At 43.2% G+C, this 72,089-nt stretch overlaps 2 protein-coding genes across 4 annotated transcripts in view; one reads left to right on the plus strand and one right to left on the minus strand.

The window, feature by feature from the left end:
- Positions 1-3,326: 3,326 nt before the first annotated feature.
- HEPHL1 (hephaestin like 1) lies at positions 3,327-41,060 on the minus strand. The gene is made up of 20 exons (XM_074817006.1): positions 40,891-41,060; positions 31,357-31,601; positions 30,359-30,571; positions 28,386-28,565; positions 26,653-26,907; positions 25,459-25,627; positions 24,599-24,738; positions 24,298-24,429; positions 21,334-21,545; positions 20,763-20,913; positions 19,338-19,550; positions 13,263-13,476; positions 11,504-11,643; positions 10,553-10,693; positions 7,297-7,403; positions 6,631-6,853; positions 5,762-5,901; positions 5,004-5,163; positions 3,609-3,689; positions 3,327-3,529 (listed from the first exon to the last, which is right to left on the minus strand). Exons 1-20 carry the CDS (start codon positions 41,058-41,060, stop codon positions 3,327-3,329), a joined length of 3,489 nt encoding a protein of 1,162 aa, XP_074673107.1.
- A 15,325-nt stretch (positions 41,061-56,385) lies between these two features.
- The window catches only part of LOC141919860 (transmembrane 4 L6 family member 1-like), a 15,802-nt gene continuing 98 nt past the window's right edge, over positions 56,386-72,089 (plus strand). The window contains exons 1-6 of one of the 3 annotated variants that reach the window (XM_074816280.1): positions 56,386-56,502; positions 59,483-59,665; positions 63,107-63,172; positions 68,508-68,653; positions 69,432-69,618; positions 70,134-72,089. The exon at positions 70,134-72,089 is cut by the window's right edge and continues 98 nt beyond it. In XM_074816280.1, the coding sequence (XP_074672381.1) occupies positions 59,495-59,665; positions 63,107-63,172; positions 68,508-68,653; positions 69,432-69,618; positions 70,134-70,154 (591 nt within the window). In that variant the 5' untranslated portion in view covers positions 56,386-56,502; positions 59,483-59,494 and the 3' untranslated portion in view covers positions 70,155-72,089. Of the gene's footprint in view, positions 56,513-59,482; positions 59,666-63,106; positions 63,173-68,507; positions 68,654-69,431; positions 69,619-70,133 lie in introns of all 3 variants that reach the window. The other 2 variants (XM_074816282.1, XM_074816281.1) reach the window with 2 other exon arrangements.

The following is a 72,089-nucleotide window of genomic DNA, read 5'->3' on the forward strand; positions in this document are numbered from 1 at the left end:
TCGGCACTCCCGTCCGTTGTTTGCACGGGGTGTTGGGATCCCCCTGAGCCACCCCTTCTCCCGGCTGAGCAGTCCCAGCCCTCAGCACACACCTCCCCACCCCCGTCCGAGCCCTCCAAGCCCTTAATCTACCCGGAACCACGTGCTGTGGCATTTTCCCCACCCAAAGTGTCTGGTCACCACCACCGCATCTCTAGTTGCTTCTTGTGGGAGTCAGTGGGGTTAATTCATTTACCCCCTTAATTCACGTTTCATTCATTTCCCCCATTATATTTTTCCAGTTGCTTTCTGAACCTCTGTAAGCTCGGGGCATCCTCAGCCCCTCAGACCAGGAGTTACAGAGGTGGCTGTCCCCCCCATAAAGAGCCACCTCCTCTGCTGTGCTTGGCATGTAGCGCTCCCCTAGCTCATACTACTTCTGCCAAAAAGACAAATCGTTCCCTTCTTCACTCAACTCTCCCTTTATAAAACCACTACCCTATCTGCTTTCAATTGTCCTTTCTATTTTTCCAAGCCATAATCCAAGGAAATCATTCCTCATATGGAAACTGTTCCACAACACTGATTCCCTTTCTTGTTTTTTCTGTGCTGTTCTTGTGCTGCTGTGTCTTGTCCTGGATGGGGCCGGGGGATGTGACTCATGCTGCATTCAAGATGCAGGTGCCCCAAACATTTATGCAATGGTCCTAAGTTATTTTCTGGTTTGCTCTGTTTTTCATTCCTACTGATTCCTGATATTCAGTTGCCTTTCTGCCCACTGAAGAGCACTGGAGCTAATGTTGTCATTAAACTATTACAAATAAGATCCCATTTCTGATGCACATAGGGCTAGGATTGCTTTTTTCCACAAGTACTACTGTAAATGAATCACTACTAAATTTTATCTTTTTATCACTCATTTTCATGCTACACATACTTATGACTGTCACTCAACTTGGTCACCCTTCTTTACACCACTTACAGAAGATAGTGAAGAGCAAGGGTCCTTGCAGCATCCCATGAGTGACTTTCAACATGAAATCTGGCCACTTTTTCCTGTCTTTAACCAGTTACTTAACCTCCATGGACACTTCCTCTCATCCCATGGTGATTTCATTTCCTTAAGAAGCTTTAACTAAGAACCTTCTCAAATGTCTTACGGAAATGTAAGCAGGCTATATTCATCCAGGTCTCTCATCTATATATTGAGTCCATTAGAAACCTCGCTGAAGCACAATTTTTTTTTAAGGAAAAAAAAAAAATCTATTCTTCCATGATATTTTGCTCCTTTGGCCATTTTTCTGGGTTGTTTTAGAACAGTTTCAGACAACTTGCTTTGTGTGGGCATTGGAGCTGCTTATTCCTCTGGAAAGTTTTTAAAGGTTGATCTTGCATTTGTCACCTTTCAAGCTTTTGGTGCTAGGACAGTTTCCAACTGCTACCCAAGTTCATAATCCAGATTTTTCATACTTCAGGGCCTGTGGTACTCTGTGGAGAACCCACCTGCCCTGGTTACTTGTTCATTTTGTTCTTTTGTTCATTTTGTTGCTTTATGCTGTTCCTGCCAGTGCTTCAGCCCAGCACCTTGCTGTCCTTCAACACAGGTATTGGGGCATGGCTGGCCACGGGGCTGGCTGCGCCAGGCAGGCAGTGGTAAACTCAATGCTTTATGCTTTCTGTGATGCTTCACACTCTCTGTGGCAGGCTGTGTTGCCTGGGCAAGCAGCGGTGATGTCCCAAGGACCTGAAGACCTTCGGAGGCTTCGTTCTTGTTTCACAGCTGTCATCCAGCTGAGAAGTGTGCCAGATGAAATGAACTGTGCCAGAAGGTTCATACCTGGATTTTTATTATCATTGTAATCACTTTGGCTAGATTCCATCATCAAAAGGTATTTATGATTCTGTTTCTAAAAGTCAAATGCATTAGCTACTCTAAAAGGAAAGTACCAAATAATTTCCTTTATTAAGTGTATGTTTAATTGAAAGGCTTTAATTTTGTAGGTATAGAGAGAGCAAATGTTCTTCACAGATAGTGTTTTTGCACAGAACAGGAGACCTCAATTTTAACATTTCCAAAACAAAAAGATGAAAGGCTTAGAGTATCTGTTTTTGTCAGCTCAAAGGGAAGATTTAGAGAAGGAGTCTGGAAGTGTTTATTGCTATGGTGTAACTCCTATTTGGGCTCAGACCTGCAGTTCTACCTCATGTGTGTGCTCCTAAAATGACTGGGGAAAACAAAGAATCAAGAAATAACAGAAACATCCAAGAAACTTCAACATATTGGTTAACTAGACATCAATCCAGGACACCATCAAGCTACAAACAAGAGTGATGGGCAGCAAAGTTTCCTACATTTGAACATACTTCAAAATACAGAAGTGGAAAAAAAACCCAACAAAAAACCCTCCAGAAACTTGAATTTACATTCAAAATCAAATTTCGATAAGCAGTTTCACAGACGTGTTTATTCTGGAGTTCCTCTGCAAGAGCTGTAGCTGATGTGAGCAGGCAAGAATGAGCACTATCTAATTAAAAATTAGTTATAAACATTCAAGTATCACTCAACATGGCCTGATTCTGCCTGTCTTCCTCGCAGAGCACAAAGATCAGCCTCCTGATGGCTTCATTACAGGTAGGCAGTAAGGGGCTACTCAGTGCAAGGAAGAGGTACAGAATCAGGACCACAGTGAGCAGCAATTACGAAGTCAACTAACTTTCTTGGAGGATGCTCAGGGCTAGATTTTTAAAGGGATTAACAAAAGCTGTTAGACACTAACAGCAGGAGCACTGCTGAACTCCATCAAGTGCTAAAATATATTGGTAGGTCCCTATATGCCTTTAAAAATCTGTCCCCAGTGCACAGTTTCCTCATTTAATAGGGAAAAAAAAGGGAGAATCACTTAAATGTCAGTGAATTCATTGAGCCAGACTTTGGGAAACTGCAGGGACTTCCAGATTAACACCTGCTCCTTCAGAAGCCAACATGCTTAAAACAGTCCCTGGTGATATTTATTCCCTAGTGTGAACCCCGTGTTTGTGCACAGAGCACGTGGATGCCATGCTGCCTGCTCCTTACTCCCGTGGAAATCCTGTGCAGCCGGTGTGGATGCCAGGAGGTGTGCTGCTCTGCTAGGCTGCCAAATTTGATCTTGAGCAAAGCTCAGCTGAACTCCAGAGAAATGGTGATGCGTGGTACGTGGCTCTTGGAGCCGAATCCTTCAGCTCGTGTTCACTCTTGTGAGCGCTGGCTACGGGGTAGGACTATCAGCGTATATCTTGTTCCAGCTTTTTTAGCAGCATTTCATGAAATCCAGTGCGGCTCTGTGAATTATGCTAAAAGTGGGGATTTACAGGGAATCTGTTAGAAGTGCACTTTTGTCATGCAGAGCCATGTAATGGATCCTGTTTCCTTGGTGGATGACAAGGCAGAAGATCATTAATACTGTGGACAACAGAACAAGTCCAGTGAAAAAAAAGGCTCCGAGTATCAGGCTGGCTTCTCCAGGACTCAAAGTTTTGCCAAAAAAATTGCCCCCTTTGCTGTCATAATCTGTTAAAAGAGAAGTAGTTCATGAGAAATCTATGCATGAATCTGAAGAGTTTTAAACGACATTTTAAAAAATCCTTACCCTTTGCCGTGGTTCTATTTTTTGCAGTAGTTGTGTCATATGCTCCAGTGGTGAGTCCTCCTTCTGAAGGAGCTTCCCACTCTGCACAGAAAGAGAAAAAACAAAGTTAAGTTGAAAACCTTAACCTCTTTTCTCTTCTGCAAAAGCAGTCCTGATTTTATTTAAGTATTTCTACCTTGTTGATCTGAACAGAAATCATTGTTAGATCAGCACAGCTATTACTCTAGGCACGTCTGTGGGCAACATCTCCCTTCTCTATCGGCATCTCTGTTTACTTCACTATTTACTGTACTGATAGGATGAGGGGTGACAGTTTTAAACCAACAGAGGATAGATTTAGATTGGACATAAGGAAGAAATTCTTTATGATGAGGGTGGTGAGACACTGGAACAGGTTGCCCAGAGAATTTATGGCTGCCCCCTCCCTGAAGTGTTCAAGGTCAGGTTGGAGGGGGCTTTGGGCAACCTGATCTAGTGGAAGGTGTCCCTGCCCATGGCAGGGGGGTTGGAACTGGATGATCTTTAAAGGTCCCTTCCAACCCAGAGCATTCTATGATTCAGTTCTGCATTTGCTTGTTCACTTGAAGTTTCACAGCCTGCATGAATATGTGATATAAAATAAATTTACCTTATCCACAGAAGGAGTATTTTGGCTACATCTGGCATTACATTTCTCATCCTGCTGCTACAGGGTTACAGGTACAAGGTGTGCCTGCTGGCACTGTTGCAAACCCTCTGGAGGAGTATAGCAAGCACAGAGGTGACCCAGGCAGGACATGCTGGATCCAGATGTTTAGCCAAATTACATGATGTGGAGAGGATCACAAAGCACTTTTGGCGTCACTGACAAGTGGTGGAAGGGACCAGCACCACTCAAAAAGTTTGCCAACTTTTCTTAGTCAAAGGATTGCCCATTTCTTGGGCAGGATGAACAATCACTTTCTGGAGCACCTTGTATCTCAGCTGTTCTCAGGAGCTCAAATAGCTCTGGGAGCCAGGAGTGATTGCAGGGAGGAACCAGCATCATGCCAGTCTGCAGGCCCTCCCACACATCACGTGGCACCGAGGCTGAAAAATAGCTTTGCAGTTGTTTTCTGCACCACCTGCGGATGACTAATGGTCTGCAGGCTGCCACTGTCTTAGAAGGGCTTTTGTATAGCACCAGCTGTTTTTAAGCTGCAGAGCGTAGCAAAGATTACTGTCCTTGCCATGTCATTAGGGGTGTTTGTCCTGTCCCTGGATGATCCTAACTGGCCATGGCAGCAATGTACAGGTGCTTCCAACCCGTGTGCAGGGAGCAGTGGTGACATTAGCTATACTCCTTTTCTCCCTGCTTTCTGTCCGATCTGCTGCAATACCACCTCCAAGTCCTAGGACACGTTTCTGATACTGCACCGGATTTATTGATGGTGTAGGTCGTCTCCATGCCAGCGTGGATGTGATCAGCTACATGGCAGTGCAGAAGCCATGTTCCAGGGTTTTCTGCTACGAGTTCAACTGTCTGGAAAGTCCCAGGAAAAAGGTCATATACGTCTCCTCTGTGGTCCTTATCTGTCTGTGGCAAGGCAAAACCAGCATCGTGAGAGTTGTGTCTCAAATACCTGCCACGGGCACTGAAATATTCCAGTTAGACTTTCAGCTCCTCAAGAAAGATCCAGCGCTTCTTGTTATACATTTCTAGTGAGACTCATGCAGGGAAACTGAGGTCTGTGGACACCTCTCATCAATGAATTAATTAACAACAGGAGACCCCTCCTGAGGACTTCAAGTGCTGGTTGAGCACAGGTGTTTCCTTGAAAGACAGATTTTTTAGATAGTCCTGCCAGTGGCAAGCTGTCACAATGTAAAACCATACTCTAAGCTGGCATAACTCTCTCTGATTTCCTCCCTTTTTCTTCCCTTTTACCCATGGGTAAACATGTATTTTAATCCACTTAACCATGTCCTCTAATAGTGGCATTTATTCATGATTCATAACAATTACAGAGTAAGAGAAGCTTTACAAGGATCTCATTCATCTTGTATATCCTTCACATGCAAAACTCCCACCAACATCAGCACCAGGGCTCCATGCCCAAGCTGAAAAACCTAGACTTTTTTGCAGAAATTTCCCATCGCACTATAAAGGTTTTACTTTGATTAATTTTACCAACCTTGAAGATGAAGGTCTGTGCATGGAAGTGAACTGTATGTATATCCACTTCATTGCCCATTCCTATCAAATACCAGTTTGTCCTATCACCTTCATTCATCGTTAGACCCAGGAGACTGTTATAAACCTTCCCATTGATTGCTGGAAGAATGACAAAGAAGGACTGATTAATAACTGGCCATGATACAGGTGATGTTAACCTCCACTTCAGGTACCCTTTGCACTTTCTCCCCGGGAAGACTGAATGCTGAGGCAGAGAGGGGACAGGCATGTGGGGCCAGGGTAAGGACTCTCCATAGTGACCGCTGCCATTGCAAGGAGACAGTCACATTTTTGTTTCACTTTCCAAGTCACCTAAGTGCCCAGCAGCAACCGTTTTTCTGTCTTGGAAAGCATCGCAAAGGTTTTTTACTGGTTGAGTTTGGACTCGTGAACAAACAAGATTTATGCTGAGAAGCTACATGGAAAAAGAGTTGTTGCCTAAAATGGGTACCATCTGTAGAAAGAGAAATTTGCTTTGTCAGGGCTGTTCCTGCCCCCATTGAGTCTGTTCTGCCTGGCTCCTCAGCTGGTTGCTACTACAGCCACAGTTTTAAAATGTCATCCTTACATTCCTACAGAACAAGCCTGCAAGTGACGCAGCTCCCAGATGACAAGGGGAGTCTGGCAGGGCAGCCAGAGCATAAAATTAAACTATCTTGTTAGAAAAATATCTTGGCTGGGTTTCATGAAAACTTTTTGTTTCCACAGTTACAGTTTATGAAGTTGTCACATGGTTGGGTAATTGCAGGCTAAGTCCAATGTCTTCCTAAAAGGGCTGTGAAAAATAAAACTCTGTCCTCTTGGCTGCTGCCACTGAGTTCTACATACCATGCATGCTGTTGCCTTCTACAAAGTTCTTAGTGGAATTAAAATCATCAGGATTCTTATGAAGGTATGTTTCAATATTTTCTTTCAAATACCAGGATTCATTTTCATCAAACACCATAAACAGAAGAGTAAATTCACGATCAATGTCTTTCCTTAGACCTCTTTCATCTAGAGTTCCTTTTCTGCAAACTACAAGAGGCCCAATCAGACCACTGTATGTGTCCTGAAATAAAATAAATATATGCATTACAGGTTTCAGTTCATTCAGTTATGAAATAAATACAGTTTAACTACAGATTAAATATAGATGAAATTCCATTTTCCTATCAGATGAGAAAAAAATCATTACTCTGATCAGGGATATCTTTCTCTTACATGTCCCTATGTTAATATACCAAAGCAATGTTTTGCCTTCAACCAAATTCCCTTCAACTGGTCTTTAAGGAGGGAATCACATTACCATAGTGTATCCCCAGGGATTTCAGTAGATTAAATTACCAGGCATGTGCAACTGTTATCAAAGAGGACAAAACATCTAGTTCTGTAAATTTTTCCTCTAGCCTGTGGTCCTTGCATAAATACGAAGCAAGATCCTTTCAGAAAATTTATGCAAGCAGGATGCTTTAGGCAAATCAGTGTAATCTTTAACGACCATTTCTTGGTTACCTTTACAAAATTCACTGTTGAATAATAAACCCAAGTGATACAGTTTGGATCTGTTTTACCAGGGCCAGATCGTTCTGGGACGTTCCACCTGTAGGTGTTTATTTCCCCTGAAACAGAGAGAACAATTTTACCAAGAGCAGCTGGGTATTAAGAGACTTTGAATAGTATGTAACTGAGATCTGCTACCCTCCTCATCAAAAAAATGATCTACATCAAAACTATCTGTGGAAGCATGCAGCAACGGGATGTGGATGTGATTCTGCCTTCCAGGAGGTCAATGAGGTTCCGGTGGTGTAAATGAAGGCAGTTAGCCCCCAGAAAGGGAGATCTGCAAATGATGCTGGCAACAGCGGCATCCCACAGAGGGAAGTTTATAGGACTCTTCATCTTTCTCCTTGGGCAAAACTTGTAGCAGATCAATGATCTTGGATGCTGACGCTTAAGGTTAGTTGAAGATGTTGGGAGCCAAGCTCCAGAAAACATTTCTTGGACTTTCTCAGTTGAAAAGGGCACAAAGATGTGGCAGTTGCCACTGGGATTTTGCAGATGGTGCTGCAGCAATGTATCAGCTCTGGGCCGGAAGAGGAGAGCTGAATACGTACCAACCTCCTGACTGGGAGCAACAGGGAGGTCCTTTCCTCTTCCAGCTAAGTCCCTGCTCCCCAGCAATTGCTGGAGAACCCCTGTCCCTTTATAAAAGCCACCACCTCTGCCATGTCCTCCCTGAGCAGAGATTCCCTGATGTCTGATTTAAAAAACCAGAACAATCTGATGGGAAAATTATCTATTCGGGTGGGGATCCGTTCTCTACACCGAACACCAACACATCTGTGCTCAGATGATCTGCCTGTGCTGTGTTTCACTGCTTTGTTTTTTTGCTGGTACTGAAGGGAAGGGTAGGAGAAGAAGATGTGGTCAGCACCTTGCCCTTTTAACTGGTGGAGAAATGTTGAACCAGACAGTCTCTGGCCCGAAAGTCTTCCAGGGTGACAAAAGCCAAGAACAGCTGGGGACATGTTACAAGTCAGGGGAAAACAAGGAAATCACAGAACTCTTGGCCATGGTCTTAGTACAGCCACAACCCAACAACTGCCACCAGCTGTGGGCATCAGGGCAAAGGAGAGTTTTCAAGTTTAAATGGTTGCGAAGTGACTGAGCCTAGTTTTGTGTCACTGAGGCACTACACCGTTTGATAGATCATGCAATAGTGGGTTTTATTGTACAGCAATAACTACAAAAAAATAAATGGTGACTCTCAAATGTCGTACTATATGAGATGACTCTAACATAAATGTTGCAATACCATTTAATCTTACAGGACGAGCACTTTCTGTTCATTACAGCATGGGTCTATGTACTTCAGCAGAGATCCGAAAGGCTTTCAAGACACACTACACTAATAGGCCAGAAAACAGTAACAAGAAACCCCTCAGTCTCAGAGACATTCATGCCGTGGAGACATACACCAGAGAAGAGTTTGTCATCCACCTGTATCTAACCTACATGTCACCACCCCTTTTTAGAGGACGTGATGTGAGAAGAGAGTCTGGCCATGCTCCTTTACCACTTCCTTGCTTTTTACTCCTCACTTTGGGACATTTGGAGTCTGTAGATGGGAAAATCTCCACTCTGCCTAATACCTGAGACACTTCAGATGCCATCAAAGACCTATCTTTGAAGTGCAAATGAAACATAACCCCTGAAAGGACTGATAAACAAGAGGAAAATAGATGCTTTCTCCCTTGTTGCTGCTGGGTAAATGGAGGAATGGACAGGGAGGGGACAAAGCTGTGGCAGCTGAGAGCTGATTTGGCTTAGGCTGCTATGGATCTGCTCTCTCCATCTCTTTACCATGCCACCCACAGTATCCTTTGGAGCTGGCAGCGCTCTTGGGAGCAGGACACAATTTAGCAGGACACAAATCTAACTAATGACTGGTTCAGGATTTAGTAAAACTAGATGGGCTCTGGGAAGCTTGGGGTGAGCAGTCCAGTCTGGCCTGGGAAGACAGCGAGGATTTCTAGGTGGTGGTGGTGGGAACTGAAGTGCCCAGGAATTGTTCTTGTTTTGAGGGACTTGTTTTTCGTATTAACAGCTGTTTTCAAACTCCTAAGGAAAAGTCTGTCCTTAGATCTTGCTGCAGAGTCCTTTCCTTCGGTTTACTGTCAAAAGCATACCTCCCTTGGTCTAACTCGTCCCAAGCCTGCTCCCATGTGGCCACGGGACACATGACAGTAGTGTTCCCAGTGTTACACCTCAACTGCCAACAGCATCACCAACATCACAGAGCAAATAACAAAGCAAGAGAATCGTATAAATCGGCTCATTTTCCCCCCATATATTAACTAAAGGTATTCTTTTGTCAAACTCCAGCAAGGCACATTTGGCCATGAATTTCCGTGTGATTGTACTGTATTAATACAGCTGTTTACAGGAAAGAAATTTCAACTTGCAGAGGTTTAGTACATCAGAATTTCTTTTCATTTAGTTTCATACTGAAGCTGACAAATACTGTGAAAAAAAATTGCATGAGCGATGGAAAGCAAAGGTATGTACATTTTGGATTGACAATAATGCCTGGGTTCGAGTCTGACTTCCTATTAGAATATAAAACCCAACATAAATTAGAAGTCCAAAAATTTTAACAGGTATTTTTCTGTATGGAAAGTTTCAATGCTGGAGAACTATTTTCCACTATTTTTCTCACTAGAAACTGAGGTGTATTTGATACGCTTTTTCAAAGACTTTTAATTCACATGACAGCTACATCTTGCGTTTTATGCATCAGCTCTGAATGCAAATGCCAATTCTGTGTAGATTAAGAGAGAGGCAGAGTTAACATTGCCAACTGCAACTCTACCACTGAGTTTCTCGGTTTTTAAAACATTGTTAAGAGTGTCAGTCTGGAGCCAAATGCAGTCCTGTCTTATACTTCTCTTGCCATGATTATGTGCCTGCTCTTGCCTTTTTTGGAGGTTTTTCAGTGATACTACATTCCAGTTTCTACCCTTGATAGGAACAAAGGTTTGTTCTCTGCCCAAACATGCTCACTTGATCAAGAACCTACATGTATAACATCACAGAATCATATCTGAATAAACGTTGAGCATAGTATGCCTGGAAGAACACATGGGGATGTGTAAGCTTGAAAGAGGGATTATCATTCATGTGTTAAAATACTTTTATATACAGCCTTTGTAGCTTAAAGAAAAAAAAAAAAAAAAAACAAACATAAAAAACCCCAGAAAAGCCTTACCGGGGAGGGTAATTGGTGTCTCAGGTTGTTCTTCACAACCTACTTCTTCTATACCATGTGCGCTTATCGAATAAGGCCTACTGGCTTTGTTCTTAAATACAATCAGTACAGAGTCACCAGCTTCAGCATGGAGTAATGGCCCTAAATTAAAACAGAAGATACCAGTGATTAATGCCGCTTTTCTGAATTTAACAAATGTTCAATATCTTGGCTTAGGAGAGGAGCCAAGGTCTTTCTCAAAAACTTTGGGCTTTTCTATGCTTTCAGCAAAGCCATCAAAATTGGTTTGTTATCTCAGTTCATGAAAAAAAAATTCTTTTTTCTTTTTGGTCAATGAGAAGAATTATTCACTCTGGAGACAGGTCTTCGGACAGCTTGTTTTTAAGGAAAGCTCCTGTAGATGGTTTTTGTATCTTCCAAAATTTTATTTCTTAAATTGGTAATAGATTTTTTAACTATTTTTTACTTTTGTACTGCAAAAAAGGAAACGTCAAATATATTTCTAGAGTGTGTTGAATACTTTGTGACCAATTGTTGCCCACTGCTCACCCCATAAAAAACATGAGCTGATGGTTATTTTATGACATGTGTAAAATTTTATCTTGCCCAATTTCCAACACAAATCCAGCCCCTTAATATTGATTTAATCTGCCTACAAGAGTCTCCCACAAGTTACATGCTCTGAAGTTAAGGTGAATCCTGGAATTGCCATTTTGGCATCTTCTTAGTACTCCTCAGGAAACTCCTTGTTCATGTTTGAGAATTAATTCCCTAAATTGGAAAGCATCTTTACACTCAGCAATTATACAAATTGGGTATATCACTGATAAACTGAAATAGGCATCAGTGGTCCTTGTTTTCCATGTTAACAAAGCTGGAAAAACTCTTAGTTTTTGGAAAACAATCCTCTCACTTATCAGGTTCAGTCTGTGATCCATGAGAGCTACTTGCCCAGGATTTCCAAGTGTTCTTCCTCCTCTGTCCTCACTTTGCGCTGCGTGAAGTTGCTGTTTGTGTACTCCCTGTAAACCACCTTCTTGTATTTTGAACCTATCAGATCTTCCGCTTGGCTCAGGAAAACGTGCCCATAGCTGCAAAATAAAAAGCAAAAATTAAAAGCACTAAACTTTACATATCTAAAGGCTAGTAACTGTTGTATTATTCACAATAGATGTGATAAGGATATATGGCTTGGTCCGATGTGCTGATTGATGCTGAAACCCTGGGTGCTGCAAGAGATTTTAAACAGCAAAAAATAACAGTGATGATCTTCAATAAATGCACACCCTCTTCAAACAGGTAAAGCTGAAGATATGTTGCACTCACCACAAACTTTTGGGAACACAAATCCTTCACCAGAGCTGTTGGATGAAGTTCAAGCTAAGAGTGGGTTTGGCCACTCTCACCAGCTGCATCCTCCGCTTCAATAAAAGATACTGCCTGTCCCTGCAAACCTGAATCCTTTTATCACAATGACTGCTTTCACTATCTTGGCTATTAGCATAGGAAGATGACAATCGAAGCTTAACCTTGCAAAAGCAAATGTCATCATCTGAGATAAGAGGGGCCTGCTTTACCCTGCCCTCCTGCTGCTAGGTACTGCACAGGGCTAGATACTTTTCCAGCATAAAGATAAAGTGAGAAATGTATTTTCCCTTCTGCAGAGGATGCTTTTTTGTGCCCTCCAGGTTTGCACAGTCACCCACAGCTTGTTGCTGCTCCTGAGGGATCCCAGAAGGCTGACTCGCCGGCAGAGGACACTCGTCACCAGCTGCGGAGGAGAGCGTTCACCCTCTTCTGAGAGCAGCTCTGTCTCCTGGCAGCTCATCTCCAAGGTGCCCCTGGCAGGGGAGTTGCAAAGTTGGCTCACAACTTACTAAATAAAACCAAAAAATGCCCCAGGAATATTGGTTACTGTAGTAATATGCTGTGTGTGTACAACAGCAGCCTTTGGCAATACTGGAGTTAGTATTTTCTTTAAACACGCTTCGTCACCTGTGACTCTTCAGGTATATTTTCTACCAGCTCCCCCATACTCTTCCTCTTTACAGGGTGCAGTTTCCCAGCCACTTTTTTAAGGTTTATTTTTGAAATAAATTCCTCGTTTCTTTTTGTTTTCACCAAGGTGGTCTCAGAGACATCCCTATGCAATATAATCTGGACATGTATCTTCTGTACATGCTTTTTATTCCTTAACACAGTGCAGCGTAGACACGGTTCACTTGCAGTGCTTACTGCATTCTGGCTTTTCCAGGGGAGCCAGGGGCTACTGAACTGCAGTGAAGCAGGCTAGGCATCTCCCTAGTGCATCTGCACTGCCTGCAGGGGCTCATGTCTGGGACAGGTACCTGGGTTTCTTCTCTATGAAAACCAGAAGACTGGGATGGGGACACTGGGGAGAGTGAGGAAGGGAGAGGAGGGGGTTGGGGGACATCACTGTAGGGTTAACCCAGGGCTGGAACACACAGATGGATTTAAGGACTTGGAAGCCTTCTTGGGTTCAACAGCATTACAAGACATTCTGAGAGGAAAACATTTGTAAATGCTGCCTATGTCTAGTCTGAGAGGATGTCATTTTATAAATATGTTTTATTTTGTTCAGCAAAGAGTTTGTTCAGCAAACGAGGCTGACTTCATGAAAGGATGCTTCAAAGGTTCCCCTTCACTATGAGTGTGCCTCATGGCCACAGGCATTTGTTGCTTTGAGTACCTTTCCTCATTGCTGCTGATGTTGTAAATCTTCGGCACTGAGCTCTTATTTGAGGCATAGTCCCACTCCACCTCTTCTGCAGCGATGTAGTAGAGCCTCATGGCTCCGTGCTGCTGCTGGGTTTGGGTGGTATTACGGCAGCTGCTGACCTCATAGAGATGTTTCATCCCACCGACAAAGTGATCAAAAGTCCTGCAAACCACTTTGAATGTGCCTGGAAAGGAAAGTGCATGAGATTTAGGCAATTTAAAAAACCTTAAAAAGCAGCTTGGCAGATTAAGTCCTGTGCCTTGTACATCTCTGATCTGTCCTCAGACAAATGTAATCTGTGATGCTGTGTGGAAAGTCAAGCAAGGGCATGTTTATACAGAATCCTAGAATCATTTAGGTTGGAAAAGACCTTTAAGACCATCAAGTCCAACCATTAACCTAACACACTAAACCATGTCCCCAAGCGCCACATCTACACATCTTTTAAATATCTCCAGGGATGGTGACTCAACCACTTCCCTGGGCAGCCTGTTCCAATGCTTGACAACCCTTTTGGTGAAGAAATGTTTCCTAATATCCAATCTAACCTCCCTTGGTGCAAACTGAGGCCACTTCTTCTCATCCTATCACTTCTTACTTGGGAGGAGACTGACACCCACCTCACTACAACCTCCTTTCAGGTAGTTGTGGAGTGATAAGGTCTTCCCTGAGCCTTCTTTTCTCCAGACTAAACCCCCCCAGTTCCCTCAGCCACTCCTCATAAGACATGTGCTCCAGACCCTTCACCAGCTTCATTGCCCTTCTCTGGACACGCTCCAGCACCTCAATGTGTGGCCTCACTGTGCGGAGCACAAAGGGACAAACACTTCCCTAGTCCTGCTGGCCACAAGACTTCTGGTACAAGCCAAGATGATATTGGCCTTCTTGGCTGCCTGGGCACTCTGCTGGCTCATGTTCAGCCGGGCTGCCAACCAACACTACCAGGTCCTTTTCCACCAGGCAGCTTTCCAGCCAATCTTCCCTAAGCCTGTAGCATTGCATGGGGTTGTTGTAACCCAAGCGTAGGACCCGGCACTAAGCCTTGCTGAACCTCATACAATTGGCCTTGGCCCATTGATCCAGCCTGTCCAGATCCCTCTGTAGAGCCTTCCTGTCCTCAAGCAGATCAACACTCCCGCCCAACTTGGTGTCATCTCCAAACTTACTGAGAGTGCACTCGATCCCCTCATCCAGATCATTGATAAAGATATTAAACAGAACTGGCCCCAATACTGAGCCCTGGGGAACACCACTTGTGACCAGTGTCAACTGGATTTAACTCCTTTCCCCACAATTCTTTGGGCTCAACCACCCAGCCAGTTTTTTACCCAGTGAAGAGCACACCCATCCAAGTCATGAGCAGCCGGGTTCTCCAGAAGAATGCTGTGGGAAGTGGTGTCAAAGGCTTTACTGAAGTCTAGTAGACAACATCCACAGCCTTTCCTCATCCACTAAGTGGGTCACCTTGTCATAGAAGGAGATCAGGTTTGTGAAACAGGACCTGCCTTTCATATACTCATTCTGACTGGACCTGATCACCTGGGTGTCCTGTATGTGCCACACGATGGCACTCAAGATGATCTGGTCCATAACCCTTCCCAGCACCAAGGTCAGACTGACAGGCCTGTAGTTCCCCAGATCCTCCTTCCAGCCTTTCCTGTAGATGGGCATCATATTTGCTAACTTCCAGTCAACTGGGATCTCCCTAGTTAGCCAGGACTGCTGGTAAATGATGGGAAGTGGCTTGGTGAGTGTTTCTGCCAGCTCCCTCAGTGGATCCCATTCAGCCCCACAGATGTGTAGCAGGTCACTAACCATTTCCCCTTGGATTATGGGGCCTTCATTCTGCACCCTGTCCCTGTCTTCCAGCTCAGGGGGATGGGTACCCAGAGAACAACTGGTCTTATGATTAAAGACTGAGGCAAAGAAGGCATTAAGTGCCTCAGGCTGTTCTTCAACCTTTGTCAGTATGTTTCCCCCCACATTCAATAAAGGATGGAGATTCTCCTTAGACCTGCTTTTGTTGCTACTGTATTTATAGAAACATTTTTTATTGTCTTTTACAACACTAGCCAGACTAAGTTCTAGTCAGGTTGGCCCTTCTAATTTTCTCCCTGCATAACCTCACAACATCCTTGTAGTCCTCCTGAGTTGCCTGCCCCTTCTTCCAAAAGTCATAAACTCTCCTTTTTTTCCTGAATTCCAGCCAAAGCTCTCTGTTCAGCCAGGCTGGTCTTCTTCCCCACTGGCTTGTCTTTTGTCACACGGGTATGGCCTAGTCCTGCACCTTTAGGATTTCCTTGAAGAATGTCCAGCTTTCCCGGACTCTTTCGCCATAGAGGACTGCCTCCCAAGGGACTCTGCCAACCAGGCTCCTAAACAGGCCAAAGTCTGCCCTATGGAAGTCCAGGGTGGAAGTTCTGTTGACCCCCCTCTTTACTTCTCCAAGAAACAAAAATGTTTTAATTTTGTGATCACTATGCCCAAGACAGCCTCCAACCATCACATCACCCACAAGTGCTTCACTGTTCACAAACAACAGGTCCAGTGGGGCACCTGCCCTAGTTGGCAGCACTCCGGTGGTGCAAGACATCCCACCATGTTTCTGTGATGACAACTATATCATAGTTTTCCTGATGTACAAGGTCTTCTAGCTCCTCCTGTCTGTGTCCCATGCTGTGTGCATCAGTGTAGATGCACGTCAGTTGGGCTATTGATCTCGACACCTTTTTTGGGGGAGAAGCCCTACTTCCTACGTGATCATTCTCAGGCGCTTCCGTGGTTTCTAACACATCAATAACCCTTGCCTTTTTGCTGCTGCATGGATCTCCATCCCCTACCTCCACCAAGACAGCAGACCGAAGGTCCTCGCTGGCACATTGTCCCTCAAACACTGGCATGCTGTCCCCAGGCTTATCTCTAGCAAGGTTGGTTTTGTCCCTTTCCCCCTTCACATCTCTTTTAAAGCTCTTGCCATGAGCCCTGCTAAGTCCTGTGAAAAGATCCTTTTCCCCCTTTGAGACAGGTGTACCCCATCTGTTGCCAGCAGGCCTGGTGTCATGTAAACTGACCCATTATCAAGAAAACCAAAATTCTGCCAGTGACACCAGGCTCGGAGCCAGGTATTGATTTGCTGGCTCTTCCTGTTTCTTCCCTCATCATTCCCTGCAACTGGAAGGATAGAGAACACTGCTTGTGCTCCTGATCCCTTAACCAGTTGTCCCAAGGTCCTGGAGTCTCTTTTGATTGCCCTCAGACTTCTTGTTGCAACTTCATTGCTGTCCACCTGAAAAATCAATAATGGATAATAATCTGAGGGCTGTAACAGGGTAGGAAGCTTTCTCTTTGTATCTTTAACGTGGGCCCCAGGGAGGCAGCAGACTGCCCTAAGTGGCTCTAGGGGGCATATTGGGCCTTCTGTTCCTTCCAGAAGGGAGTCTCCTAGATCAATGACCCGCCTTTTATTTCTTTATGGAAGTGGTTTTGGTGCAGGGCGTGGGCCGACTTAACCTCAGCAACACCTACAAGCGAGATGAACCCTCGTCCTCGTTACCGTTCGGTCCCACCTGCAGAGCCTCATACCTATGATGCAAGGGCACGAGGGGAGGTGGGGCAGGCACGGAGGAGACATGCCTACTGCGCCGGGCAGGAACTCATCACCATTGCCCCCTGCCCCTTAAGTCCCTGTGCTCAGCCAGGCGGAGAGAGGATGGGGAATCCTCCGCATCATGTGTCCTGTCTCCTGTCGGGCCTGTACCGGGAAAGGTGGGGTGCGGTTCCAGCAGTCTCTCTCTCTCTCTCTCTCTCACTTCCTGATACTCCTCAGCAGGGCCCACCCCGCAGCCTGGCACCGGGGCGGCAGCGTGTTCCCACCGCAGCTCTGGCTGGGCAGCTGCATCAGTCATGGTGGGTGCAGAGCTCAGAGAGGCCACGGCTTTCTGACGGGTGGGTGCCATTGCTTCCTGGTGGTTCCCTGGCTCGGGAAACCTGCTGTGCACCATGCTGGAGTGCTCCACTGCCAACCATGTCAGCACCAGAGCTGCTCGCCTTAGAGCCCACTGCCTTTGAAAAATTAAGGGAACTGAAGGAGAAACTAGTTGATAAAATGAGTATGCACCAATTGTCTCTTTTAGTCATCTCATGCTCTACGGTCCCAAGACGTAAGAGGATGGGGATTCAGGCTGACATTCACACACTCAAGAGTAAACATGCACATAAGACACTGTAGGGTTGTGGCCTGTAACTCCTACATTACAACAGGTTCTTCAACTAAAAGCAAAATGTGAATGCAGATACAAATGGAGACCCATAAGTCACCATGTAACTTTTTGCTCTGTAGGAAACACTAGCCTGTTCCATCTTCACTCAGAAATGTCCATAAATTACTCCTAACTATATGAATTAGATTAGCTTAGCCAAGGGAGTTCTGAAAAGCACTTGATTAGACGTCTGGCAGCAGGAACAAGCTTGCCAGTAGGCCTTCACCAGTGCTGCCCATCCTGCAGACATGCCCACAGGGAGCGCAAGAAGACATAGAAGGAGTGCACATTGCAGACACCAGTAAGACATAGAGAAACAGGGTCTGTGTTTCAGAGATGCTGTTTCCTTGTCCCTGAGCACAGAGCTGCTGTTCCAGCCCTGGGTGAATGAGCCCTTGCAGTTGTCCTGTTGTAATCAGGCTAATGGAGGCCTCTTAGAGACTTTGCAATACAGATACAGACCCATTATACAAGGATGCCTCTAACAAACAGGAAGATGCTGCTTATAACCATTAGTTTATATGCACCTATATGGTATAAAAATGATTGAGTTAAACTGCAGCTTTCTAACCCTTTGCTCTCTCTCCATGAAAGGCCAAACCACCATGGGCTGTTTTTTTGTAGCTCTGGTGGTCAAAGGCTGAAGTGACAGTGGGAGCATCTTTTGACATGTCCATGAGCAGATTTTAACATTTGTACTCTCCTTCCTATTTACTTAAGGAGAGCTGACCACAGTGTAATCCTGTGTAATTTCACCTGCTAGCACTCTTGTGAAGGAGGAAAGCACTTTCACAGCTGCTTTGTATGTGAGTCAGTGATGGAACCAAAATTGGAAGCATAGCTCTGTTCAGACTGGATGTCAGTCCATTCCTTGTATTTCTAGGGAAAAAGTGATGAAAAAGGTAAAATAACATGCAGTTAAAGAATATCACATGCATTGGTGATTGTAAAGATCTGATAATTCATTCCATTTCCCTCATTGCCAGTAGAAGTTAGCTGGCAAAAATTAATCATCTACCAGAGTATATTGTTTAGTGTGAGTCCTGCAGTGGTTTCATGGCAGATGGTGGAAATGTATGGGATATGCATAAGAAAAAAATCTGCTGTCTTATAGACACCAGCACCAGAGGTCTAACCTGGCACGTACACAACACCAACAGATATTTCTGCCAGGTCCTCCCGCTAAGGATGGCCCTTGGCATAGCCTTGCACAACTCTGATAACTCTGTTGATTTAAACAGAGTTGCACCAATGTAAAGAAAAGTAACATTACACTCTCATGAAGCTTATCTGGTGTCTCCAACAAACTATTCACCCCTTCTGAGTTTGAAGAATATATGATGGGATTATACATGAGAATTAAAAGTATCTTTAATGTATATACTTCTGAAGAAACTCCTAAAGACTATTATTGAAAGACTATTATTGAATTCCTAAAATACCTTAAATGATGCTGACTATCTACATAGCAGTGAATTTTATCTTTGCTAAAAAAGCCTGTTTTGGGAGTTATGGAAATTCTGTGAACATCCCATTAGCTATCTCTCTGCCTGCTGCTCTGCCTATCCCAAGGTCATCAATGCTTCCACTCTTTGGTGCACATACATATTTTATTTATAGCACTTTCCCGGAAGAGTAGCCCAGCCTGAATTTTCAGCTATTCCAGGTCCCCACAGTCCCCATGCTTTCAGACTCCCTTATGCAGAGCAGAGCATCTCATCAACTCTTATTTAGACTGCCTGATTTTTGCACGTGCCACACCACCAAGATAAGTTTATGAACATACCCACACGGTCTGGCTGCATCAGTGCTGTCCCCGATAAATGAGGAAACAAGGCCAGCCCGTCCCTCGTCGTCCCTCTCAGGTCAATGGTGTTTCCTTGAAAATGAACCCCGTGCATGTCGTAATGACTGCCCAGCCCAATGAGGTGCCAGGAGACCTTGTCATCCTTGCACATGGCCAGGCCTGGCAGATTACCAAACAGGTAGCCGTTGACAGCTGGAGGAGAAGGAAAGAGCCCAATTGGCATCAGGTCAATGGAAACTCATCACAGAGCCTCCTACCACCTTCCCGGCAAGAGACTCACAACTCAGCAAGTTGTGGCGTTAATTAAAGGGGCATTTTGTGAAGAAAAGGTAGCACTGGGTGACACCATATTAATATCTAAATGTTATTCCTGTAAACTCTGAGCTTCTACCTTTTTCTTTTTTAAGCCTGTACAATCTTGTAATATCCCTTTGCAGTGGTGTAGCAGTTCTCCTCTGAGCTTTTCAGGGTCCCTTACAGACACCAGTTAAGTGTATAAATTAGGTACCTCCTTTCAACCTGGAGAATGTATAACCAGATCATTAAGGCCATGGAGTGGGCCATAAAGAGTCTAAGTTATAAATTCACTCTGATGGAGCCTTTTTATGTGATTTTTGACCTTTGATTTCCACTTTTACTTCCAAAATGTATCTTTCTTTCACAAGGGTGTTATGAGGCTGAACTCCCTAATCTTCAAATGTTCACTGTGACCAGTGGGTGAAAGATATTATGGCAGAACAATGAGATACCACCTCATAAGAGAAGAATAAAATAGATGTGTCCAGAAAACGCCAAGGTTCTCTAACAATATACATTCTCAGCGCTCTTCAGAAAACTAAAGCAAAGAGAGGTTATGCGATTTGCTCAAGTCTTTCATGTCAGGAATAACTTGGAGGAGGTCCATGCTGAAGTCAGATACTTACATCCAGAAGTGATGTTTTAAAATATTACTGGCCATTCCCCTAGTCATTGCCTCTGCTCTTCCAGAGGTGGTCACTGCCCAAGTGGGAGCTGGCAGAGCAGAGCAGGTGGACCTTTGTTGTCTGAGTCAGTGCCAAGGCCAGCAGTGAACTTTAAATCACCAGTGAACATTGGCCTCTTCTGCAGTTGGTGCCTGACTCTGACATTATGCCTTTTTATAGACCCAAGTGTTGTATCTAAAAGCTATTCTCTGTTCCCTTTCTCCAGGTGTAGCTAGTAGGTGGATCCATCCATTGTTCATGTGACTGGGATTTCAACATGCACTCCAAGGGCATCAGGAGCTGGCCATAAGCTGACTGACAGCTTTCCACGTCCCCCTCCAGTGCACTGCAGTCAGCTATGAATTATGATAAAATCTGCCAACTCAGCTTCCTAATATGATTGACAAAAAGGTATCAGTAACATATATTAAATATTTCATACCATGCATTTTGTTGGATTCCTTGAAATCTGCATCATTTACATCTACTTTTGAAGGGTCACCAGTAAATGCTTCAATATTCTTGTTCAGATACCAGCTGTCATTCTCATCAAATATTGAAAAGACGAGGTAAAATTCTCTGTCTATTCCTTTCTGTAGCCAAGACAGAAGCCAAGACATTAAAAAAGTCCGTGCAAAATTACCCAAGTAAAAATTATTATTTTTTTTTTAACAAAGCTTTCTTTCCTCCCAGAATTGCAGCTGCCTTCTGACTATGTCCTCGTAGAGACAGGGATTGGCACTCTTCCATCATCCAGAAGGATATTACTTATTTACGGTGGAAAGATGCATTCATTGCTAATAAGTGAATGGAAAAGATGGAAAACCTAGGGACAAGCCAGAATACTGGGGAATGGCAGTTTAATCTTCCTAACCCTCCCCTTAGCTCAGCTTTTACCCTGAGGAATGACATTTGATTAATCTCTTAAAACTGAGCTGGGAACTGGGCAAACTGACCCATTTGAGAACCCCCCCAGTGGACCACCCAGCTGTTAGGGACAAGCAGATGAGCACCTGTGTCCCGTCATGATTCAGTGTGTTCTTCCGACAGACCAGCAAAGGTCCCACAAGGCCAGAGTTGGTGTCCTTGACGGCATCGGTGGCTGAGTAGTACAGATAGGTCAGGCATGGGGGGTCACTCTCAGTTGGACCTCCATTTTCAGGCACCCTCCATTTGTACGTGAAGGTTTCACCTGGCTTAACATGGGCTCCTGGCTTCAGATAGCCTGCAGAGAGAAAATTGAGAAGCACCAAGGTTACAGGAAGGTTTTGTCTTCCTGAATACAAGCGTTAGCTGGGAGTCAGGCATAGCTGCTGATTTCTATGGGTGAGCTCCCCCTTGCAGCCACAGCTCAAGCACCATCCCATAGTCTGAGCACTTATGCCATGGGGACATCTCACTGGAGTCCTGGGCCATGGGGACAACCAAGCCAGTTCCCTGCAGAACAAGTTTTGCTGCTTCACCCAGACACCTTCCCACACTATCTGGACTATCTGGATTCAGTCAGCCAAGACACACAGAGCTCATCCTTGTGCTTAAATGGCTTCCTCTAATATTTGCACCTTACCTACCCTATTGTGAGATTCATCTGTGGCACGAACAGACTCCAGCTTTTCATTAAGCACCAACAAAGCAATTACATCAGTAAGCGAAGCTGCAGTCCTGTCTCTTTAGAAATTCAAAACAAATATGATCCAGGTGATTGTTTCTTTTTTAATTTGTAGCAATGCACAGGAACCTCTGTCTGAGTCTCCAGAGGGCAGTTGTTATTGCTTTTTTTGGAAACTACTTTTAAAGGATTTGGGCCATTGTCTGCTGCTGTGCACAGGGTGGATTTTACACCACTCGTGTAATTTACTACTGTAAAAGTGCTGGTATCCACTGAGAAAGGACTGACAAAAGGGACTTGAAAGGAAAGTTGGGAAAAGAGGCCAGTCCTGCACTGTTTGTAGAAAAAATTGCTAAGTAACCTTTCTGGTCTTTACTATGAGGAAGATCAAATCAGAAATCTTCTTTAACACTTAGGCATCTATTGACTGGATTTTCTCAGCATGGTCTGGCATCAGCAGACTGCACCAGTCTAATACCCCAAGAGAATCTTCTTGAAAACTTAGACATGAGTGAAAATAGTAGTATTACATATGAATACATACTATTTGCTGCAAACTGCAATACAGAGTACTGCTGCAACAGTATCTGATACTACTGGATTCATCCTGCAACAGTGCTCAATAAGGAGATCATTGATTTGGAGGTAAAAACCCTGTGAGATTGGACAAATGTCAAATGCAACATGGAAGAGTATTTCCTGAGAACACAACTGAAAAAGATGTCTGCAGACATCTGTAGATGTCTGTAGGTACATTTATGTACAGTATTTTCACATGAATAAGCTGCACTCAGACAATGCACAGTCTTTGAAAAATCATTTACCTTCAGTGTAAACTTATAGCTCCTGTAGGGCTTCTACGTGTATATACATGTACCTATCTACATGTAGATAGGTGTGATGGAAATCCAAGACATGAGGATTACAAGGAGAGAAGGAAAAGAAAGATTGTTGTGGAATCTGGAGTCAGGTTCCTCTCCAAAGACGCAGAGGTGTGCAGCACACACTGATGCTGAATTTTAGGATTTGGTTTGATTTTGCTCCACAACAAACCATGCAATGCTGATGGGCGCTATTACTGGGGAGCATTAAATGAAAGCATGACAAGACTGCAAACAGAGGGAAGCTGCACTTCCATCAGGGAACTACATCTGACATGGGTGGCATTAGGATGTGTACAGCTAACTTCAAGGCTGAACTGAAGCCAGCTGTTTCATGATGCATTGGGCCCTGTTGGCAAATTTGTTCTGTTGCAAGGTCAGCAACTAGAGACAGCAGAATTTAATAAAGCCTTTTATATTGATTTTATTGTATGATGTTATGAGTCTTACATGTTGACCTAATTCTCTTAGCACAGTTCTCAAACGAGGGATTATGTCCTGTGAGTTTCCTTCTGATGTGTTGTAGTAGAAACAAAACAATTTAGACAACAAGAAACCTACCTTTCTTTTCAGTGCTGCAAATGCAGCAAAAACTTTGTCAGAGACCACAATATTATCTCTGTAGACACTATGGATGGGATTCAGCTAACCTTACTTGAGCCGTCAAAAGTTTAGTTCCTAACCCAAACTCTAGGCTTCTTCTGTAGTTGATGAAGACAGAAACACATCTCCAGAGGATGATTTACTGTCTCCTAAAATGGGTCTTCAAAGTAAATTGGACTTCTTACCATCTGAAGGGTTTCTTTCTTGTCACTGACTGAAAAAGATGCCTACAAATTAAACATGCCATTTAACATTTAATGGTTAAATTTAGGTGATAAAGATCTGGTCCTTGCACAAAATGAGAGGAAGTCTTTGGTAAATACTCTCTTTGAGCATTTACATATTGATGAGAATTATTAAGGATTATCACTGCTTCACATTCCAGGTCAGTCAGATAAAAGCTGCTTCTGACCCTGACAGTGCTATCCTGACTGTGAAGCAAGGGCAATGCCCAACCTGGATTAGAGAATGAGGAGTGAAGCAACAGAGGCCGTGTGGATAGCTATATCCAAAGACTCAGCAGGGGCATCATGCCAGATCCTGAGCTTCATATTTCTGGAGCACATCCAGAGGAGTTCCACTGACTGCACTTGAGTGATATTAGATAAGAACTAATATAAATTGGATTGTGCTTGTGACTTTTGCTCAACTTGGACCTTAGCTAGTTTTAGACTCTTTGTCTGGCAAATGTCCAAGGGGAAGAAACAGCACATTGGCAGACTGGGGAGTCCCATGGGTTATGACATGTAGGGTAAATGCAAACTAATCAAATCATCCCTTCTGTGACTTAGCATCCACAAAAAGGGCAAACCTGCAGAGCAACAAAAGATCTTTAGACCCAGGTAATCTGGATGTGATGATACAGCAGTACAGTCAAAACTTACCATCTAAGTAGGGAGCACCTTCTGACAGCTTGCTGAAACTTACACCATGGGCCATAATGCTATAGCTTCTTTTGGCTTTGTTGGCAAAAGTAACTAGCACTGTGTCTCCCACTTCAGCTTTTATAACAGGGCCTTAAAAAAAGAGAGTGAGGAAAGGCATTAGAAGAACTACCCTCTAACATATTTCCATCTAAATAAGAGAGGACTGACTGGAAGCTGCATCCACAAAATTTCCCTCTGGATCCAAGTGGATTTGCATTCAAACCCGATGTAATGACAGGAGGGGAAATATTCACTGTACCAAGTATTCCCAGGTGCTTCATGTCCTCTGACCAAATCTTCTTCTCACTGAATGTTGCGTCAGTATATTCCACATAACGAACTTTCCAGTATTGCCCTCCTATTCTGTCAGTCCCTTGAGTGAAATATATTGCAGATTCACTGTGGAATTAATAAATCAGACTAGTTAAATAATTGGAGGTTCAGGCAGAACCCTTCATTTCAGATAAAGTTATTACTCCAGAGGATAAATGACCTCCCAAGTTACTAGTTTGCATACACTTTTCTAGCAGACAAAGGGTCTGAATTACAGTTATAAATTAGCTAACAAGTGAACTTCCATTGTGCATTAGAATTTCATGTGTTTAACATGAAACACATTAACATTAAAACACATTTTACTTAGGGAGACATGTATGTCAACTTACCCCTAACCCCCTTAGGGCAAGACCTGTGCCATTACCTATGCACAACATGTTTCTAATCCTCATAAGCTTTCCTTGGAGATACTGTAATGCAATTCATCTTCATCAGTAATTACAGGAGGAAAAAATCTACCATTATGGCACCTCTGAGATACATGACTGTAAGTGTGAAAGCTGCCTGAGGAGTTTCAACGTGGGGTCATTAACTCTGTTGAACTTTGCATACCTCACCAGGGCTTGCTTTCTCCATGGACTTAATGGAGCAAGATAAGTGCTTCCAGAAGGCAACTCTGAGTATCACAGTTATGAATCTATCTTCCCGACAAGGTTGTTTAAATCCCTGCCCCTTTCAATTAAAATTAATAACAGTGCTGGACCTAGCCCTGGTGAATCACTGGGGAAGTCTCACCCAGACTCCTGAAATTAAAACACAACAGGAGAGGACAAGAAAGCTTACCTGCCAGTGGCGTTTAAACCCTGCCCAGTGAATTTATCATAACCGTCAGGTCCATAATTCCAGAGCACTTCTTCAGCAGCGATATAGTATCTTCTCTTGTGACTGAGTGGTAAAGGCCGTGACAGGTTTTTCTGGCAGATCTGAACATCATATAACGCCTCCATGCCACCTGGGATGAGAAACAGTCTGGAGACAGTCCTTGGGCAGCTGTGGAGTTAACAATCTCATGGATACAAATGCACATTCAAAACGCTCTAGGAGCTACATGGACTGGAAACAATTACTAGGGTAAATTTCTATTTTTAAAGACTTTCTCTGCCTAGGCTGGGCCAGATGCTAGCACCCTTCTCTTGCAAGCTGGTACTTTATGCCACAGGTGAAACCCACTGACATCAATGACACTCTTTAGTAGGTTTATTTATTCAATTCCTTAAACTAGGTAAGGATGGCAGAATTATTTTGGAGGTCAGAGGACCTCCTGAAGTGTGCAAAATTATATCATCTGCCCTTGATTTCCATTGAGATAGAAGTTGGTTATTACCACACTGAACATATTTGTTGCTTGCCAGAATCAAGTTGTTTTGCCTGATGCAAATCTCACTGAAATCAATGCGCAAATTCTTAAAAGTAAAAATTCTCCCAAGTCATCTCTGATATAATTATACATAGCCTGCTGTCATGAGACCTAGTTTATTATATGTGCTTTCAGGTTCTCGCATCACACCACACAAATATCACAACATCATCATCAAATTCCTTCACATAAAGCTTTCTAAAAACACCGCCAATTTTTGTCTGATTTCTGTAAAGAAAAAAGCTATGACGTGTTCAGCTGGCATGATTGTTCTTTATGTGTAAGTACTTATCTACAACAAAAAGTGATGATGAAGACTTCTCGTTCATCAAAGTCTCCATTTTACATAGACAGCATGGTGTCAGTACTGGGTCTAGCAAGCCTTCCTCATATGAATTACACAGCTAAGTCATTCATACTAGCTGAAGATTTGGCCCAACATGCATAATTTCCACTGGTGACTAAAGTCATATTCATGACAAAATAGTTCCAAAGTGTTCAGTTAGTCACAAAAAAGGTGTCAAATCCTGCTTCCTCTGGAATTATCTCTCAGTTTTCTTTTCCAAGGGTAATAGAGGCTGTAACTTCTGAAAGGATCAGGGAGATCTATAGCAGCATACCTCGTAAGTGTTCATTAACCTGGCACGTTATCAGCCACCTCCCAGGGTTCCCAGGAGTCATCTCCGCTGTGATGAATGTTGCTGGGAACAGACCGATGACATCTGCCCTTTGGTCTCTGTTAGTGAACGTGTGTCCATAGAAATATGCGGCGTGGATATCTATCTCGCTTCCCATGCCAAACAAGTGCCAGGACATGGAGGTGTCAGCACACATCTCCAAGACGGGGAGATTGCCATAAATATAACCATTAATAGCTAAAAACAAAAGTATGAGACTTTATGAGAGGTGAAAGAGAGGTGCCAAATGCCTCTGACCCCATTTCTAAGGATGATCCTTTCCTGGCACAGAAAAGACACTGTCTGAATGTTCACACTGAATAAGTCCCTCAAAGGCTCCTTGATGAGGAGTAACATTTTGAACACACAGATTACAGCTCTGGATGATCAAATGGCCCAAATTCTCTGGCTGGGTCTCTGAAAAACTTCTTGGGTGATATCTACATGTTGCAAAGGCCAAGTCATTACCAAAAGGCCCTGATAAAGAAGTTAACTTGTTCTGCAGCTATTTAGCATGTCTGAAATCTATTTCCTCTTATTCTGAGTCATAAATATACCATTATATGCCAGGCTTAAGCAATTTAGATTTGAAAATTACAGTATCAGTCAAATCAGACTAGTCAGCTCTCTCTTCCTCAGCTTCCACACCTGACAATGTATCAGGACATGAGGAGAATGAGACTCATATTTTGCAAAATATTTTAGCTCCTAGGCTCTATGGAACAACCAAAATACAGTGAAATATCTGGATTTATCTTCTTACACCAGATCTCCAAATGGCATAAAGTACTATTGGCCAATGGATCTGAAGGGCAGGAGTGGTTACACCAATCAGCCCACCATCCGCAAGGGCTTTTGAGAAATGCTGGACTCTTCCAAAACACACATCTCAAAGTGCTCGGCAAATTGCTTTTCTATTTTCACAGATGGTCAAACAGTCACCAAATGGCTTAAATCTGTTGCCTAAGATAAAAAGCTAAACAAGTGGCAGAGTTGGACTTGAAAGCCAAATCTCCTTTCTGCAAACCAGTGTGTTGTGTTGTACCCACGCTGGACTTGCTTGAGGCCCAGAGGAGGGCCATGAAGATGATCAGGGGCTTGGAGCACCTCCCCTGTGAGGACAGGCTGAGAGAGTTGGGGTTGTTAGGCCTGGAGAAGAAAAGGGTCCAGGGAGACCTTAGAGTGGCCTTCCAGTACTTAAAGGGGGCTACAGGAAAGATGGGGAGGGACTCTTTATCAGGGAGTGTAGGGATAGGACAATGGGTAATGGTTTTAAACTGAAAGAGGGCAGATTTAGATTAGATATAAGGAAGAAATTCTTTACTGTGAGGGTGGTAAGACACTGGCACAGGTTGCCCAGAGAAGTTGTGGATACCCCTTCCTTGTAAGTGTCTAAGGCCAGGTTGGACGGGGCTTTGAGCAACCTGATCTAGTGGAAGACGTTGCTGCCCATGGCAGGTGGGTTGGAATTATATGTTCTTTAAAGTCCCTTCCAATCCAAATCATTCTATGACTCTATGATTTAGGAAGAGGCTTGTTATCACACAGTACTTCAACATCCTGACCCATTCCTTGCTGACACAAAGGAGAGACATCACAAGGGACAGAAAGTCCACTGAAATGAAAAGACCCTGGTCACTGCTGTAGGTCACCATTTTCTCAAGAGTCCTGCTCACCGTGCATTCGGTTGCTGGTCTGGAAACCTTCATCCTCTTTGTCAACTGTTGCCGGTTCTAAGCAAAAGGTGTTTATATTCTCATCGAGGTACCAGCTGAAGTTTTCATCTACAATGCTAAACATCAGGGCAAAAGCATTAACAGCACCAGTCCCTTCTATTGAGGTCTCATCTGCAGTTCCTAAATTGCAAACAAAAAGGAAAGTGATAAAAAAAGCCTTGGAGGGGATTGAATTTAAAAGTGACAATAACTTTGGAGCACTCAAGAAAATACAGTGCTCTGCCCCTGATCTATAGGGCAGGATGAATCTCACCTAATTTTGCTCTTCTAAGACATCTTGACCCCTCGCCAACAGCCTTTAAGAGACAAGTGCCTCCAGAAGGCAGTTCATCTCATCTCAGTCAAGCTGATACTTCAGGCTCTCTTTGATCTGACATAAGCACAAGTACCTGCCAATATCTGTGGTCCCATTTTCCCCATCTTTGGCCCACTGCACCCAACCCTGCCCTTTAGTCAGTGTTAACATCTGTGTGCCTACACAGTGAGCCAGGTCATGGGCTTGATCCAGCCAGAAACCAGAAATTTTGACCAGAAATTAAGGAGAAGCAAGTGGTAGCCTGCATTTCTGTTGCATTGAAGCGACTGATGAACCATACCCTCAGAATGGCCGACTAAATGTGGTTCATTCTCCATGGACTAACAAGGAAGCCTCAGCAATTATCTAGGACTAGATCCTTAAATTTTAAAAGCCTGAAGGCAGAATGCATATAATTTATTCAGGCTAAGTTCAGCATCATTATGAGTGACCACTTGGGGAACAACCTTAAACTATAAGAGTAGTGATACTGAGTAGTCTATTATTAACCATTGGCAGGTTTAGACTTCATCTCATCATCCCGTCTAGCTCTAAACCCATGAAAATCTTTGCTCCCCCTGTCTCCTACAGGAGGGAGCCACAGAGCCTTTCTGTCAGTCCCGTAAGAAGCCACCCACTGCTGCTGGACAGAGGACTACAGCAATAGCATCATGCAGATATCAGCCTTGATGAATTTAAGATCAAACATACAGATAACCTGACCTTTCAGGCTAGGATTGTTTTGAATGTGCTACTTCCTAGCTTCATGCATTATCGCATAGTTATTGGCTCAGTTCAGGCAGTTCTGCAGATTTCAAAGTCTCTCCAGGACAATAACATTCCAAGACATTTTAATTGTGTGAATAAAGCTGGAGACCAGGCCTATCCTTTCCACGTTGAAGACTTTCTCTTCTTCATGTTTCACATATATTCTCTGTATATAAAATCAGGGCTGATTTTGTACTGTGGGATGTACTGGAAAGAGGTGGCAGAGTTATACATGCCCGGGGGAGAGGGGACGACGGCTCAGCTGATAGAGGATAGAGGGCTGGTGCAGGGTCCCTATGGCTCCAGCACAAAATTAGCAGGCTATAAAGTACATGGGACAGGCTGTCACCTCAGCTGTTCAGTGCAGATTCCCATATGGTTGTGATGTACAACTTGTGAGCAAAAATAAATATATAATCTCTATGGGGAAAAAAATGACAAAGAATGTTGGGGTTTCAAATATGTAAATTCCAATGCCGAAGTCACCCGCCCAGCCCTGATTTCATTTCCTGGGCAATGAGTACTTCGCTTGTCCTGAAATGATCCCAGTTTGGGAACATTTCTTTTTGGTCTCAGCCACAACTGCCTGGCCACAGAGCATGCTGCAGTCCCTCCACCAGCCGAGGCAAATCTCTTCTGAAGCCAAAGGGGAGCAGGAAGGGGGTTGTCCCAGAGCTACAATACCTACCCTGGGATGCTCCTGGAATGGCCCAGCTATTCCTTGCCCCTTTTTATGGGCTATGTAGGGATAGACTCTAGACCATCATGTTTATACCTGTAAGCAAAAATGACTGTTAAGATGCCAAGCTTGGCAGAGGGGCTTGCTTTATCAGTGCTTCTAGCTCAGTACCTTTTTTACAAACCAGCAGTGGCCCAATTAAACCAGATGCAATATCTCTTGGTGTGTCAATGTGAGAATGGTAAATCCAAGTCAAGCAGTTTGAGTCTGCCAAAGTTGGGGAATAATCTTTCCTTACTGGCCATGTGTACGTGTAATTTCCACCAGGAACAACAAAGTCATCCTCTTTGCTTTTACCTCCGGTTCCATCAGGGTAAAGTGCTCCTAGTACATTAAAAGGAAAAAGGAAGCTTTTAGACCCACCTTAACTGTTTTCCTTAAATAAATTTGTAATTTCATCTACTTTATCACAGATTTATAAAATAATAATAGCACTCACAAACACAGAATGACTGAGAAATTGTGAAAAAAATCAGAAGTTCTCGTAAAACAATCAAAAAAATGTTGAGAGTTAAAATCCATTATTTCTCAGTAGACAAATCTTTAAAAATTGATTAACGGGCTCTAGTTTTTCCTTGGCTCTTTACTCTTATCTTTCATCTACACATTTTGTCAGCTAATATTGTGTATCTTCTCACAGAAAACTGATGAGAGCAATGAATGTAGGAAAATCCATACAGTCCTCTAACCAAAATACTCATGCATAGGTTTTGGATTCTGAAAATTAAATCATGCCTGTTATAGCCCTACAGAGAGGAAAACATTTACTTACAAGAACTCCATCTATTCAGACAGGCTAGTAGTAGAAGGAAGGAGGGAAGATGCTTTGGTGACTTATTATTCAGGAAAATAATTCAGGAAAAAAGACCCACCTAACCTGTTTCGGTACTGGATTTATCCCAGGCGTCGAAGGTTTGTGGCAAAAAGTTTTAAGAGACGAAGCAGTTCCTGGTTTTAGTCATCAGCTGCAATTACTGATGAGTTTATGAGAGGGTGATCTAAAGTCCTCTGATGTCAATGTCCAGAACAATAAATACTTGGATAAACTTTTAGCCATGATATTAGCTACTCCAGGGAAAAAGGAGAGGAAAAGGCAAACCAGCTTTTACCTTCAGAGTCCTTGTCATAGAAGACCCCATGTGGATGCACAGAATATGGGCGGGAAGCAAAGTTTTTTAGATGGACGATAAAGACATCCTCTTCTTCTGCCTTCAGGACTGGCCCAAGGAACCCCAGCCAGGCTGCTTTGGGAATCTCCTGGGAGTAAGTGTCATCTGTGAATTGCCTAAAAATAGCCTTTTTGTACACACGTCCTATCCGGTTGGCTCCTCTTGTCACATACACACTTGCAAACCTAGTGTTGGGGAGGGAAAAAAATTTAGAGACAAAAGAACCCCTTTAAGATTTGATCAAATAACTGATGCTTCCAGTGCAGATAAATAGTTCCCCGGGACTCATCACATAGCTGGTGGAATAAATGCTGAGGAGTAAACCTGGACAGTGCTAGCAGGGTCCAAGTCCCTTTCTGTATCGTAACAGCCATCCTACTTGCAGGTCGGATCTTTAGCACAGTTACTACAAGTCTTCACTTGAGGGCTAGCCACTCAGACCTTTCTGTACAGCTTTAGAAGCTTCTCCTTTTTTTGAAGGTTGGAAACCTCACATCTGAAAGCATGACCGTTGAGAAGGAAAAGAAAACCAAACTGTTTTTTTAAAGCCAATAAGAGCAATTCTAATCAACTAGTTTGACACCCCAGAAGAGTAGCATGAAATATTTTTTGCATCAAACACATCATTTCTACATTCCAGAGTCTATGTTTATAGCAAATTCAAGTGATGGAGAGACTACCATATGGTCAGAGCTTGACATATTATAGCTATTAAATACCTGCTCCCTTCGAATCCTGAATTGCATTTGTAGTCTAATATCATCTAGCTCCACACTCCAACCACTGGTTCCCATCAAGCCCTCTCTCAGATCAAAGAAGCCACATACCATCAAGAGCTTCTTTTCTATGCAGGCACTTGCATAAGTTTTTATTAATTGACTAAATTGCCTCCTACCCTTTTTCTGGACAAATCAAGTACACTGACATTCTTTATACCACAAATCTTTCCCAATGCTCCTTTCTGAAAGCATTGTCTATCTCTTTTGAAGTCTGAACACAAGAACTTCACACAATAGGTAAGTAATATTCCAGCTAAAACCAGAGGTGTTCCCAGTCAATATTTCTCACACAACTGGAAATTAGTTTTGCCCTTTTAACTGTAATGTCATACTGGCAACCCATGTTCATCCCATGTGTTATGATATAAAATCTTGTTCTACTTCTCTCCAGGTTACAGCTAACAAGTATGATACAAAATCTTCATCCTTAAATATCCCACACAAAGAGGGCAGAAATGAGCCCCTTTGCTACACAATCTGCAGTGGACTGTAGGACCAATTTCACCACAGTTGACTGCTCCATGAGTTTTTGCATCCACTGAAGATTGATTGAACTTTCATGCTTCCTAACAAACTCATAAAAAAATCTGATCTAAATTTTCCTGAAGTATCACTGGCAGAAATGTAGCAATTTCATACTTATAGTGAGTTTTTGTGACTGGTCAGTTCACCTGCTTGAACCCATTTTGTTTAGGTTCTTTTGTGCAGTGCCAGCAACCTAAGTGTTGGATGTCACATGAGTTGAAAGGTATGATTTGCTATAATTTCTTCACCATAAAATCCACTGCTCCTCCTTTTCAAGCCATCTCTGCTTGACACCATAACTCACAACATCCCTTATCTGTGGTCATTACACCTCTGTGACCACTGTCTAAACCAGATCCCTGAAGTGATCCAGATATAAAAGCCTCCATAAAGAACATTTTTCATTTGAAAAATGTGCTTTATAACAAACCAAGAGCTATTTTGGCACAAATAAAAACATTGCCAAGGATACTGCTGTGGCAGAAACAGTTGGCTAGGATGGAGGGGAAGGGACAGAAGCTTCTCAGTCTGCTTCTTCACAGAATAATGTATGTCAGATAAATACATCCCAAAAGTGTGGTTAAGGAATAAGTTGCCAAGAAGTCTGGATTTTCAGTGAGTTAGCAGGTCTGTGGTAACTGTCTGAGTGCACAGCAAGATCTGGCAAGTCACACCACGCTCACCTAGAAGATACCTTCCACTGCCTGGGGGAAAGAGCTGCTCCAAGAGCCCTTACCACAGAGTAGTAGTTGGTGTCAGTAGTAGTGCAGTGTAAATGCACACGCTTCCTTACCTCATGGCGATGTATTCATGTGGCTATACCCTAAATCAAATTATAAATTGATTTTTTAAATGGTTTATAAGACATTTTCTCCAGAAAAAAATCAAATAGATTTCTTTTTCAGAAAGTACTTATTTTCAGGAGATATTTTTCAGCAGAATTTTTTCCATTTTCATCAGACACCAAATATTTTAAATGAGGTGCTGCAGTGGCACCATGCTTTCCCCATGATGACAGTGCCCTTATGCCCTTGGCTTTCTGGCCAGACAACACTGCACACTCTCCCCTAACTTCACACCCATGGGATACATTGTCTCTCTTGCAGAAGAACTGTATCCCAGAAAAATGCTCTTCTTGATGAGGCTTTGTCAAATGCTTGATATGAGCCTAACTCCTTTAAATGTATAGATCAGGGATCCCAAAATCCAGTTAGTTGTTGAAGTTCAAGAAATCACACTGAGAAAACCCTGTAGGTTTAGGCACCAGAGACTTTCTCAGTGCCTAAAGCCATGCTGTAGCATCTCTGTTGGCTACATTTGTGCCTGTCTCCTACTTAAAGCCATCTAGGAGTCAGAAAAAGAAATCTTTTTAGTGCCAGCTTTCTGAAAGGAGGCCCATTCAAATCCTCCACCTGTTCAGAGCTGCAGAGCCCACTGTCAGTGCAATGGGTATTGGCTGCAGCCAGTCACAATGTAGGTGATACCCTTCTGTGCAGGGCATCAGACAATGCAGGAGTCATGGAGCCAGAAAGGCATCACAGCATGAAAGGAGCAACCTGGCCTCTTGGCCCTGTTTAATTATGAGGGTGCTTAATCATTGTCCAAAAGAAAATGACCGATCAGCTCTGGGAAAAAAGTCCTACATGCCACTGATGCCCTTGCTGTTGCATCACAGACTCAGGCTCTTTCATAGTTTCCTTTCCTTCTAGATCCACACTCTCCAAAGGGCAGAATAGTTTTCTACCCTAAATGCTCTGATGCTTGGGAGTTTTTTGGAGGGAAGACAGTTCAGCCTCACTCCTCCTTCTGCCTGGAAGGGGTAGAGCTCAGTTCTTCTACCTACACAGAGATGTGTATTTTCAGCACGTCCTTTTGGTTGCCCTCAGTACCCAAAAACCAAGCACACTGGTTGCAAGTCCCACTCTAAGTGTCCAGGCTGCCCCATTTCATCCAGGAGGACTTTTGGGTGCCCACTTCAGCCTTGCAAGTAGTTGGTAGCTCTGCGCCTCTTTACAAGTGTTGCTGTGCTGCATGTTACAGTGCTTAAAGTCTTTTGCAGAAAGACTACCCACACTGGAGCTAATGTTATCAGCCACAGGAAGCTCATAGAAAGGATGCATGGGTGTGAATGACTTGAATGACTGCTCCTCTCTACACCCAGATGTCTGGATAATGGGCATGTGGCCATACCGTGGGGCTGGTACCTCTACCCAGTGCCACAGTGCAGCCACCAGATGTGTCAGAGGGAGCTTGCACAGTCTCAGTGCCACGGCATGTGCTGCTCCATCAGTGGGACACAGAGGTTTCCCCCTGTACCTTTTCTTTTTTCAATGAGAGCTTCTTCTCAGTGCGCCATGAAGTCTCTGCTGCCAGTGCCATTTATACTAGTGCATCTCCCACCCTGCAGTTCCTTACCACCCATCTCCAGAGTTCCTTGGAGATTTTCTTGGCTTCAGGATAGTGTCCTGCTGACCTCTCATTTCCTGTCTTTGACAACAGTTCTCAAACACCATTCCCTGTCTTCTTGTGATAGCATCTGCTTCCTTGGGAAACACTTCACATTTTCAGTCACTGAGTTAAACATCTCCTTCAACTACATCTCCTGTTTCATTCTTTTCCACCCACTGACTTTCTAATATGTTATTGCAGTAGTGGCTTCTCCAAATGCTGTAATGGTTAAACACATGCAATTCTTTGAATCTGCCTTTGTCTCTTTCTTCCAGTGGTCACAATGTGCCTATTTTATTAGGCATCCCCTGTCAGAATGTCTCCTATCTGTCATTCCTCTCTTGTCACAAGAAGATAAATCTTCTCCCTACTTTTTCATGTTCCCTTGCTCACTTCAAACTGTTTCATTCTCCTAGTGGCTTTGTGATATGGCTGCCTGAACCTCTTCCATCTTTCTGGTCTTGTGCAGATGTAAGAGCTGTTCTTCTAAATCTTGCCTATCTATCTCCCTCCAACTCAGTTGTCAGTCTGCACTTCATGTACAGGAAGTCACAATGATCATCCAGTCCCACTTCTTACAGGAAAGGGTAATACTCTATCCTCTGGAGCTGTACCCATGCAAGCTTCCTAAATTCCCTCCTTCATCTCCTCCAGTCAGGCCAGTCTTGAGGTTACATATAGAGGTAAGCAGGCTTGTGGATCAGGGCATAAAACATCTTGTTCAGACTAAGAAAACCATGCAAATCCTGCTTTTATTTCTGTGTCTGATTTCATTTTGCCAGTTGACCACTCTCAGCAGTTCTTAAGCTCCAAGAAAAGTTGGCAGTGCACATGAGTGGGACAAGGAGTTATTAATAGGGAATTAACTCTAATTCCTTAAAGTAAGTATTAACATAATTACAGACATCCATCTCCCTGCAGTGATGAGCCCTCCAACTCTTCCAAGTGAAAGAGTAAAACAAGAGTGTCACGTAGGTTCTACTTCAAATCAAGACTAGACATGCAGTTAATCTGCCATCTCAGGGTAGGACCACAAGTTAGGGTAGGACCATGAGTTAAGTGTAATTTCTACACCTATTTCTTTTATCACATAGAAAAAGTATTTTGCCAACATTTTTACTGTCTTTATGTAACCTTTGATCTTAAGAAACAAAGCTACAACCTAACAGAGGTTATTTTTTTCAAGAAGTGCTTACAGGAGTACTATGTTACAGTGTGAAGTAAGAAATGGAAAGAGCTATATGTTGTGCATGGTCAAACAAACAGCTCCTCAGTAGACTGGAGCTAGATCCCTCGCTGATACAATTTCAAAGCCTACTGAGTTTGTCACTGTAATCACCACTGAAAACTCAGCACTTCGAATAACTAACAGATGTGGAGTCCCAAATATTCTCCTGCAGTTAACATGCCCAATAGCCACTGTACGCTTCTGGATGCAACTGTCAGCAAATGTTAACTTTCTTTTATTACCATTGTTCAACTAAAGTACTATAGATTTTACACTGATAACCATTTAAGCAACTGTCTTTATGGGTTTGTTCCCTAAAATCTGTTGGTGGTGAAACCTTCCTTACTCTCTACCCTCTCTAGATAGGTTTGTTTCCCCAGAGTTCTCTATTCTTCCTGTGGCTGGAGTAAGTCAGGACAGTGCCCATGGCTCCAGGCTGCCTCAGTCATTTTAACCCCTGGGTCACGTAACCTGTTCAGGATAACCCTCTGCCAAACCGTGATTCACATGCCAAGGCCAATGCAATGTTCTAGAGGGATGGCCAGTGGAGGGGGACCAGTGGTGCCAGCTCACATTTGTAGATGGTGCCCCGACCACAAAGCATTAAACAACAAAGTAAGTTGTGTGTCTTCAAAAGAGAGACACACAGTGTCCTCAAAGGATGTTTTAGGCCTTTTCTGACCCACATGAGCCACAGAAGAGGTCAATCAAACCCATAAAATCTTAAACGAAGTTCTGAGGTGTCACTGGTTAAGTGTGGCTATAATGGTTTCTCTCCTAGAGTAAACTTCTGCTTCACCTGAAGTAAATAACAAAACTCCTCTCAGGCTTCATTCAAGCTAGGTTTTCACCTCGAATGTGTTTTTGATGTTGACCCTTCCCACAGTGATCATCTCTGCTGATGCAATTGGGTCATTTGGCCGCATGATGACTCAGCCATTAGTTTAGCATCTCTGATGACAGTTTCACTGTCATTTATCTGGGTGGGATCTCCTCATAGACAAATTGCACAAACTGTGTTTGATGCTGTGGTATCAAAAAACACCCGTTAGTGTTGGTGGGTGCAAGACTTGGCCCAGATAAAAGTAGGATTGGTGGCCTAAAGAGAAGGGATGAACTACTACATCAGGCAAGACTTAATTACATCTACCACCAGCGGAGCAAGATTTAAGTGTCCATCACATAAACTAGTCCCAAATTAATTTACAGGGATTATCAAACAAACTCTGATCCTGAGGGCTGAGCCGCAATAGGGAGGGAAAGACTGATGTATGTCAAGCCACAAGACCTAGGTGTATTTTTCTCTTGAAGGGCCATTGCCTATGTGACCATTAAAGGGAACAGGCAATGTGTGAGCTCACGCTCCTACTGCAGCAATATTCATGCCCTAACCCACAAAATCTCACTGGGATCTGCAGCAATTCCAGCAGCACTGACAGCACCTTGCACTCTCTATGTCAAGACCACCATGGTTTAATGTCAACTCTTTCACCAGTTATATTAGGTGGAAGGGGATGCTGAACACCTTCCCAGATTTCCTGTACTCAGTGGCCATAATTTGGATCTGTCCAAAGTCCTGTGTGCTTCAGAAAATGTCAGCTTAATTTTTGAAGGAAGAACCGGGAGTGAAATATCTTGGTTTCATTCATAAGACTCCAAATTACAAGAATTAGTGGAACAGCTCGAGGCTTCAAGTAGACAAGATAAATGGCAGAAGCAAACAGCCTCATTACTCTCTTTACATAAGAAGCACTGATGCACAGCAAGATACTTGCACTGTGCAAGCAGCAGGCTGGCCCTTGAGCACTGCAGCAATGTAAGGCATAATAAAAATTAACATCCAAGCAGAATAGTTATGGTAACACAGGGCTGCTTTTGGGTTAATCAGCTCTGACGAGAGGCAGCCTTTTCAGCTCACACCCAGGGAGCTGCTGATGCAGGTCTGTGGCTCCTGGCTCGGGAGGCAGCTCACTCAGCACCAGCACAGCGGGAACTGAGCAGTGTAGCCATGCCTGGTGCCAGAACCAGCTCACCTGATTTCCAACCCCGTGTCTCAGCTACTGAAGTCTCCTTTCTCCTCTTTTCTGCTAAAAACTAAAGGCCGAGGAAAGTATTATTTGGCACAGCAACACTGAAAATCATCTCTTAAATCTCACTATCTGATCCAGGTAACGCAACAATTTCCATTAGACACTCGCCGATTCAGCATTTTTATTAAGTAGTGAAGAATAAGTGGTTTTGATTATATCTCTGTGGGCTAGCTGGAATCAAAGGGAGCATTCCTTTATGTGTGTGCACCAACTCTTTTAAAGATAATCAGTTTGTCTGCAACCTCTTTATCTTCACTTCCCTATCAATAAAGCTGGGATAATGCCCCATCAAATGAGTGCTGTGAGGATGCATCACAAGGTGAGAAGTGCTAGGCTCAGCGAGCCTGAGCATCGCTGCTTCTGAACACAGCTGGTTCAAAATGCATTCCTGTCCCTACCTAGGAGCTGATCTTTAAACTTTGTTTATGGAACTATATTTTTGACAGGAATGGATATATCCACAGGAACCAATTAATTAGCTGAAAAGTAACCCATTAGAATACTGCTTTAAATTTGCATTAGAGATTGTCCTAAAGAGCTAAATAGTCAAAATAGCTATTGCTGGTTCACTATTTAGTCCACATGCTTGTGCGGACACACTATCATTCCAGAATACAGCACTTTATTCTGGGTCAACTCAATACAGTTTGGAAATGGAGTAAATTAGTTACAAGAATCACTTTATTATTCTGCGCACAGGGAGTTCATTGCAAACAGCTCCCCAGCTTTGAATGTATAGTCTCCATTAAAATCCTCTGTGGGTAAACCCTTTGGAATTAACAATCTGTAATTATTACATTACAGCGATGACTGAAGACATAAGCTATCTTCCCTCCCTGTCGTGACATGTAAAGGCATCGCATTTATGTCACAGACTTTAAAATAAACGTGCCACTTGATTTTCAGGGAGCACAAAGTGCAGACAGCGTTAAAAGTACAATTTACAGAACAGATTCCAATCTCTCTTTGGTACTGGGGTGGATTTACAAGTAGCTGCCCTTCACTTAAAGCTGAACTATTTTTAGTGAGAAGTCCTCCAGGTCAGGAAGTGGAGAAAGTTATCCTCCGCTAAAAGAAGTAGGGAAGTGAGAAATTCAAGTATTTAACACAACTGAAGAATAACCTTTCCAGCAAAGCTTGTTTTCATGGGTTGGGAACAAACCCTGAATTCTACCTAAAAAGGTAACACCCATTGACTTGGATGCTATCTGGGACCTCTAGTTGTTAAGAGCATAAGCATAAATTTGTGTTGAAAAATAAAATTCTTTCTTGCCTCCTGCTTGTGGAAAAATAATTTCCTCTATGAAATCCAACTGAGAGTGATTCTGAAATTACTGGCCACTAGAGAAAAGTCCAGCATTGCTTGGGATTTCCTGAAAAGTCAGAAAGGACGTTTCCATTTCTAACTCTCAGGACATAACATCCAGCTCCTAGTATGCCTCCGTACATCAGGACTTCCTCACTTGCTCAGAGCTCCCACCCCAACCCCAAGCCTAGACTGAGAGTAAGGACACCCAAACTATCTCTAGGGTGTCAAAGATATTAATTAAATCTTAAAAATATTCCCATACATGTTTGAAGACCACACTATAGAGAGGCACCAAGGATCTGTGCCATCCCCATCCAATGTCCAGGCCAACTCTCCTGGTGTGGGAGAGACACGCGGCCAACCCCAGCACTGCAGGCATGAGAACAGATGTCACTTTTCCACTGGTCAAGGCACAATTCATCACAGTGTTTACCTATGGACTCCAGTTTCAGCACAGGTGATCACTGGGAATTCAGTGTGACCAGCCACTGTTGTATAGTTAAGCACTTATCTAAATGGATTTCCTAAATGGAGGTCTCCACAGCTGAATACATTGCAGGGATATACGGACCATCTACTTGTATCATCTCATTCGTAGGTACTATACACATCTTAATTTTACAATGTCATACTAAGCCCCCCAACTTTTATCTCTCAGAGGGAGAAAACTTACAATATTTTGCCAGTTAAACAGACTTTTATGTCTTATTCCAAAGAGCTGTGCTTGACTGTGGCAAGTTGCAATTTGCCTTTGGACAACAAGTCTCAGAAATACCTGCATCTCCATGAAACACACACAGGGGATTTTGAGCCCACTACCACTACTACCCACTACTTTTTTGACAAATATCTGTTCCTTAATGTCACCTTCAAATACACACTATCTACCTCCTTGCTTAATCAACCATGACAGAAGAGAAGTCAACCAAAGTCTACTCTTGCCTTGAAGCTAAAATCCTGCTTATGACAACATCATTGGAAGAAAAACAAGAAAAAGGCCATCTTAAGACATTTACAGCAACATTAGCCCCCTTAGTCAATTTTCTTTGGAACTGTCAATACATCTCCAATTTATCAGAGTGCCCAGTGACTTACTTGTCCTCTAAGAGGTTTTCTCCTGTGATCAGATTTTTCCCAGACGGTGCATAGTCCCAGTTCTCTTCCACAATCCCAAGATAATAGGTTCTGGTCTTTGTTTCCACCACTGCAAACAGCCAGAAGAACCCAAGAGCACAAAGGCAGCCACCACACTGCACGGGAGGCATTTGTAGTTGTGACTGCAAGGCTGGCAGCGGGCAGGCAACAGCAGGATGCACCACAAAGAGCTCACCCCTCCCTCCCAGCTCTTGACAAGTTATAAATAAGGAGTGGACAGAGCAAAGCTCCTCCTTTTCAGCAGGTTAGGACTGGGATAGGTAGAGAGCCCAGCTATGCAGAGCAGGGCTAGGGAGGAGGTTGCTGTCATGGCAGGACCTTTGCCAATCCGTCAGTGAATGCATAAGTTGCTCACTTACCTGTCCAGGCTAGACCCAATTGGTGGTTTTTGGAACTCTGAACGTTTTTTTGTCCTCCTTTTTCCAGACTAGGTGGTATGGTATATTGGGGCAGGGGGTTTTTTTAGTGTTTTTGCCATTCCTGTCAAAACCCTTTTTTAAAAATTATTTTTCATTTTATCATGTCTGTGATTTTGGGAGCTGTCATCTTCCTGCCTTCACTGGGTTTTTTCAGTGACATGATACTAGGTTGTAATCCAGCATTATCAGTGACAGACAAAGAATTTGCCAGTAACTCTCTAATTTCTAGGATTTTCTGATACATTTATTAATATTACAAGTGATCTGAATATATTCAGTTTTAGAGTGCCCAAAATAAGGCCCTTTTTACAAACATTTCTGGAAATTAGAGCCCTTGTAAAGTCTTTCCATTTGGATACCTAAGAATTGAGACACACAGAGATCACCCTTTTATTAACCTTGGTAATTAACGTGCCCACGTAGCTCTCTAGAAAATCAGTCCCTCCCTTTATAGCTTAACTTCCTCTAAGAGGACGTCTCTACTGCCATCTTGGTAAAGCCAAGTGTAAACCTATACAAGTATGACACAATATGATATTCTAAACCACTTAGGAAACATCCCCAAGAAAATCACCTAGGTGGCAAGACACTTTGCAAAATCATACTGCTGTCTTACTAATTTTTAACCAACTAAAGATATAAAAATTTGCAGTTCTGGAATACAGCATTACTCTTGAGACTCACTGAGAGTTTTAACAGCTGTGAAACTCCCCTTTCAGCTCCAGAACCATCTGACTTCTTCCCATTGAAGCTAATGATTACTCATGACTAGGGGCACAAGAGGCTTCACAAACGATTTTGGTAGCCACAGGTTTCACGTCATCAGTCAAGATCTAGCTCAGTGATGTGAATGTGGTTTTATGCGGTAGTCCCATGTGGTTCACCCTCTGGCATGCGACAGCAACAGCTACACATACTGTCAGCTGTGCCAAACGCCTATCTCCATCACTGGTGTGCAGGTGTCTCTGAAGTCATACAGCGAATAACTCCAAAAGCAGATGAGGTTCACAGCAGCCCAGCCTCCAGCCCCCCAGACTGTGGCAGGTCTCATCTAAATTAAGAGACAAGACACACAGACACACAGAGTATCTTACTAAAGAAGCCTTCAGTTTCTTTAGGCTACGCTTTGCATCTATTTAGCTACAAGGACTGAAAGCCCAGTATACATGGGTAAAGATCCAGTCAGACAGTTGTAAATGGTCAGCATAACATAGCTGTACAAGCCAGAGTCCCTCAGCTGTAAGCTTTTCTCTGATACATGCTGATGTTCATTATCTCAGGCTGGTTAACTGATGAACAATGAGGAGAAGTGATAGGGCAATACAGATGTTGTACAGAGACCCTGATCCTCAGAAGTGGCACCCACAGATTTCCTGATAACTTTGAAGACCTTGCTCATCTCTTCATTATTCTGCTGCAAACCACACACTGCCCAACCTCTTGGCCTCTCATGTCAATCTACATCCTCTCTTCCAAAATACCAGTACTTAGAAATCATCTCCCTTTTCCAATACTTTGTTGTATCACTTGGTTACTCAAATGATGCCAACTAATAGTACTGTGACTCTAAAAGGCATAATTAGAAAGCAAAAGAAAAGACAATTACTGCAGGACAGGCAGAGGCTTTGACAGCTGGTGGCACAGCTATCAAACATGCAACTGTGGTGGGACTGATGGGACAGTTGGTGGGCTATGAAGCTGTGAAAAGGCCAAGGTAACACTTGGAGGTTAACAGGACTCCACTGTGATATTTGCATATGGCCTGGGACCATGCAGCCTCCTGCAGTGAGTACTTCCATTGCCCAGAGTAGCTGTCCTGAGCCCAGGCAAGCTACAGACTTCATCTCTTGTCACACAAGCACCTGAGTTTACAGAACTGGGTGCCTGTTATGCAAATATTCATTGTCATAAAGTAGTAAGGGGTTTGTATTTGAATAGGAAATCTGTTTATTTAAAAGGTAACGTGCACTTTGAATGAGATTGTATAGAGTTCAATTGTTTAAATCAGACATTTGCATGGCATTAGAGATATTTAAAGACCAGGTACAGGGCCAATTTCATCTAGAAAGTTCTTCTATGGCCTGTTTGGGTTTTTTGTAACTAAAGAATTCTATTATATGTTTAACATAAATCTATATATATGTGGATTGATACAATTCAAGTGCATCGAGCTAATGGGGAATAGGAAGGGGCAGTGTCCAATTCTGAGCTGGCACCTGACTGCATTATAGAATTTAAATAATAATAGTGTTATGTCCTAGTTTTTCTATTGCTTCTTACATGCCCAGGATTGGGTCCTGGTTGCTTTCTTGCTAGAATATCTATTCAAAATTCAAATACAAAGTTAATTTATTTGTCTATTACTGTAAAATTATTTTTGTAACAGGAATAATGTGTGGGCATTAGCACCCTATATCAGCAATGTGTTGTAAGCCTGGTAAACGCCTTAGCTTGGCTTCAGCATTTACTAGATCTAGCAACTTGTATACCCTTTGCATCCACACATTAACACTTAATTACCTTGTCACATCATTAAACCCAGGCACATTTACATTCCGGAGAGGTGCTGTGGGCATGACTCAGAAAAAGATGAAAGAACAGATGTTTTGCCCTTGCATCAGGAAAATTTCTGGGAAGCTCCCCTCGGGCAGTGAGGTAATGGGATTAAATTTGTCGCTTTGTTCAGAATCCTTTCAGCAAAAGGGTTCCTCTGACACTTTCTGTCCCACTGAAGGCTAAAATTAGTGCATGGCTGGGTTTCGAAGTTTTGTAATGAGGAGCAATGTTCATAGGTCTGAAGAGTGAACACCTTGAGTACCAGTTTGTGAATGAGCCCTGAAACATCACCAATGGATCTTTCTTTTTAAGTAAGTACATCAAGAATGATTGCAATCATTAGCTTAAGTTAATCCACTAAAGCCCTGACTTTTGCCAACTAATGTTAGTGAATTAACTAGAATACCTAAATTAACCTGGCAATGGCCATAAGGTCAGTGGAGAGAGATGCTGGATGTGCTGATCTTCTGCAGTTCCTTGAAATTAGGCAACATGAGTTCGGTGATGAGCACTTTATTCAGACTGCCTACTACTGAAATCCAGCTTGCATTCGCCATTGAGCAGATGATGAGCTGATGTTCAAGCAGAATGACTACCCTGTTCCCTCTGCTGCTTCTTGATAGTAGTAGAGTTCCCATTTGTAGACAGTCCTTCCTGGTCCCTCTGCTATGTTGGTTTGTGTCTGCAGTGCAATCCAGGTTGGGCAATTAGTCTGTTTCCAGCATAAGATTACCCTTTGGTATTGCCACCAAACCTGGAGCTGTGCCTGTAGTGACCATCCCAGAGTGATGGGTAAAGCTGTGGGAACTGGGGTAAATCTGTGGGAACTGAGGTAAAGCTGGGAACTATGGTGAAGCCTGTGGTAAAGCTAGGAACTGAGTTACACCCTCACAAGTTTCACATCACTCATTTGACCAAGCCATCCTCCCGCTTCATCAGTTTTCCCACACTCTCCAGCCACGAACACGTATTGAATACAAAAGCCTCACAGTATATCTGCGAAAAACAATTTCTATTTCTATTTCTTTTCTATTTCACTTTCTAATCAATTTCTATTTCACTTTCTAATCATTTTCTGAGTTGCAGCAGTAGTGAGCAGAAGGCAAACCTCATGTTACAGTTAACCTCATGTTACAATGATAATCACACAAGGTGTATCTGAATTATTAATCTGAATTTCGGCTTGACATAGTGCTTAGGGATATGGTGTAGTTGAGAACAGTCAGTGTTAGGTTAATGGTTGGACTAGATGATCTTCAAAGTCTTTTCCAACCTAGATGATTCTGTGATTCTGTGAACTACTTGAATCTTTTGAGTTCACACAGGTAGGTTGAAAATCTCAAAAACCATCTGCCCTCCAAGGCAGACACCACTTCTATTTGCAATCCTGGATAGGGCTTTGGTAAGAAAGGCTTCCTTGGCATATACAGCACTTCCCAGGAGTACTCCAAGTCTGAGCGCTGTAACTGTTAGAGGCAGAAAGACAAAAAAGACTCTGAAACTCCAAGAATAACAAGGGTCTGAAATCAGTGAGGATATTATAAGGGCAGCTGTGGCCTATATTAGAGGTGGTCCAGTGTGTACCTGACTCACATCTGCCCAGAAGTCTTTGTGGCAGGACGGAGACTGAACTCAGCCCTCCAGATTCCCATGTCAGAGCCCTGGGGTTGCCCTCCAGCCATTTGGGCTCAGTCCATGCACCCAGCTCAGTCAGGATCACCACTGGACATTCACCACAGTGGTTCTCTGAACATCATTAGGGCAGAATAATTTTCTCTGTACATCTCTGTGCAGATGCTCCCCTTGCAGAGCAGCTACTTTGGTACATTACCAGTTGTGGACAAATCTTGAGCCAAGCTGTGAAATGGAAAAGAGGGCTCCTGTTATATCAGAAGCAGCCCGCTGATCCTTTCTTCTCCATCATGGGTTTGAGCCAAACCCTATATCTGCCACATGGACAACACAGGGTGATACTGTAGCTGACTTACACTTTAGAGAAACTAATTATACATTGGAAAAAAAGCCACTTAAATTTGAAGATTGTAAAGAGATGTAATAATGAGAAGGAAGGCATTTAAGAGTTTACTGAAAGGAGCTGCAAGTTTGAAGAGATTATAATAAATTGCCAAATAGGCTGGGCAAGTGAGATGTGTTCAGCCTCAAAAGCCATTAAAGCAAAGCTAAAAAAAGGAAGTTTTGATCCTAATTAAGAGAAGCTTCGTGCGTGTGGTAACTCATGTAATATCTGCACTGTTAAAACAAGGCTAATACCTTGACAGAACTTCAAGGTACATTATTTATGGGTTTCTATAGTGCTGCCCATTGTAGTACCTAACAAACATGAAAGAGCTTAACTTTACATCATCACTGTGGGGCAGAGCATGTTTATTAACCCTATTATACAAATGAGGAAAGAGGAAGGCTGGGTAACTTTCAGGCGCTCGTGCAGGAAGGCAGCCCGGTGTCCTGGCTCTCCATCCAGTGCTGGAAGCAAGGCGACAGCCCTCCTGCCCCACCACCTTCCCTCTGAGCATGAGGATGGTGGAGACCAGGGTCTTGTTTCACTTTCACTGCTTATGGGAGTGACCCGGTTGCATGGTGAAACCCTTTCATACCCACCTTTGCTGCCTGCTAGCAGCCAGGAGAGCCAGTGCCAAAGTCTACCTCAGCTCTCCCCTGAGCAGCTCCACTGCCCAGCCTCCTCCAGCCGCTCCGTGGGCATCATGGGATCCTCTTCCATCACGTCTTGTGGCACTGACCTACTTACTGTAGAGGAAATGTGGCCCATTTGTTTTCCTCCTATGAGATCATCGCCCCATTTTCTTTATGGGTGAATTGGGGAGTTGTGGTAAGAAATCCCAGCACTGGAAAACTAACTGGGACTATTTAAAGCAGGTAGCAGAAAGGAAGGTATCGAGCATTGCAGGAAGAAAAGAAAGAAGTGGTGTGATTGCATCTGCACAAGTGGCTTCCAAACTGTTGCAAACTCACCTCTGCCAGGCAAGCCATCCCCAAGAATGTTATAAACTTGCAAATTCCCAGCAGGCTTGTGACACTTTGCTTGGGGTCTGCTGATTAAATGGGAGGGCGTCATGTGCGATGTAGGAGCTAATAGAAATTACCTGCTGTCCAGACAACATTTTCTGTCCAGTTTCTATGCCTGAAAAGAAGAAGGTGGGAAAAAAGTCACAACCCTGTGAAGCCTGCATGATTGTCTGCAGTGAAATGATGTGATTTATGGGATCTGCAGATGACTGCCAACACTTTTAGTGTCTTTCATCTGTGTCTATGAAGCTTTGCAATAAAGAGCAGCCCTACCACTCTTCAGTGACTCTGTTGCTTCCTACTTGAAGAAACCTATGTTACAGTCAGACTGCCATTCCTGGAATGGAAACCTTTCAGGTCTGGTATTAAAAAGGAAAATGATTTCTACAGAATTAGAAATTCCACAGTATATGGAAAAAAACATCTTCCTTCCACCAACCAAATTATCACCTTCAAGATCTTGCTGTGGTCTTCCAAAACATCATTTGCCTTTGTTCCATCAGAGTTAGTACTGAATCTTATATTGTCCCTACTGAGGATTTCTTCTCTCCTCTGCCCAACTTTTGCCCAGTCTCTCCTTTCTCCTGCTGGGCACAATCCTGGGAGGCACAGAGCTGCAGAGCACCCTTGGTTTAACAGACACATGCAGGAGACAAGATAACTGTGGCTTAACACCTCAGAGTTGGGTCAGGGCTCTTGGCATCCTTCTTTGCAAGTAAGGGCTTGTGAACACTGTGGCAGGGATGCAGCCTGGTAAGCCTGCATCGTGCACACAAAACTGAGCAAATTTGCCAACTCGGATGCAGATCCCTCTCCAAAAGGGTTATGAAGTGAAAGGCAGGATGATGCAAATGTGGCTGCACCACCCCTGGATCAGAGCTGGAGTGATTCTGTGCTGGAGTCCACTTACATTTTTTGAAATCAGGACTAACTCAGACAGAGTCACCCTTGTTTTGCCTGCTCACAGTGATGCCAACATGGTGTCAGCAGAGCTTCCTCCTTTCCTAGGCCAGGTTAGTAATTCAAATAGGAAACTTCATGAATCACGGTGCCTGAAATGGTTCCTCCAGCTCCTGCAGGATTTGGGGCAGATCACACAGGTCCACAGTCTGTATGTTTTGGAAGTAAAAAGTGGACATCAAAACCCACCTGAGAAAACAGCCTGAGCTTCAGAAGTGCTGAGCAACCTCCCCAAATGGAGGAAACATGGTTTCAGCTGACTAACTGTAAGCACTCAGTTAGCCTTCGCTTCTCCTCAGGTGTGCTCATCTGCAAAGTGGGGATCATTATATCTGACTCCCTCTCCAGGTATTTGGAAGTTAATTTAGTTAATGCTTGTCAAGAACTTTAAGGTCTTCAGATGAAAGGAGCCGCAGATAGGCAAAGCATTGCTATTACTATTAATTATTTCTATTGTGCAAGTAGACATGAAAGCAGCAAGGGTGATGATTACTCGCTTCCTTTACAAGTGGCAAGACACAGTGTAAATACACAGACAGGGACCCTCCCTGCCCTGCAGTGCTCCTAATCTTACCAGCCAGATAAACCAGACAAAGAGCAAGGAAAGGAGCACAAACCCAGAGAAAAGGAATGCATGTAGTGACTTACCACACACAACGTTTTTTTGCAACAGCTGCTTTTTAAAAGTGCCCTGTTACCCAAAAAGCACAATATCACTCTTCTGGGGTATTTAAAAACTAGAAGTCAGGCTATCAAAAAAGGAACAGACTTTTATAAAAGCTAGTAAATGCTAATTCTCCTTATTTGGCCTCTGACTTTTAAGGAGATCAAGCTTTGAAGTTTTTCTCTGCAGCCACAAGGACTGAAAATATTTCACTCCTTAAAAAAAGAAGTCAAAATTCTGAAAGAACAAGTTAAAGTATTTGGATATGTAAGACAAATTCCTGGCAGTAACAGGTTGCTGTCAATCAGCTGCTCAGCAGGAAGGATGTGAGTGTGGGCTTGGTGGTAGCTCATCCCTCTTCACTCCCAGGCGCCCAGTGAGTCTCTCACAATTAGTTTTCATTCTCCCCAGGGTGCCAGGTGCACACCACAGAGGAGTTTACATGCAGTGATGAGATGCTCCACAGTAATTTGTTCCTTTATCTAATGCCTGACTAGACAGGCCGATGGGTAGAGGAGTAAAAAAAACAAGTGGCTTCCAGCCAGATGCTGAAACCTCTCACGCGTGGCTGTGAAAGGGCTGGTGCTGGCTCATCAGAGGGGGTGGGAAGTATGGCTGAGGCCAGCAGTGTAGCGGGACTGGGATGCTCTGGGGTGAGACGCGCCAATCTGAGCTATCTCACCTTTCCTTCAGAGTGTGAAGAGTCACGGAGGCAGAGCCTGGGCCAGGGAGTACCAGACTCAGCAGTCAGGCAACTGCATCCCTCACTTCCTTGAGAGACAGTTTCAGCCCATCTGTGGAAGGAGGTTGTAGCTGGATCCACAACATCCTGGGTGACTCCAGCAACCACTGAACCTTCTTCTGACTGCTGTACAAATCCATATGGTTTTCTTCTTTGCCTTTTCCCAAGTGAAAGTATCCAGTTCATTTAATATCAGCTGGTGAACAGGTTTGGGACAACATCACCTGCATTTTTTGGTGAGCTTATGGTGAGATGAGGATGCCTGATGCAAGCCGTTATGAAACTACTAAACTACTCTTAAAAGAATCTCAGCCTCTTTCAAAAAAGCAATTCTTTTGAGGAAAAGGCAAAAATGTTTCTGGCAGATCATAGGGAAGTGCATCCTTATTTCATAATAATCATATACAATACTACAAGCATCATAAGGATATAAAAAATAAGTTTTAAAAAGCTGAATCAACTGTCCTCCACGCACTGCTTCAGCTTTCCAGGTCTGTATTTCATCCTCGGGCTCTCACCAAGCTCCCTCTAATGGCCACAGACATCGTGTTTCGTTGCCTCCCTGTGCCACGGGTGGGGCAAGATACAGCATGAAGCCCCAGCATTGCACAGGGTGAGATTGCCTACTGGAGGAAGCCCTCCAGGTTTTTATTTTTTTAATGTGTGTGGGTTCGTCTCTCACCCAGCTCTTTTATGATCTTGTCTCCACCCAGTATCTTCCCTCTTAACACTTCCCCAGGTTCCTGCCTTTCTCCCCAGCCTCTGAAGACCTGACATCATCTCAGAGTTAATGCATGTTCTTCTCTTAGCTCAATTTAGGCCCACACCCTAATATAAAGAATGGATTACACCACCAAGGAATGACAGCAGCATATGCCAGAGAGTTTGTTTGTCTTTTTAAGTCCAACTTTTTGATATCATCTTCATGTCATTTGTGGAAGATCTGTGGACTCGAGCCAGCTCTGCAACAGGGACCAGGGACCAAACCGCATGGCAGCACAGTGCCACTGCTGCCAACATGACTGTGGTGCTCGGCAAAGAGCAGTGCAGCTGCCCCTGAGCCACACCAGCGCTGTACTGTTATCCCTCCCTGATATATCACAGCCCATCATAGATACACACAACCACAGAAAGCTGAGGTTGGAAGGGGCCTGTGGAAGTAGATCCCCCCTGCTCAAGCAAGACCACCTGGAGAAGGCTGCCCAGGACCACGTCCAGATGGCTTTGGAGTATTTTCAAGGATGGAGATGATTTATCTTCACAGGTCATACATTTTCAGAAAGGACCTTTAATTATGTCTCCTTTTGGTACCTAATTTTAGACAACAAACAAAAATGTGTGTAGTCCACCTTCCTCAATATTCTCTCACCCTCAAAAAAGCCTTGAAACTGCCTTCCAGTGGACATAGGGGCAGAAAAGTATATATAGTTTGAAGATAGAGATTGCTTCATTTCTGGGAAAATTTTGTGATGCCGTTGTCTGTGCAAGAAGGGAATCACTTTCAGAAATCCAGACAGTGCTAAGAAATGTTCAAATGCACTTCGCATTTTGGGAAATATAGCCCAAATTGCCTCCAGCCCTTCTATTACATAAGATATGTGGAGATTTAAAACACTATTCTGTCCCACAATGGACCCAAACTCACAACTTCAGGGTCAGCAAGAGGATGGACTGTCTTTTCTTCAACCAGCCAGCACCAGCTGGAAAAAACAGACAGACCTCAGGATCTGAAGACCAAATATATTTCCAAAGGCTTATCCAATTTTTCCACGTATATCAGTTTCTCCAATACAAGCAAAGTAAGTAGTAAGTACTTTTACTAGCAAGCAGTAATTCTGGCTACAAACCTGGCCTCATGTACATGTTTGAAACATTGCAACTACACCAACAAAATTAGTATTGATTTTCTTTTTCTTTCTTTTTTTTTCTTTTTTGGCACAAAACCAGATGGGAATGGTTAATGACTGAACGGTTCCCCTTGGAATAACAAAACACTTAATGGTCACCCCTAATCTCTTGGCTGTTGCCCTCCTCTTTCATTCTGGTCAGAGTTGCTGCTCCAGGTGCCTCAACCTCACATGGGAGTTTTTGATCTCTCACAGGTTACCTGGCCGAGCCAGAGTCTTTCCGTCTGACCAGAAACACCACCCTGGACTGCAGAAACCTTGCCTCCTGACAATGTCAAACAGCTCTAAAAAATGCAATGAACATTTTTTAACAAAACCCACATTTCTTCAGCATATCCCCAATATTTAGTCTTCATTACCGAAGGCTTCCTGGGGTACACAGGGCAGTTTAGGGCCAGTTAGGAAGGGAGGAGAAAGACCACCAGAAGTAACATTTCTCCCATTTGGTCAGGTAAATAGGGGCATCTTCCAGTGGGTACTGCTTTGCTAATTCACCTGTACCCTGAGCACCTACTTGGACAAACCCCAGTGACAAAACACAGGGATGAGAAATGTCTTTCAGCCAAAACCAGAGAGAAGTGTTGCACGAAACCAGCGAAACGAAAGCACAAACCTCTAATTATTTTAATATTGGACAGTGACAGTGTTGTTCTGTGTTAGGAGCGCAAACAACCCTTGGCCACAGGTCATGGTTCATTGCTATTTTAGAAAATAGTGGGGCTGCCACAGTGCTGTCCCTCCACAAAACACTCATGTAATTAAATAAAACGAGCTTTGCGATAAATCAGATGAACATGCATACACACAAGCAAGCAGCGGGTAATACTTTGCTGGAAGGGCAGAGCTTGCTGGGTGTTATTTTGGCACCATTCCCCCTCATCCCAGTAGGTGCTTCTGCAGAGTGTTGGCCGTGCAAACACAGGGTGCCCAGGCTCCCAGAGTCACTGATAACCACGGGGTTTATTCCTAAAGGACGGTCTCTTTCTGGTGGCACTAGCATCCCCAGAGCCAATGAAGTGTGCACCATCCTCAGAGGGAGAAAACTGCTCAGCAAAGATCTGGATGTCATCTCAGGGAGAAGAGAGAGCCTGGAGTTGTGCATATAAAGGAGATACAAGGGAAAAGGAAGAAGGAAAAAAATATCAGAAAAATAGGTAAAATAGAAGAGAAGATCCATCCAGGTGATATTTAAGCTGTTGTCCCTGTGAAGTGCACATCCAGAGCAAGCTGTGTGTTAGGACTACACGTGTGTGAAGGTACCATGCACTGAACATACTCCCAAAGAGTGCAGAGAGCCTATTTCAAACTTGGTCCAGAGCAACTCCCATTCCACCTCTTCAGACTCTTATATATTCTTAATATAAGCACTGTAACGTGCACCACTCAATTATTTAATGTTATTTATTGTGGCTACCTCTGATCCAATTCAAGACTTGAGCCTTTTTGCATTGAGCTGCCCCTCATCTTGCTCAGGGCTCTTGTCATGCGATCAGTTCTTTCTTATCTGGGTCTGTGTAGGTCTGGGATACTCTGGATAAAGGAAAAGCTGAATAACACTGGTACTGCTATTTCCACCTTGCTATTTCTACCTTAAAAGGGCATCCACACACTCCTGGATACAGGCAGACACGTTAACTTGGGTACCTGCTGCAAGAGCAGGGAGAGCCAGCTGGGGCTCTGGGGAAGGTTATGTGCAATGCCCAAGCTCATGAACCTTCTCAGAGCCAGCTCATCTCAGAAAAAGCCTCTTAACACCAGTTTGCTTCCTGATCCTTCTTTGGCAAAATCAACCTCCTTTTCCCTCAGTTGAAGAAAACATCATCAACAACGTGTCACAGGAAACAGCAGGAAGAGATAATTTGTGTCACGGTGCCAAAGTGGAATAAATTAAATTGAGTGGAGTATCACTGTGTACCTGGAATAAAGCTTTGACTTCAGAGGAACCACTTAAGATTTGTACTAGAATAAATGAGAACAGAGCTGCCTGGCTCCTTTTTACACAGGGTATCAACAGCAAAAAGGGCATTTTCTCATTAGCACACTGCAGCTGCACTCCAAATGGGATATCTATTAATAGAGTAAGTGGGCAGTCAGATATGCCCTTCAAAAACCTGCACGGGGCTGTAATTCTTCAGTTTCTAGCTCACACATTGCACCACCCAGGGAAATTGTAGGCCTGTATGGTTTTCATTTCTTGTGTGATAAACAGGATTTTTTGTGTAATTACATTTCTTCTCTTGTTACCTGTGCTACTACATATAACTGGAAAATTAATAAAGAGTTTATGGCTAAAAGGATAGAAATAAAAGGAGGACCAGAGCTGACGTACAATAAGTCAACATAATCAGGAAGCATTGATCAGTGGAACACAAAATGCTTTTGTTGCCTTCAAAATCAATATTGCAGGGGGAAAAATAGATGTACACAATCATATACACTCAGCTTAGCCACTAAACACTTCACAGACAAAACTCCGTTCTTCTAAGTGTTTTAGAGCTTGTTTTTTTCATTTCTTTAGGATGAGTCTATCACTTCAGAAAAACAGGTAGGAGTCAGTCTCTTTGGTGTTAATACAGACTTCTACTGTGTTCTTTTTGGCATTCCTTCTGCACCACAGAATGAGCAGTATTCAGTTCAGATCTCATCAAACACTGAGTATAGATCCTACCCAGTAACGAGAAAATCTAAAGATATTCTTGAAGCAGTAAGAGAATTACATTTAATATAGCTTACCAGTATTTTTATTTTTCTGTAACGGCTAGAAGCGCTAGTCTTCGCTTAAGGCCCTGAGCACAGTGTTGTACAAACCTAGATGAAAACACTAAACCTGTTCCAATAGTTTAAAATCTATGTAGTAGAACAAAAGACAACATATTGCTGCAAGCAAATGGAAAACCCCATACTAATACATTATTGGTTCTGCTCACCATGCACTTGCTTGAAAAACTATTAAGCATTCAGTGGAGAATGGCACTGAGAGGTATTTGAAATTAAGAGACACAATCAAGTCTAGGTATCAAGTCTAGACACTAAATGATAAGTGATAGATGAAGTATGGTAGGATGGGATAGGCTTTAGAAGGTAAGAAAAGAAACTTAAAATGGTCAGTAAAGGAATGTATAGTGCTGGGGACAGTACAGATGAGAAACTACAGAGTTGAGCCTTGCATATCACTCTGGAGGACTATGAGCTGGGCAAAATCAGAGAAAAACAGAGTCAAAATCAAGGATGTTGAGCCCAAATGAGAGTGTTAGCCGTGTGAGGATGGGTAAGGTGGTACTTGAGAGATATTATAGAGTAAGAGTCTATAAAAACTCCAAGCAACCAGGATATGAGATTTAGGGGGAGGGTTCATCTTAAGTGTCTTTATGAAGTTTCGTTATTTGCTTCTTAACTCTCTACATAAGCTGACAGGTTCCCCCCAGGTGTCCCAGCTGTCAGTGCAAATTGCTGATGGTCTTCAAGTTGTTCTAAATTTAATTCTTTAAAAAGCTTTAAATGCCATTAGACCTTTGTGCCTTTGCCCTGTCTGAAGATTGTCTGAGACTTATTTTGTTCCTTTTCCTTGTGGTTGAAGTACCACTACATAAAACACAGCAAAATGCTATTGCCACTGACGTCAGCTGAAGTTTGGGGCATTGGGCTCAGTGGGTTCAGCTCAGTTTCCCTTCTTTTTGCCATTTGTACTGTAATGAAGTTTGTTTGCCTGAGATCAGTCTGTGGGCTTTTTAAAGATTTTAGCTGTGAATCAGTGATGAAAACCACCTTCCCTGCATCCTTTGACACTGGTGATATTAAATATGCAACCTGGGGACTGAAGTCCCAGGTTTGCCCCTGTGCTTTTGCAGCCACCCTGCCACGCTGGGAGTCCTCATGGGTGGGATTCATCTGACCACAAATGCCAACATTTAAGTCCGAACAAGTGTTGAGATTCTTTCACCATTAATGATTTATTGCAACCCTACAGTAGCTCCTAAAATAGATCTGGTGATTTTTTCCTTAGAAGTGTCTGTTTCTCTCAATAGGAATAAAGGCAGTCTAGGGTAACATCTACCTCATGGACGTCTAAAGTCATGTGAAATTAATTCCACCCTATGCAATCAATCTTTCATAGTGAGAAATTTCCTCCAAAGATGAGAATGAAGATGAGAGACAGCAAGGTGGAGAGTGGAATATTTTACATCCTTGCTTTCACTCACATGCCCCTTTCATTGATGTTTTTGTGATCTAATCACCCTTCCATCTGAATGTTGAGACCAAGGCAATGGCAGGTGCCTGCCAGAGGGGATGTTTTCAGTTGAAGAGAGCACTGAGCATATTGCCAGCAAACCTAACCTACTGAGTAACATATGTATTTCTATGTTTTAGTGTTTGAACATATTTTAACAGTTATTATTATGACATTTTCTACCAAAAAAAATGGCTACATCCCTCTTTCCTCCAGTATGACTCTTCTCCCAGTTTAATTTTAACATTTCTTCATACCCTTTGCTGTGTTTTTCATTTCTTGGCCCATCCCTAGTGTCTCTTCTACCTTTCTCTTCTCCTTTGCCAAAGCAAATCTGCACTCTCTGCTCCTTGGAATTGTGCTTTTATTTCATTGCTTCTTCCCTTGGTTGCACCTCTCCCTTCTCTCCAGCCTTTCCACCCTTCTCCCTCTTCCTTTCCCTGGCTTATTGAGAATTTTCTTTCCTTCCCTTCCCAGCCCCACTCTCCTCACCCAGCTCTCCCAGCAGCACACTTTGGAGCTAAGACGGTTCTGAATTTTAACAGCCACAACCCATTGTGCAGAAGACAACTCCACACTGATGGCCAGACTTTGCTGTGCCACCACCTCATGCTTCAACCACATTTTCTGTCACCTGCCCATTGCTCCTCTTCATGTGCTTGCACTGCTGCCATCTGTGCCTCTCCTCTTCTGCCAAACTGTGCGCAGATGAAATGGTTGTGGCTGTAAAGAGGTCTCCACTGCTCTGATCTGCATGTCCCCGGGGCCCAAGGCATTGACCACTGGAACACTGCCTTAAAGTAATCAATAACGTTGGGTGGGACGCCAACCTCGCACTGACCAACCAGGGATAACTTTGGGTATTTCCTCATTCTCTGGAGAAAAACAGCTATTTGTTTAAATAGGCCATTGCCCGAGAACATCGCTGGGCCTCCCTCAGATCGCCACGCTTCAGGATAGAGGAGCTGGAAAGCCTGAAGCCGGCTGCAGGGAACTCTGGAGCCTGGAGGCCATCTTAGCCCGTGTAGAAGGTAAGCAAAGGTATACCTGCTTCCCTCAGCATTAAAAAGCAGAACTTTCTAAAACCCTAGTTAAAAATTAGAAGCTTACTCTAGCTGCCCTGCTTAACGAAGCTGTAGAAAGTGCTTTTGTTTGCTGAATTAACAAAGCATTTTGAGTGCTTCTGGCAATCCAGAGTGTTTTCCTAAGCTGTAATAACATGGTCAGATCCTCTGATGTACACAGGTAGCAAAGCGGCCTTGATTTTGGTGGTAAAGGCTCTCTCCAGGTCTAGTGATTGATGTTTAGGTAAGTTCTTCTTGCAGTTTGAAGTGGTATTGAGATAGGTCAGAGAAAATGGGCTGTAAACCCCTGTTCTTCCAGCCAAAGCAGCGTCGCACTGAGTGAGAATTGGGCCCTCTGGCTATGTACGAAAGATGCAGAAGAGAATTTATAACTCGCCTACAAGACTTAGGTTTTAGAGAAGGAGGCCAGGCTGTGTCTGTGCTTGTTTGCTTCTCTCTGGGGAAGGGAAGTAGGTGAGGTTGGGCAAACACATGGAAAAGCAAAAGTTGGAATGAGACAAGAAAGCAGACAGACAAAAGTCAGTGTAAAAAAAAGTAGCAAATGCATTGGGTATTTGAGAGAAAGATGAGTGAAATATCCGCTATTCTTTCCATTTCCCTTCACTCTTACCCCACTTCATCTTTCATTTGCACATTGATGGTTTGCTTAGATTTTTCACTCTTTTAGCTGGGGCTTTTTCCAGAGGCTTGCAAAATGCCCTGCCAAATTCTGATCACTATATAAACAATAGGTAATGACTGTAAACCAAGAAGTATTTCTGTGAAAAACTTTCCCTTCTGGAGTAGTTTAATGCCAGTTAACTTGTTTTAAAGCTGGATTAAAGAGCATAAAAGTGCTCAGAAGAAAAGGCATATAAGCACAGTTCTCTTATTAAACTCGTAGCAGCAGAGAACAATGCAATTTTTTTGCTATAGAAATGCAAACTCAGAAGAAGTCTCTGACAGTCTTAGCTACTTCTCAGCAATACATGGCATCCCATAAAGTCTTTGTTTTCTGTTACAGAGGTCTGAGGACATTGATCTGTCTTCATGCCTTACCTCACTTCTTTGCCGTCTTCGTTCTGTCAACGAAGCTGGTTTCAGCCTGTCTCTGACTTTCTCAAGTATCTTCATTCTGTCTTTCACCTGGGCTTTTTTTTGCTTGGGAACCCAACCTTGATTGATTTCTGTACTCCTAACCTGCTTAATACCTTCTCAACACCAACTTCTGTCACAAAACAGAGTATTAGCCAACGCACATGACTAAATTGAGGGACATTTCACTGTTTACTGCCTCAGCTATTACAAAAACTATTTGCAAGTAGCAAGTGTAGGCATACACACATGCATGGCTGCGCATGTGCGTGTGTAACACAGGTGTGTGTACTGAAATGGTGTGTGTCCAGATCCTCTTCCTTCTCCTACATTTTGTAACTTTCTTACGGGAGAGCAAAGCCATCTTGAGCATAAACTGTCAGCTTTCTCTGATGACAGAAACCATCAGATTGATATTTTGCATTTTTATGCATTTGAAAGACTTGAGCTGGAGTGAAGCTATGATAAAACATCATGAAGAAGTTGTGATCAGTTTGTGCCATAAAGATAATGGTAGTGTGAAAGTTTAATAGTCTCTGACCCAGCACTCCAAAATTTCCAACCTGGCATGGAGAAATATCTGTGGATCCACTTTTGTACAGATCGGCCTTTTCTCTTTGGCTATAGATCACAGCATGGGTGCCGTATGAGCTGAGGTAGTTCACTTTGGTGAAGAGGGATCTAATAGCAGCCTACAACAAACTTGGAAGGGAGTGACAGAGGTGATGGAGTGGTAAGAGAGGATATGAGGAGGAGCAACAGCCACGTTTACAGCTTGGGAGATTCAGGTTGGACATCAGAAAAGACTTTTTCACCAAGATGCTGGGGCAGCCCTGCAACAGGTCGCCCAGAGAGGTGGTGGTAGCTCCATCCTTGGCAGGGTTTCAAAGCTCAGCTACACAAAGCCATGGCTGACACAAAGAGCTAGTGTTGGTGGTGGTCCTGCTTTCAGGAGGAATCAGTGCTTCATTTATGCTGATTCTTTGATTTTAAAAGATGATTCTTTGATTTTAAAAGAAGAACCTGACCGCCGTGAAATATTAAGCTGCTGTTTTACACGCTATGGCAGATCTCTGAAAATGAGGTGTGATGGCTTTGTGACCTGCCCTTAGTAGATAGACACAGGATTAGACATGTTTCCAGATTTTTGGATATTTTAGGGTGGGTGCCAAACAGCCCTGTAACCCACAGTCTTATCTACCCTTATCTGCAAAATAAGCACATCACAGAAAACAGTAATGAAATTTCTCCAGTTCTTGCTGACTGTGTATTCTTGTCTGAAGTAGAGAAAATGCAGCTGGTAGGGGCCCTGGTGAGGCTCCCCCATCTGCCCCAGCACCAAGGCAGGGTTGAACACTTCTATGGCATTCCTGGCAGACATTTCCTGCTCTTCTAGACCCTCAGCTCAGGAGATTTCAAATAGCTTCCCAAGACAGTGGTCCCAGACAACCCAGTGCAACAACCTCCCCTTCTACCCAAGGCCTTAGCCCCACCATGAAGTCTTCCAGCCAGGGTATCAGTTTGTGCGGCCATGGTTTTGGTAATGTTGTTTCCAATGGACAGACAATTGTGTATTAACAACTAAAATTAAACTCTCCATTCATTTCATACCACACATGTTTAGTCCTGGCAATTTTAAATAAATTCAATTAATCATTCCAGTTTTTAATAATTCTATTTTAAATAGAATCTCTGAAGGGAACATGTTCTGTAGAACAGGATTACCTGTGTAAGTCTTAACTGTAACATTTCTTGCTTCAAAACTGATTCTTCTTTCATTAAAGAAGAAAACTGTTGAAATCCCATGTTCCCTGCACCACAGTAACCCAAACCTCCCTGCACCTTTCTTCAGCAGAGAGCTACTATGTGCACGAGGAAGTGTTCAAAGTGCATTGCGATCACTCTGTTCCCACTGGCAGCATGTGCCATAGTCTCCAACATCCTCCTGTACTTCCCCAACGGACAAGTTCTGCAGCTCAGTGAGATAACTGATCTGGTCTGGTTTTTCCATGGAATTGTGGGAGCTGGGATACTGGTAAGAGAGAAGTGTTGCTACTGTTTCTTATGCATTTTGTTTTGTTTTAAATTCAGCGCTAAGAAAACCTCAGTTAACAAAAAAAACATTTGTGTTTCGCATAAACATGTGAGCAGCTTAAGTGGGAAGTTGGGTATGGGACTGAGAAAGTGCATTCAAGACTGAAAAAGTCCTTCATCACAGGAATACAAGGTATTCCTGAAAAAAATACCAGGACTCCATCAGGAGGAAGCAATAGGACTGACTTCTTGCTGTTGAGAAGAGTGACATGGGTGGTCATCCTCCATGAGTCAAAGCAAAGCTGAGGTCCTAAGCTCGGGAGGTGATGAGTTTTTACTATTGTCTGCACCCCCTCATTACTCCTCTAACTGATTTTATGCTCACATAATTCACAAAAAACATTAAGGGCAAAACTGAAACACGTTTCAGTAGGTGTTTGTTAGAGACCCAGCCAACACTCGAATGTGGAACTGCAAATGGCTTAAATCCCAAATGCCCCCTGCGTTCCCACACACCCACCTACCTCCTTTTGGGTTTGAACTAGTTTGTATGTGCTCTTCTATCACCAGTTCTCCATTCCACCACTCAGGAAAGATCGCTTTTCTGTGAATATCCATAACTAGAAGGGAACATTTTGCAAATACTGATTTTTCCAGTTCATTAGAAAGCCTGCTTCCTTTATGCTCTTCCAATTATCCATCCAAGTGCAGATAAAAAGCTGAGTGAATAACATGCTTATGACAAGTACTGGCTGTTACACAGCCTAGGCAGATAGTAAACTGCCACAGAGCTGACTAGCTGTGTGTCAAAAAAATGAATGTTTAAGAATAATTAACTCAGAAAAAAGGAAAACTCATTCACAGTCAGGCTATGATGCAGCTACCACTTACATCTGTGGAAAAGCTACAATGGATGTGGTTCAGACTCCTACTTCACAAACCAGAAACATGGTATAACATCACTCAATAAATTGTTCTCCACCAGCGGCTTGCCTGCTTCTTCTTACAGGTACCACTTGGGCCTATTACTCATGCTGAGCTTGAACGTAAGCATGAGTTTGTGGAAGGAAGCCTAAAAGAAGTGGAACTACATGAGAGACCTGTGGAAAATTCGTATCACTGCAAGCCCAGGAGTCATTGGCGTCCAATGAAAGGAAAGGCAGATGTTAGGCATGAGAGCATCACAGGCTCATTGAAAATGTGCCTCTTTTAAGGCTTCCACACAGACTTGCCTGTGGCCAGCACCACATACATCAAAAATGAGAACAGCAAGTGAGAGGGGAGGAAACATTTGCATTGACCTTCAAAACACAGCATTAGGGGTAATTATTGATCCACAAACAATGCTGTTGAGTGTACCTGTTTTCCAGAAAACAGCAGGACAAATGCCCACAGGTAAAGAGAAGGGTAAAGAAAACATTATCATCAGCTCCATTTTCCAGGTGCTGGAAGCATGGAAAAATGAAGCCTGGCTTCTGGGCCTCCTAGGGAGCTAAGCAAGGAGCAGAATGCCCCATGACTGGAGCCTGATCCATACCCTGACTCCACAGTGAGGACAGACCAGGCTGCAGTACATTCCCCCATGCACCCAGCTTCTCTCCAAAGGAAACTCAGGAAAGTTACACCAACAGGTTGCCCGATCTTAGAGAATCTCCCTGTAACCAGGACACAGCCTCAGAGCCAGGACTGTGGGGGAAACTTCATAACAGTCTGGCCTGGCTCTGTGAGCCAGAAAACCTGCCTCCACCTGGAACTTCATCTGCAGACTGATACACAGATCGAGCAGCCAGCCCCACCCTTTCCTCCTCTATGCTGCTTCTCTAATGGAAATTTATATGACGTGAAAACCTCACCATTTCCTTATTTCAAAAGTTTAGGGTGTAAAGAGAGGACGACTGGTTCCATGTGTCATAGTAATGTCTTTCCTGATAGAAAGCCTGTGTGCAACGCCCTGAAATGCCTGACTGAGCCATGGCTCACACGCAGCCTTCATTTTACTGACAACCGCCAAATCTAGCAAATTCTCATTCCCATGTCAAAAAGCAGGTGTTTATAATCAGACACTGCAAAAGAATAAAGCTGCCAAGTAAACCCTTCATCCTGAGCCAGGCTAAGAAATGACACAACGGTGTTCGCAGTTTAGATGCAAAACCTCCATAGAAGAAAGACAGCCCTGGAGGAAAGGGAGTGTTGGTTTGATGGGCAGAGGTATTAGCTCTCCTTCTGAGTGCCAGACAGTGGCATGCTGGGACAGACACTGCCTTGGGGACCACCCATGATTATTTAAGAGCTGACTTCTTCCCAGGAAGAGAAACACTTTTTTAACCTCAATGCTCTACTTCTGCAGGCCTCCAGCTGTGATCCAGTGACCACTGCAGGTCCTGGAGGCTGCCTCTGGAGTGTGCATAAAAAGCAATGGAAAGCAAATTCTTTGAAAAATATTTGGGGGCCTGCAAATCTAAGCAAATTTCATAACACTTTCCTACATAGTCTAACAGAGATATTCACACTACACATATAAATTCCTGAGCCTTCATTCACCATGGACATTCTGTTCTTCTGACCCTAAAGGGGCCAACACCTCTCTAACATCTAGTCAGACTGTTTTTATACCTTTTGCTTTTTTTGTTTGTTTCTTTGGCAGGTTGTCCTTCTTTCATCAACTTTATAGGGACCATTTCCTACTTTCTCAAATACTCATTTTCTTGCGTTGCTCTTTGAGATGCCTACACAAGCAGTGGTGGGCAGAGGCAAGGCTGCAGGAGTGCTCTGGTTGCACAGCTAGACCCACAAAAGCTTTCTTACCCTCTGGCTACTAAACTAAATGCAGCTTTTCCTATCTCCAGAATGCTTCTGTAAAGTGGAATTATATCCTGAGACACAAATGTTTACTGGCTTCATTGTATCAGTCCAGCTCCACCTGATAATTACTGTAGAGAAATCTGATGTCAACTGGGAGTTCCCTGTTGAGTGAAATCCATTTTGTAGGTTTTCCAGAAGTTTAGCACAAAGAACCAAAGTCAGATGCGTTTCAGGAAGTTTAAGACTGATTTCTCAATTATAATCCAGAGCAGGATTCTCAGAAGATTTAAACTGACATAATTCTTACTCTAGTGATACATCTTTTCTGAGCAGAAATTCCATTTTCTCAAAACTAACACAACTGTTCCTGAAAAAAACAAAAAACCCTGCTGAAAAGAAGCAGTATAACTTCAGCAATCAGAAGTACTCTACCAGAAACTTGCCAGCCAGCTCTAGCCATAAACCCACATTTCTTCCTGAGTTACTCTTCAGCAAGCACCAACATCTAAGCAGGTGTAACTCACAGAGAAGAGGCAGCAGGTGGTTTGCATTTGAGGAACATGATGCCCCAGCTCCTAGACTTTAAAAACCATCCCAGCAGAAGTACTGCACACCAATTCAGCTTGTGCTTTTCTCACAGGTTATTTTGCTGGCATTCATGATGCTGGGAGCAGGTGGAGCAGGATGTTGCACTAACCGATGTGGGGTAAGTGGATATTTATGTGTTGAAATGGCACTGTAGGGTTTGTGCAATAGTTCTTAAATGGCGGCTCATCAGGTGGAAATGTACAATGACAAACCATCACACCACCGTCAGCAGCCATGTCAGGGAAATGCAGAAGTGTATCTTGATCTACAGCGTCAGTGGGCTGGGGCTGAGAGCTCAGTTAGCCAACAAGAATGTTATAATGTTACAGCCACTGACATGAAGGAAATCATCCTCAGTCAGGAAAGGTGCTGAAGCATTTAGGCACAACACTCACTGAGGGCAGAGGGGTACAAAGCTACTTCACTCCATCCCATGTAAAGTAAAACATGGCTCTAGCTTCCTCCTGCTCTAGGCAGTCCTAAAGATTGAGACATCTGCCTATTCCTTCTGCTTCTACCTGGCCCTGTTTCCTCCATGCTCTTCCATGGCCATTTAGTTTTCCACAGGTTCATCCCTGCTTACCTCTGTAGGGGCAGATAGGTCCCCTACTTTGCAGGCCCATGCTAAAAGCCTGAGCTGCTGCAGCTGGCACTAAGGATCCAGCACTGCTTCCTGGAGGCTGGTCCCCATGCTTTGACCCATAGCACGTGTTTGCCCAAGCATTATACATATGAAAGGTGCAAATGCAATTTGGGCTCTCTGTCATCCAGAGAAAGGCCAGAGAGACTTTTTCCCTTGATAATTAATAATACTATAAAGCAACATGTTATACAGGCATCTCTATTAATCCTCAAGCTCTGGGCATAGACTTATGTGTGGCTATCATTATTAGCAAGAATAAACTGACTTAGAAATGTTTTTTTAGTCTGCAGCCTGGAATGAGAGATTCTATACAATAAAGCATGCCTCTTTTGTACTCTTCAATTAATATTTAGTTTGATCCATAAGAAGACTTTACCTCTTCAGGATGTTTTACTTAATTCATTATTCATAATGTCAAAATAACATTCTTCATTAGGATGTCAGCAAGCACATCTCAAGGGAAATGTCATTACATTGATTTTACTAAGTGTCATATGCATAGAAAGGATGCTAATGATGACCAAGTAGGCCAGTTGCAGAGCTGAGATGTTAGCCTAGGCACCCTGAACCCAGTGCCTGAGCCAGCTGCTTCTCCTATTTTGAGTAATGTAGAAAGCGGTGGTGAAAAACAGCTGTACCGTTCATGTTCCCATGCTCTGCTGAACGTGGTAAGTCATGGGAAATCCAGCTGAATTGGACTCGGTTCACAGAGCATCTCAGGTCTCCCTTCTCCGTCCCTCATCACTGCACTAAGTATTACAGACCCAAGAGTCAAACTTCCCCAGACTCCCTCAGCCCACTGACGCAGTGCCACTCAGCAGCCCACATCCACAGGTCCCCCATGCTCCTCCATTCCCCTCCACCACCCTTTTGCTCTCTGAGCCATTCCTAGCAGCAGCACATGGATGTCAGGTATCCTGTCTTCACCTTCCCAGCACTGATCAGTTACCTACAAGCTGTTCCTCCTCTTCCTTATTTGCTGTTATAGAGGAATACAACAGACATTGTTGAGAAAATAGTTTGATTATGCACTACGATATTTGTATAAAGAGAGCTAGCTGATGGCCAGGTGATGAATCTAGTCAAACCACAGAATAGGCTTGGTGAGGACAGTATATCTTTGAAAATGCTGTCTTCTGGGACTGTGGGAATTGCCCACCTCTTTGAGGTGGAAAGGGGTGAAGCTCTAGAAGTCACTCTATGGTTTAAACAGAACGTGGCTCAATATAGAGATGAGATGGGGACATGAACAAAGAGCGAGTGTCTATGAATGGCATTAAAAACAACAATTTCCCCTGCACAGCTGCTGGGGAAGAGTGATTTCTGAGCATGAAAAAAGAGGTGAGTATTGCAGGGAGATCTGAAGGCTAATGATGTGCTGCTTCAGGAGAAACCTCAGGGAAACCTTGCTTCGGACACACACAGCAGGGTTGCTCAGGTGCCCTGACCGTATGGGCTGTATACCCAAGGCAGGATATGGTGTGAATCATCAGGCACTGGAGAGCAGAGGAGCCCTTGAACTGGTTCAAACATGCATCATGGTGGTGACTTACCAAGATGCCAGAATTCCTTGTGGGGTCCCCAGCTCTTGGTGGCTTGTCCACCAACTTCTACCCACTGGCAGAAAAATAGCCCACACTGGAGCTACTCAGGAGCCTCTGTATTCCAAACCTTTCTGCTTTGGGGATCTTAGGTATAAAGTTAGAATTTCCACTGAATACTCAGCATTGCTTTTCATAGGGAAAAAAAAAAAGGCTAAAGAACTAATTCTGATCTGAATTATTATTCAATCTGAACATAACCGTTTTCCTCAGGGTAGGGACTCTATCCTATTATATTTTGTGCAATCCCTGTTTTAATAGTTTCATCACAACCTTTACACACTGCTGAAGTATCAACAACAGTAATAATAATTACTAAATTTCTCATCCTTTTATTCACCTTAGTGACTTCTCCAGTTCACAGTAATTATGTGCTGCATTGAGTAAGTTTTTTCATTAATCCATTTTAAATGGTTGCCTGCAAACATACCAGGATGGCTTCTTGTCTTTACGTTATGGAGTAATGATTTTGGAAAGTGACAGATTTAGAAAGATTCCACATCTTGCAGCTTAGGGTGTACACATCTGAAAGGATACACTGCACTGGCACAATAAGAAAAGAAGGGCCCCAAAATACAGCTTCTGTCATTGCATCAGCAAACATACTCCAGTATTTCTCTCTAAGTCTTCCTTAAGAGTTACTAGTAGAACAAGAATAGCCATAGCAGCTTTCCAGACAAACAAACCTAGATAAGCAAAGCTATCTGGGTAACCAGACAGGATATTAATTCCACAAAAAAACACCTCCAGAGAAAGAAACAGAGAAGAAAGAAATGTGCATGAAACAAGAACAAGGGCAATAAAGGGCAGCACAAGCTGGGGCAGGAGGAACTTGGTAACTTCACCAAAGCAGCTGATGCAAATGCTCAAAGAATGAATGTTAAAAGTCTTCATCAGCTCGTCAGAGACAATCCAGTTGTGCCAGGGATAAAGCAGGGATAACATTAAAAGAAAATCAGTAAAAATGATCAGCTAAACCTTTGCAAGAGGTAGAGAACAGGCCAACACCATGGGAAATTAATTTCAACAAACTCAAGCATCCCAGCTTAGACCCCATGTTGCAACTGAAGACACAAATGAGGAAATATTTTAAAAAAGTGATAAATGAGGATGGTGCAACTAGAGAAAGTGCTGAAAAGTTGAGGTGATGCAATAGTTAATAAAATTGTTGGATTTCCATAGAATATGGGACAAGCCTCCAGAGGAGTGCATATAATGAGGAAATGCCACTGTGTGTCTAAAAGCTGCCCAGGAGAACCAATTTAACAGCTGCAGCAACTTCAGACTCCTCTTTCAGTGATGACTAGTCTTTGTCTATATAAACATGCACAGTGAATGAAACTGGTGAGATGGAGAGCCATACAGCCAACAGATTTCAAATGAGAAAATCTTGTGTCATAGTCATCAAAGATAGCACTGATGAGTCATACTAGTACTAATCAGTATCATAAAACATAGTATTAGCAAAAGACCATTTGACATTTTCTATCATAATTGTCTTTGGGATGCCCATACTGCTATGCTGTGCTAAAACTAATCATTAGCATAATTAAAATCCTTCAACCAAGATTCAGAATGCACAGTTGAAGTAAATGAGAAAATAGGTGGGGAGAAGTGGTTCAGCATATGTAGGAGTTTCAGACAGAGTATCAGTCACTCACCTTCACCGCGAGGCATGGCTGGTGATCTTATTATGAGAGACAGTGCATCAGCTACATCCCAGCACTGCTTTGGTCTGGGACAATATACTAAATTACCTACATTTTGCTGACAATGAAGCTCTGCTAAGAGGCAACTCAGCCCACATGCAGATAAAGACAAAAAGAGTGTCCAGCTTTGCAAAAAAAGACAGTTATTAATCAGTTATGATGAAATAAATCGCATGAGAAATCCCAGCAACTTCCAACTCAAGGATTGCTTTAGAGGCAAAAGTGCACACAAAATGAGTCAATTCACACACAGGCAGCATGCAAAGTTGTATAGAAAGCAGTAATGTCATCAGCTGACAAGTTGGAAACTGCATTCACCAGTTTGAACACGTTTGGATAGTGAATAGTTTTCAAGACTATGTCACAAATCTGCAATGTGGATGGTGGTTATTTCCACTTGACTCTGTAATGCAGCACTCTGTGGAGCAGCTGGCATTAGGAAAAGGTTTCTACCTTCCTTGTGGGCTTTTAGATTTCACTGGTATTTGCTGGCAACAGGGAAATGTTGCCAGAGGTGTTTGGCTTCAAACCCAAGTCATGGACAGGAGTGTTTCCCATGTGCTTCCTCAGCCGTGCCTCTGCCCTGACTCTGAGGCAGTCTTACTGCCTTGGCCCTAGTTCAGGTCTTCCCCTGGCTCTGTCAGTCTGCTCCAGAGTTTCCTTTTCTCTTCTTCTTCTTGGCAGAGTTGTGAACAACCGCAGGCGGGGACTCTTAACAAGACTAGTGGGAAGCCTGTCCCAGAGACAACACCAGTAGCACCCACCTGAGATTCTTGTTTCTATATATAAACAGCAACCAGATACATTCCATCCACTAATAGAAAACTACCCCAAAACAGAGTGAAGGTAATGTTTCTGTGGGAGTGGCCAGTGTAAAACATACAGGTGCATTACATATAATTTGAAGTCACTGCTGGTTCATTGCCACACAAAGCACAATTAGATTTCTCAACACAGGTAGTAGTAACCACATGTCATGTTGCAAAATGAAGAAAAGCAGCAATACGAAAGGGTCTTTTGCATTCCTCATCAGTTAGCAAAAACAACTAATGCATCTTCTGTTGCTTTCAGACCTGGTTCGGTAGTTGCTTGTTAGTTTGTCGGTACAAGGGCTGAGGAAGCTGCTCTTGAAGAGGTGGAAATGCCAAGGCACATGATGTGGACCACATCAAGCCAGTACTGGCTTCATATTGGCTTTTTGAAAGAAGACTACCAGATTTTTCATAATTGATTGGTCAAGTATAAAACTCAATAATTAAAGCTCTGGGTTTATCCACTTTTAAAAGTGAAACAATTACAGTCTGAAATCCTTTCGCATCTAGGATAGCTGCACTAGTCAGAAGTCAGCTATTTTTTTTCACCACAAATATCATACTACTATAATGAGTTTCAGCATATAGTAAGAAACACATAAAGATCGTTTCCTTTCCACTCAGTGTAAGCTTTCCATGCTGCTCAATGCATCTGTGCAGGTGATGTTGAAGAACTTTTCCCTTTCAGATGCTGCTGTCAGTGGTCCTGGCTGTGCTGGGATTCGCAGGAGGAGCATATTGTGCAGTCATCTCCTCACTGGGGCTGATTGGGGGCCCTCTGTGTGACACAGGTGATGGAGAATACGTCTACCCTTTCAGGAATGACACTCTGGAGTGAGTATAACTTAGAGGCTCCTCCAACTTTACTTTCCCTAATCTCTCACACACACATCCTTTTATAGCAACTATGAATTTTTCCAAAGTGAACCGATGGTCCACCCGGTCTACAAATAAATTCACATTTCTCTTAGCCAGCATGTTCCAGCTGGTCATCTCTTTGACCAAGGATCATCTCTGGGCAAACTGCCCAAGATTTTTCTGCTGTGCTTGTCAACAGCCCCTTATGCAAGTTGCACAATGCTTTCAAAAGGCTGCCGAGCTGTGACTCCCACCAGAGTCAGAAGGAATTATTCGATAAGTATGCCACATCAATCTGTTAAATCATCATGAATTGAGTCTACTTGGCCTGCTTCTGACAGGAAAAGCAAAAATCTTTTCTAACTATTTAAAGTTAACCTTGGCAGCCATGCTCTTCAAGCCAGAGCTAGAGATGATGGATGGACTGGGCTGAGATAACACAGCAAGAATGGAATATATGGAAACACATTTTAAAACTATTAGGGACTTTCCCTTTAGTTACTAGCACTGCCATAAAACAACAGGAAGATTCTTGTGCATGCAAAAAAAGTACAAATGTTGCTCTCTTCCCTAGTCATCAGTTGCACCTCTGCAAAGGCAATTCTGAAGAGAATCAGCATCTTTTACCAATTATAGTAAAATTTGAAACTCACTTTGTGCAATCAAGTTCAGAAAATGTAATGCCAGGAAACACAGCAAGCATCCTCCCGTTTTCATTTTCTAATACATTACCGATTATTTTTCTCTATCACAGAGAATGTTATTTGTTCAACCAGACAACATGGAGCATTTGCAAAGAACCTGAAAACATCATCCTTTGGAATATCGTCCTTTTCTCTATTCTGCTGGCCATTGGTGTGATTGAAGCTATTCTCTGTTTTATTCAAGTCATCAGTGGACTTACTGGCTTCATATGTGGCACATGTATGAGGAAAAGAAAGGTTAGTATGCAGTAAAAGATACCAGAGTGCTTTATGTTCTTACCACTTCTGTTTTTCAGGATCTGGGAATGGCACACAATCAGAGAGATTTGCACAGCCCCTGAATGAGCTCCTCTGGGGGGCTGAGGCAGTACAGATGCATTTTGCACACTGTTTCTTATTGTAGTCACATTGTAGTCAGGGATAACCTGGTCCACGATATTTCAAAACAGCAGAGCAGTGTGATGTATTGACATACTCAGTTGCACAGTTGTGTTCCTATTCAGGAAGCCTTTTTGATAAAGTGTAATGACATGCCAGCATCTGTAAGTGAGAGAGATGAGAAGTAAAGGTGTTTTTAGTTGGTCAACAGTAGTAAAAATGTCATTTTACAAAATGGAAGAAAACATCTTTCAAGTTTCATTTATCACCACTGCTTCCTTTTCATTGTTTATTTTCATTGTACTTAATGTTTGCAGTAAGTCTGATATCCCTCTGGAATATTAATTAATCATCTTTTGTTCATTGCCTTTCAGACAAATATTTCTGGAATGTGAATGATCTACAGGGTGTGCCAGGACAAGCCCCGAGCTGCCGATTCACATACAATAAGGATAGCAAACTGTGCTGTATTTATGGGAGGATGACAAAGAAAGGCCAAAATGTTCAGGAATTTCATGGGGCAAAATGAATTTTTTATAAAGAAGTCAGTGTGGAAAAAAACTAGATCATTTAGATCTGAGACTCCAAATTTTCATCTCTCTAAATATTCCTGCTAAATCTCAGGTATTGGCAAAAACACTAATATGTCTGGTCCTGACTGCCGTACTTGTACATAAAACACAAAGGTCCCCAGATCAAAGTTCACAGCCTGCCCTCTTGTGTATATGGGAAACTAAACCCTTGTTAATGTATGCATTTATCAGCTGCATGAAGCAGGTACTCTCTGGCTGGATGTAAATAACCTCCCATCCCCTCTAAATCCCACCTTGAGCTCACCTGTCTGTTCCTATTAACTTGCTATCCAGGCACTCCCAGATTTAAATTAGGATGCGCAGAGTAGCATTTGTGACACCGCAGATGCAGTTGAAGCACGTGGTTTTCAGCCTCCCTCAGCCACCCTGGAGCCAAGCCCCTTGTGCTCATTTGGCATCTTGCTATCTTGCTCAGCAAAGTCCAGTGCATTTCTATACCAGTTCTTCAAGAGCAACTGAGAGATATGGTAGCCCTGGAGGGGCGTTTGGGTCAATATAGACAGTAGGGTTGGAACAAGAGTTTAACAATGTCCAGTTTAACTAAAAGAAGGAGAACCTCAGCACCAGTTTTGCCCTCACGAGACTGCATAGGAGTCTCTCTAATTTCCACACAGGGCTATAGGGCTGTTCTAGAATAGATCACACAGACAAGCAATTAACTGGTAAAGATAAACATTAAATTGATACAGGTAGTAATTATGTGCAGCTTAGTAACAAATAAGATATAATCTGAAAGGCAAAAAATTGCATCAGTCTTAGTGTTACAGAAACAGTAATTCCAACCAGGAACTGCGTCATGCCCCATCATCACTCAAGATCAAGCCCTTGATGCTAAAGTCCATGACTAGCAGATTTCAGAAACCCCATCATTTCAGTGACTTCCTCAAAGGTTAATTCTTGGACATGCCACTGACTTCCCTGAGTCAGCCAAACTGCAAGATAATCTTTATTCATCCTGAAGGCATATATGCTGTAATGAAAATCTGAATATATTTAAAGCACTTTGAAAAATAGACTCTAAGAGAGACATTTATGTTTTCTCAGTCAAATGTTCATATTTCTGCATTGTAGCATGTGAGCAAGTTATCTGAACACAGTTATTGCAGACACACCTGGTTGGTTGTGTTGTCCTCTAATGCAGCACATAAACCCCTTTGTACAAAATGGGGAAGAAAATGCCAGCTGTGATTAGATGAGGAGCACACGTACACTTCCTTGGAGCATAGCTTCACTGCTAGAAGCAGGAAATTTGACCATAAAACTTAAACGTACCTTCTGTAAAAAGATCATAAGACTTGTTGAAGTTTGCAGTCATGACTAGGTACATCCAAACCTACCAGGTGGCTGAAAAAGCTCATGTTCATTGTCAGCAGTGAAGCTTGGACAGTGTTACCATAGAAAGTGGACATCAAAACAAAGCCAACAGTTTCAACCAGGAAAGAATCGAGGAGGCAGCTAGAAGTAAGGATATTCAGCATGCAGCTAGACCGAGAGAGACTCCTTCATCAGCAGAGGGGCTCTAAGAGCTCCTCACAGCCCCTAAATATCAGCCCTGCCCTCATCCTTTAGTTTTGTCTCCCTGACTCTCATCTCTATGATAAAGCCAGTTTGGGCTAGGCCAGCACCAGGAGAGGGAGAGGTACCTACTGGCACACACCACCTCCAGCACAGGAAAGTAAATGCACTGTACTGCTGCCATCTGCTTGTCCCAAGCTGTCCTGCCCTGGGGATGTTTAT

This window comes from Strix aluco, chromosome 2 (genome assembly GCF_031877795.1).
Source record: "Strix aluco isolate bStrAlu1 chromosome 2, bStrAlu1.hap1, whole genome shotgun sequence".
Classification (NCBI taxonomy): domain Eukaryota; kingdom Metazoa; phylum Chordata; class Aves; order Strigiformes; family Strigidae; genus Strix; species Strix aluco.

Excerpts from the sequence above, each read along its gene's own strand:
- HEPHL1 (XM_074817006.1), bottom strand. The coding sequence starts at position 41,060 with ATGCCTCCCGTGCAGTGTGGTGGCTGCCTTTGTGCTCTTGGGTTCTTC. Across the intron at positions 24,430-24,598 it reads GAAGCACCTGGGAATACTTG|GCCCTGTTATAAAAGCTGAA; the intron begins GTACAGTGAATA and ends TCTTTTTTTAAG. Across the intron at positions 21,546-24,297 it reads AGGTGCTCCCTACTTAGATG|GCTATCTGAAGCCAGGAGCC; the intron begins GTAAGTTTTGAC and ends TTCTCTCTGCAG.